Source organism: Anolis carolinensis, chromosome 2, assembly GCF_035594765.1.
Source record: "Anolis carolinensis isolate JA03-04 chromosome 2, rAnoCar3.1.pri, whole genome shotgun sequence".
Lineage (NCBI taxonomy): Eukaryota > Metazoa > Chordata > Lepidosauria > Squamata > Dactyloidae > Anolis > Anolis carolinensis.
Window position 1 is genome coordinate 155,845,597 of NC_085842.1, and position 72,089 is coordinate 155,917,685.

At 39.3% G+C, this 72,089-nt stretch overlaps 3 protein-coding genes across 3 annotated transcripts; all 3 read right to left on the reverse strand.

Moving 5' to 3' along the window:
• Nucleotides 1-7,496: 7,496 nt before the first annotated feature.
• LOC100560433 (keratin, type II cytoskeletal 5) lies at nucleotides 7,497-26,242 on the reverse strand. Its single transcript, XM_003217024.4, has 9 exons — nucleotides 25,534-26,242; nucleotides 23,410-23,624; nucleotides 20,902-20,962; nucleotides 19,729-19,824; nucleotides 16,340-16,504; nucleotides 14,390-14,515; nucleotides 12,563-12,783; nucleotides 10,191-10,225; nucleotides 7,497-9,375 (listed from the first exon to the last, which is right to left on the reverse strand). The coding sequence occupies exons 1-9, from the start codon at nucleotides 26,137-26,139 to the stop codon at nucleotides 9,014-9,016; spliced, it is 1,887 nt and encodes a 628-aa protein (XP_003217072.1). The 5' UTR covers nucleotides 26,140-26,242; the 3' UTR covers nucleotides 7,497-9,013.
• Nucleotides 26,243-29,865: 3,623 nt separating this feature from the next.
• Nucleotides 29,866-45,197, reverse strand: LOC100560234 (keratin, type II cytoskeletal 5). The gene is made up of 9 exons (XM_008104064.3): nucleotides 44,544-45,197; nucleotides 42,166-42,380; nucleotides 41,464-41,524; nucleotides 38,877-38,972; nucleotides 38,094-38,258; nucleotides 37,667-37,792; nucleotides 36,139-36,359; nucleotides 33,532-33,566; nucleotides 29,866-30,242 (listed from the first exon to the last, which is right to left on the reverse strand). The coding sequence occupies exons 1-9, from the start codon at nucleotides 45,009-45,011 to the stop codon at nucleotides 30,043-30,045; spliced, it is 1,587 nt and encodes a 528-aa protein (XP_008102271.3). The 5' UTR covers nucleotides 45,012-45,197; the 3' UTR covers nucleotides 29,866-30,042.
• Nucleotides 45,198-52,480: 7,283 nt separating this feature from the next.
• Nucleotides 52,481-64,593, reverse strand: LOC100560037 (keratin, type II cytoskeletal 5). The gene is made up of 9 exons (XM_003217022.4): nucleotides 63,937-64,593; nucleotides 62,558-62,775; nucleotides 61,430-61,490; nucleotides 61,003-61,098; nucleotides 59,948-60,112; nucleotides 57,785-57,910; nucleotides 54,824-55,044; nucleotides 53,907-53,938; nucleotides 52,481-53,680 (listed from the first exon to the last, which is right to left on the reverse strand). Exons 1-9 carry the CDS (start codon nucleotides 64,576-64,578, stop codon nucleotides 53,283-53,285), a joined length of 1,959 nt encoding a protein of 652 aa, XP_003217070.2. The 5' UTR covers nucleotides 64,579-64,593; the 3' UTR covers nucleotides 52,481-53,282.
• Between the last annotated feature and the right edge of the window lie 7,496 nt (nucleotides 64,594-72,089).

A 72,089-nucleotide genomic window follows, 5' to 3' on the forward strand; every position in this document is an offset into this window, starting at 1 on the left:
GACCTAGCAAAATAGGTTAAGTGATGCCTAAATTCTTTTCACTTTATGGCTGGTAGATTACTAAGAATTTACACTCCATGCTGATTTACACATAGTAAATCAACATGGAGGGGAAAGCTTTACATTGTCTCTCCCTGCTTTGTGCTCACAGTTTTAATAGATGTGGAGTATGTGGAGCTGAGGAGGGGGGGAGACATTGGAAAAACACATCGTAGACATTGGAAAAACACATCGTAGAGGTGCAACTGCACTGTATAGTTACATCAGTATCATCCTGCCAGATTTACCTTGTTTAATCACCATTTCCTGGGGTATCTAGTTAGGTGAGATCCCAAGAATTCTCTTTCGGAGAAAACTTTACTGCACTCTATCAAAACAATTAATTCTAGAATTCCTTAGGAAGGAGCCATGAGGATTTGCATGCTTCAAATTGGATATCAATGTATAGCATCCAGACACACCTTGCACAGTTGGCTTTAAGCTGATCTAATTAACGTTTTGGGCGCTTAGCCCAGAAATTCTAACTCTTCCTTAATCCTTCAAAGGGGTGGGAAGTAGACAGCTATTGGTTCTCTTACCTACTAGCCTATTTTACCCACTGTGAGTTGTTTCAATAGATTTGGGAAAAGATTAGGCAAAATCAAAGTTGGAGGAATGGGGTGGCGAATCATAGGACTGGAAAATCTGTATGGTTTTTCTCTTCTGGTAAATCCAGATTTGTAAAAAAAAAATGAAAATAAACTCTTCAGTCTTTCCTAGAAGTGAAGCAATTGAACTCAATCCAGTTAGAGAAGAACATACAGCTATGCTTTAATCTAATGAGCCATGGAATCACTAGCAATTCTCTAAGGTCTGAAATGGTTTGCTCTTAAACCTGGGAGAGAGGGTTACTTATGCATATATCACTGATTACTAATTAGTAAAATCTTAAGAAATTAAGGAAAAAGTAGGAAAGGAGACAGAATCTTCATTTCAGATGTAGCCCAACTATATTCTGCTCCAGAATAAACCAATGGTTTTATTTCACTCATCCTATAAGAATTTCACTCATCCTTATGTATGTGCAGAGTGCTCTCTCACTAAATAGTCTGCAATACGGCCTTATAGTTGGAATTAGGAGCGATAATTTAATGGGTACATAACTTTGTTTCACCGAAGTGGGTGATGCAATTTCTATTATGCATAATGCCTAAGCAATATTATGTGATAAATGTAACCATTGCAACTTCATATTAGGCAACTAATAAAAGCAGACATTTTTGCATTAGTGCAAAATATAGTGCATATATTATTTATTTACATTTGTTTGCAAACACACCCTGTGCTGCAAGCTTCTTCAGCTAGTATGAATGCAAATTTCAAAATATGTGGAAATATCTGCCTATATATATGTATGCATGAAAATTACTTATGGTGTGTAACACAAGCAATATTTCCTAAATATGCACATAGATAATGGCTATTCTAAATCTAATGACCTCCTTTGAATACTGAAACATTTCTAAATCAGCAGGTTATACATCATGCAAATGTACATAGCATCACCTGTATGGCTAAATGCAGGCGTGATTAAATACAGTCAAAGCAGACAAAATGGGCATCAGCACCTAGATCAATCATCCTTTCTCTTTCCTAAACTAATTTTGGTGACTTATGGCATATTTTATGTGCTTATTAACTGCCTTTTGCCTAACTTTTGATTAAACTTCCATGACCCCGTTCATGGGTATATTCCACATAAATAGCATAAATATCAGTTTACATAATGCTGACAGCTAGTACCCGTTGGCTGAGATCCTTGGACTCTAGAAAAATTCTGCTCAGTAGAGAAGCTCAGAGCAGTTGAATCTCTTAAATCAGTGGTTCTCAACCTGGGGTCCCTAGATATTTTTGGCCTTCAACTCCCAGAAATCTTAACAGCTGGTAAACTGATTGGGATTTCTGGGAGTTGTAGGCCCAAAACATTTGGGGACCCCAGGCTGAGAACCACTGTCCTAAATCATCTGCTTCCTCCACCCACTCCTCCCTGGAAAGAAGTAGCAACAACCCCTCCCAGGATTTGACACCTATCAAGTGTGGGATGTTTTTTGGGTGGTGTTCAAAAGTAAAGAATAATAGGTCACATCTGAAAGGGATATATCTGAATGTAAGCAGAATGCCCATGCATGTAAGTCACTAATGTTACAGTTGGGAAATAAAATGTTAGTTTGGCTACAAAATATCTTGATGTGGGAATTTAGAGAGATGAATAAATTGACCAGACACAAAAGCAGGCAGGGCTCTTGCATCACCATTCATTTCCAGAGAAGCAATTATCCTTTCTGCTAGTAAAAGGGTCAGGGTTTCTGTCCTTGATCTGTATCTGGTCACCCTGAATAGAAGGAGTTATTAGCTGGGAATATTCAAAGAGATGGAAGGCCAGGGGGAGAGGACAACTCAGGGGATGAGCAACATGGAGGTAGAGGCAAGATAGATGAAGAAAGATGAGTATCAATAAAGACAGACCTGAGGGAATACTGAGTGGAGGATATAGAAGCCTGTGAGGAGAAATGAGAAATAGGAGCCATAAAATTGATGAGAGGTGAGCCAGAGGCACATTTCAACCATCTGTGTTTTTGGTTGGAGACTTGAGAAGGCTATGACTAGGGAACTCAATCAACGTCCAAAGAAGAAAGAAGCCATTAAAAAGCATTTAACATGGTGATGTGAACCAAATAACATCAAAGAAAGAGATTATGTATTTCATTCTCTGGAAGAGAAACTCATTTGGGGTCCTCCACATAAATTGCAATGGCTATATTACTGTGGTGCCTCAACCTGTCCTATCTCAAAGGGCTCCTGTGTCGATAAAAAAAGGGGGGGGGCAAAGAGACAAGCTATCTACAGTCTAGAACAGAGATTTCCAAACCTTTCTTGTTGGTGACACACTTTTTAGACATGCATCATTTTGTGACACAGTGATTCAGTTTTATCAGCAAACTGGATATTAAACCAACTCCTTATAGGAGGTACAAATGCACACATCAATTGTAATAAAGAATTGATGGAGACAAAACATATTCCATGATAATCTTTCATTTATATTTTTCAATAATATGTGCTTTATTGTTTATTTCATAAATGCAGAGGTTTCTTGTTACATTCGCACAACACACCTAGACACTGTAGCCACCATAGTGACATGTTGTGACACTCAGTTTGGAAAGCTCTGGCCTAGAATTTATTGGAAGAAAAATAGAATATGTGAATAACATGCCAGGGTCTACATAAGTGAAACAATTAACAAAAAATTAAATGCTAAAGGCATTTAATATCTATAGGAAAAGTGTCATAGATATGACATAAAAGAAATGGACACAAGATGGCACCCACTTACACTCTTCCCTTTTCAGCAGACACCTGCACGTGGCATTCTCAACATAAAGGGCCAATTTGACTTTCATGAGCTCCTGATAATCTTTCAGCAGATGTGCCAGCTCATCCTTGACATGTTGCAGATTTTTCAGTTTTACTCTGGTATCTTTCAGAGCCAACGTCCCTCATTTAGCATCAGTAATAGCTGCCTAGAGATCGCAACCTGTGGCTTGTTTGAAGAAGGCTATATTCTCAGTTTTTTCCTAATAACACTCTTTATATTTCCTTTGTCACATATGTAATTGTAGTTTAAGTGGTATAAGATTTTCATTATTCAAATATTCATGGACCAAGACGTAGTAGTGGATCTTTCTTCCATGTTTGCAGTACCATACATTGTACCTAATTTTGACAACAGATTGGGAAGAGGCAGCAGGAGTTTTCTTAGTTGTGCTGTTGCATTAGTTCAACAACTATTTTCATGGTTGACTTGACCTGAAAGGGGAGAGTATGGTACTCATGAAACTGATGGATAACAAAAACTTTATAAAACTGCAAATGCTTCACAGGGCAAGTTAAAGTCCTGATACGATTGTTGCTGCTTGTCCTGTCTAGAAATCCAAACGAACTGAAATGCCATACATCAGAATTATTATCTTATAAAGTGTTCACCTGTAAATGTTTACACTTTCCATTCCCTTTGTAAAGAACCTGTCATTTTCTTGTAGATTAACTCATAATATTTAATTCAGTTTCTTTTTGTCATTTCAGTTGTAATTTTTCAGTTGTCACTGAACTTTTATTTTTAACACAAAGTTTAAAATATGCTGAAATTGGTCATTTGAATGTGTAAGAATTATTTAGGAGAGGTACCTAATAGGGCCATTGTTCAGCAAATCTAAGATACTTCACATACAAATTTAAACAACAAGACCAGTATTTCTATCCTGCTGACTTAGGAGAACTGGAAGTGAAGGAGCATAGCTTATCTAAGCATTTGGATTAACATTAACATTAGGTTAACATTAACTTTAGGGTGTTGTGTCGTTTCCAAGCTCAATGGCCATGTGTTAGCAGTATTTTCTCCTGATGTTTCACCTGCACCTGTGGTTGGCATCTTATTTGTCAAGCTATCTGTTGAAGGGGAGCAGCAAATTTTCCACCTGTGTGCTAGAGATCAGTACTATATCCATGTCATAACAGTACCATGTGTTGATTTCCTTTCTGGAAATTCCCAGATTGGCAGCTAATAACTCAAAGACCACCACTTAGAATAACAGTAATAGCACAATATGTAGACCTATTTTTGTGTCTTTTGCAACAGGTTCATGTAGAGAAAAATTGACTGCTCATTATTCCAAAATGCAAGTATAGGATCTTACCTTTTCTACACAGAATTGTAACTGTCCTTTCAGAATGTCTTCCAGTCACAGTGTGAAATTGCCAGAATCCTCAGCTTTATTAACAATGTTTGGAAACACATAAACTGCTGTCGAACACACAAACTGCTCTTCTAGGGACAAGAACATCTACGGTATGGAATTAATGGAATTAAACCAATTTATTAGGACCTCCAAATCCCCGAATACAAGACAGAAGGGCAGGGCAGCCGGAGACTGGAAATAATGGGACAAGTGGCAGCCGATCTTCAGCTGTATTCAGCTTTATTCAACTGCTGCAAGAGAAGAGCAGCCATGTGTGAGTTTTTTCCTCTCCCCCCACCCCCACATCTTTAGCCTTGTCAGAGCCAATCAAAAGAAGAAAGTGGTTCATGTGTTTGTTTGCAAAACCGGCGTTTGAGAGTGAGAGTTGTGCTAGCTCTATGTGTTTCAGTGCCTCTGTTTAGTGCTTAAGGCAGTGGTTCTCAACCTGTAGGTCCCCAGATGTTTTGGCCTTCAACTCCCAGAAATCCTAACAGCTAGTAAACTGGCTCGGATTTCTGGCAGTTGTAGGCCAAAACACCTGGGGACACACAGGTTGAAAACCACTAGCTTAAGGCATTGGTCACTTTTTGAGAATTATTTTTTCTTCTGCATTATATTTTCTTAGTTAAATATCCTTCAATCCTTCTTTTATTTACTAGTAATTTTGCTAGGGAGGAGTGGGTAGACCACTCCTCCCTAGCAAAATTATTGGTAAAATAAAAGGACTGAAAGATATTTGACTACCGTGTTTCCCCGAAAATAAGACAGTGTCTTATATTAATTTTTGCTCCCAAAGATGTGTTAGGTCTTATTTTCAGGGATGTCTTATTTTTCCATGAAGAATTCACATTTATTGTTGAATAAAAAAATGAACATTTATTATATACTGTACAGTAGTTGTCATCACAAGCCAGCATAACCAAACAAACTGAATCCTATCAAGAATTTCTTGTTACTACCATCATTTCCATGTACAACAATTTATGGTACATGCATTTACCGATTCTGCATGCTCTGGTGTTCTGTTTGGCGGGCATGCTTCCAAACAAAACTTTGCTAGGTCTTATTTTCGGGGGAGGCCTTATATTTAGCAATTCAGCAAAACCTCTACTAGGTCTAATTTCTGGGGATGTCTTCTTTTCAGGGAAACAGGATATGTCCTCGCCCCCTTTCACCTCTTTGATTCTCAGTCTCTACTATACCCTCCCCAGGCCTACCTTCTGACCAGTTCAGCACCTCCCAAGCCCTTTTTGTTAGTTCACGTCTTTGAATCTCCCTCTCCTTCAAAACATTCCTAAAAATCAGTGGATGACCCTGTGGTGAAGTGTGAACTTTAATTTACAGTTATGCTTAATTATAGACAGATGTTTTAAAAGGGTAAGTATTTGAGATAGCATTACTTGGGGGATGGTAGCCAGCTCAGCTCTGAGGTGGGTTGCCATAGAAACAAGGGAGGAGCCAACTGCCACTTGGCAAGAGGAGGCATATTTTTTTAAAAAGCAGTCAGTCTGTGGTCAGTGAACCACAGGGAAGGCTGGTTCTACAGTATTGAGAATCAGGAAAGTTTAGGCCTGTGTAGTTCAAGTTGACTTATTTAAATTGGTAGCAAGGGTTGAGCAACAAAGGGAAGAAAACCCTAGTAGGAGTCTGTACTGTAACAAAGTTAACAGAAAGATAGAGCAAGCTAATGCATAGAGTGATCAGTTAAAGCAAGAAACATCAGTTTAAAGGGAAAAAGTTTAAAACCTGTTTAGTAGAAGGAATAGTCCCCTTGAGAGTTGTTTCATGGAATATTATCAATGTAACCATTAAAGAAATGTACCTCTAAAAGTGAAGGAACATTGAAGCCGTTAAGCTTCTGTACATCAATAAACTTATTACAGTTTTCTTACATCCAAGCCTCTGTTACATATATTTTTTAATCAAGCTACGCTACACATCAAAGGAAAAGTAAACTTCTCACTGCAACCTGGTGGCGTCATTACAGACCCAAGCATTCTGAAATTTAGGGGCTTGTAGGGGTAATTATGACCTCCAAGTGTGGTCATTTTTGTCCTGATAGCCATAAATGAGGGAAAGAGGAGCCTCACCTTCTCCCCCATTGAAACCAATGGCCAGATCTTTCCAAAGCAATAACAGAGAAACAACATCCCCCCCCCCCCCATTACAAGAACTTCTTGAAAAATAGAACGGGAGCCCAGCCAAAATTGGGACCAAAACAGGACAGATTTTTCCTGAATTGCACACCCCTAATGCCTATCAAAAAGCAGCTCCAAGTCCTCTGCAAAGGAAGCAGTAGTGTTAAAAGCTAAATATTTGCTTCAGAAAAACACCAAACTTCTTAAGCAGAAAGCACCTGAATGGCTCTTTCACTCATTCCTTTGTTCCTATAAACCACACCATAGACCTCTAGAGCTCTTTGATATTCTATTCAAATAACGGATTTAATTTATACATCTTGTCAATCAATGAAGCAAACTTGTGGCTTCTCTGCTCTTTTTCCTGTGCACATAATTTATGGGTCTCTGGGTCAGCCTTAAAGTTAGATAGGGACAGGAAGCTGGCGTTGACAAAGACTGACTAGATGCCTCCAGGAGGATCAACAGGGATCATTCTTCCATCATCCCCACAAAATTTTCCTCCTTTGAATGCAAGGCCGTAACCCCCATCTTCATATCTTCATATTGCCCAGTTCTAAAAACACACACAGGTAGGAAATAGATATCACAATGCAGTTTATTTGCCATAAAAAGTGTGAAGAAATTCAGAACAACAAACAGCAAGCAAAGGAATAATCACTGTAACTGTATGTACAACAGATAGTAGTGGACAATTAAAAAACATTAAAAGTTGAATTGGTTGGATTTTTGGATTCCTTTATTAAAAAAAAGTGATGGGTGATGGTTTCCATATCAAGAGAACAATCAATCTACTTTGAATAAAGAGTTCTGGACTACATCACTATATCACAAATTAGAATGGCTAGACATCACAATGGAAATACTATGGCATCAGTGTTAAAATGTTCTTCATCTCTCTACTTTTCCATCCTAAACAAGTAAAAATTACCACTGGGCAGAGGTCAGCCAAGTTCAGCATACACTCCACCAAGGAGTTATGAAAGGAATAAATTTGATAACGTTAATTGAGGACTAAACACTGTGGCTATTATGGAATATATAGCCGAGCCTCACCTTTTTTATTCAGAAATGCCATTAGTGCAGCCCAAAGTCATATTCTGTTACTTTTCTGACCATGAAGAGATATCATGAGAACAAAATTATAAAATTAACTTATAGGCATTTTAAGCATTTTCTCTTTCTCCAGCTCCTTTGTTAAACAAGTCAGTGCATAAGCCACAAGGTGTCAGAAGTAGTTTGTAATTATTCAGAGAAATCAAAACAGACTCTCAGCCATATCAAATGTCTTTGGAACAAAAGTACTTCCAGTCATTAAATGTAAAATGGCATTTTCTATTGCCTGAATTGTATCTCCAAATATTAACAACATAGCAATGACATTTAGATGGTTATATTATTTGCTTTTCATACCAAAAATAGTTCTCAGAATTTGTGGATATTTATAGAGAGACTGAATGAAATTTCCTTCTAGGTTTGTATGATTTATTTTTAAGATTTCAAAATATGCACAATTATGGGGCACAAAGTATTTTTCTTTTTTCTTTCCTTTAATCAGAAGCAATGAGCAAAACTGTTCAGCAGATGACCTTTGATTCAGCTTCACTGAATAAAGATGTACAAACTGAAGGGATGGAAGGGAACAGGACTAGAATTATAGAGATGCAGTTATGCCAGTTAGATGATGAAGGCAAGAGGAAAACAGGGCCATGAGGGAGATACATTTATGCAATAGATCTCAATCAGCCTAACGTGGGAGTTCAGCATGGTTTCCCCCCCCCCCCCCCAAACAGACCAAGACTGAGATGACCTTTCTCTAATTCATGTCCTTTAAATGTGGTGAAAATTTTCATCACCACAGCAGCTATGCAAAGTGGAGATGACGGAAGTTGTAGCTCAACAGGTGGGTCAAGACAGATGCACAGGGATTTCTCATGAGCAGCCAACATATGCCTCTCATGCGATCATGGGCATGTATGGGGGTGTTTCCATCACAGGTGTAAAGGATGGACTACTAGATTGGAGTCTAGGCAATTAGAAAGAGGAACTTTTCCAGAATTGTCTGGTTGTGGATAGATGTGTGTGGACATTTGCTTTTTATCTAACTATTTTCTTGCTTGAAGATGAAGTTGTTGAGACATATTTTGTGCTTGAGGAGCTCCCACCTCCTCCTGCTCCTCCTCCTCCAGCAGTCAACCCCCCACCAAAGCCCCGGGCACTTCCAGAACTGTAGCTTCTCCCTCCAGTAGCAATCCCACTACTCACACCATAACCTCCACCACCTCCACCACCTATCCCAAGGCCAAGACCTCCACCACCACCACCACTTCCTCCTCCTCCACCACCACCAGTGCCCAGGCCAAATCCTCCACTGCTCACTCGACCTCCTCCACCACCACCTCCAAGACCTCCGATGCCGTAACTGCTTCCACCAATGCTAGAAGAGCTGCTGATCACCGCTAGAAGAAAAACAGGTTTGTTACTAAAATGTGATCCAGACCAATCTCCAGCGTACTTCATACAAATCAATAAAGTAAAAGAAGTTTCTATAGAGGAGCAAACATTACTGGGCTAGACTAGACAGAGATTTAACACCACTGCATACAAAAGAAGGATATGCAGGGAAATGTGTGTTACAGAACAAGGCTGGACAACACCAAACAGCCAGCTAACTGCATAGTGGCAGATAAGGAGGGTAACCAAAGGGTTACCAATACTACACAGAAAATCATTGGGTGCCATCTCCCTCTTTGGGAGAACTTTATGAGTTCTGCTATTTTAAAAAGCTCAGAGCATTCTTAAGCATCCATCTCACCCAGAATATTATGACCATCTGTCAGACAAAGACAAGGACAAACAGATGGAGATATAGCTTTTATCTTAGAGCTGTAACTATACTGAACTCCATGGTTTCACATTGATGTGGCATTGGGGGCTATGCAGTGGAGGTTGACCTGTGGAGAGATGGGTGTGTGTGTGTGTGTGTTTTTTTATGTGTGCTGGAGAAAGCACTTAATTTTGTTGTACAATGTACAATGACAATAAAGATGTTCTATTCTATCTTCTGACATGGTCCTGGCTACAGTTTCCCTACTGATGTGTTTAAATAGATTGGTTATCTTCATTTTACTGTGTATGTGTGTAAAGCCAATTCATCGCCCATAAAACCACTAGTGCAAACAACATGTGGCCTTAGACATATTACTCCTGTGGCATGGGAAGGAAGACAATATCACAGGGATCCAGAGTTAGGTAATACCACCAAGATACTTACACATACTGACAGGGGTGGTGAGTTCTCCAGACATCCTATAAAAGAGAAAGGGTGGGATGGAAATGTCCCAGATAAGTTAAGAGAATCAAAGATTAAAATGTTTTTGAAGAAAGATATCTCAGCACTGTCCTCTGATCACAGCACTGCCTTCCTGATTAAGTACTCAGGGTGGTGACAAAACCTGAAGCATGCTTTTAAAAGATAAATAGAAAAAGGTAGATTTGGGTGTTAAAACTAACTTCTGTGCCTCCTTGATCTTGACTGCCTGTTGGCAGAAACACAAGCATGTAGTTATTGAGTGGAAAGGGGTGGGGGGAGCAAATTTTAAATGTTGACTATCCAAATGTTATGCTTTTGTGGACTGAAGGAAATGGAAGAAGCAGAATTCTTCTTTGGGACCTCCATTTTGCCCTTCAACACACTCCAGAATATACCCAGTATGTAATTTTCTACTAATCTTTCAACCCTGGATGTCCTCCAGTTTTCCCCCATTACACATTTCTTTCTTTTTTTGTGGTGGATAACAGTTTCTTCTTAAACCAAAGTCAAGGTGCAGTAGCAGATGTCTACTGCACCTTGACTTTGGTTTAAGATGAAATTGTTATCCGCCGCAGCGATTTCTGGCAAAACTGGGAGGAAACTATTTATCTGATGCAGCTCTCTGTGTTCCTCCCAAAAAAATAAGTCTAAGACTGCCACCCGCCAAAAAACCTGGTTTTGGGTAAATACAAGTCATTGTAGCAAACAGGCAAAAGGAAGATACTACTGAAAGTTCTAACATCCAGAGATACAAACATTTCAAAAACAGGGAAACGTTTTGTTTGGTGAGCTGCCTTGGATCCCTCACTAGGGAAAAGACAGATTTAAAAATGCAATAAACAGGTAAATGAGTAAGGTTTTTTTTCAATTCAGAATATGTTCTATGTTTTCAAACAGAAATATACCATAGTATGGTATATCCCATGGAGGATATGCTTCAACGTGCACTTAGCTGTGGATAATAGTTGAATCCTGTGTTTTGATTCTACTTAAGCCAGAAACATGCTATAGGGCAGTGTTTCTCAACCTGTGGGTCTCCAGATGTTTTGGCAGCTGGTAAACTGGCCTGGATTTCTGGGAGTTGTAGGAAAAAAACACCTGGGAACCCACAGGTTGAGAACCACTGCCATAGAACCTCATCACACTTGGGCATTGATCCACTTTAATCCACTTTAAATGCTATGACTGCCTCCTGCAGAATGGAATATGTAGTTTAGGGAGGCCCTCGGCTTCTCTGGATGAGCAGTTTAAAGGCCCCTCAAACCACCTTAGAGGTAGTTATTATATTTCCCCCTATTTTCTGCTTTGCTAACTGGGGTGCCCACCAGATTTGTAGACTTCCACTCCTTCCATCTGAAACCAATTAGGGAAATGTAGAATAATTAAAAATAAAGATGTGTGGCAGTCTCATGTGATGTACATATGCATGTGATGTTATTCATGATGTCTAACAATCTACAATGCTTATTAAATATGAACATAGATAATGGTTATTCCAAACCTAAAGATAAACATTACAATTGGGACATTCCTATAACATCAGATAATATTCCATGCAAATGTAAAACAAAAGCACCTGCATAACTAAAAATGCATGGGAAATGTTATAAAATCTGTGCAATGAAAACAGGAACAATAGACATTATCACCTGAATAATTGTCTTCAATAATCCCAAAATGATTGACTTGAACTACAGTCATTTTGTGCTGGAATTAATTTCAAGATCCCTTTGCAGACTGATATTCTGGAGTAACAAACTATAGCCACATCTGCATTGGAACGATTACTCTGGGTTTTTTCTGCCCCAGAACTGCCCAGATACAGTATGTACATGCTGGCTGAGCAACACTCTTCTTTTTGCTGGTCACACAGACACCCCATTTTGACATCAGATGTGAATTACTGGGAGTTCTGTGGCCAGCAAGGAGCAGAGGCGGCAACATGAGGATGAACCATTCCCTTCCCTTGCACAGACCAGTTAATGGAAAGGGTGATGGCAGTGATTTGGTCTGCAATAGACTTTATACAGCTGTCTAGACTATTGCAAAGCCCTAAAATTGGAGGTAAAGGCAGACAACCCAGAATACTCACTGGAAGTCACAATTCATCAAGAAGACGACAAGTGCTGAATTTGAGTGAATCCACATGTTTTAGTTCATGTAGACAAATCCAAAGTCTTTGAATTCTGTCCTCAGAAGTGCCTACATTTTCTTGACCCTCTATCTATTCAAGCTTAAGTTATCATGAAGATTCTGGCTTAAAGATGCCTGTTTATCCCAGCTCTGAGTAACATTGTGTGAAATCTAAGAAACCATCACAAGATGGCACTCACCTGCACTCCTCTCCTTCCAGAAGAGTCCTATATGTGGCAATCTCAACATCCAGGGCCAATTTGACATTCATCAGTTCCTGATAATCCCGCAACAGACGTGCCAGCTCATCCTTGGCGCTTTGTAGGGCATGTTGCAGATCTGTCAGTTTTACTCTGGCATCTTTCAGAGCCAACTCCCCACGTTGTTCTGCATCAGCAATAGCTGTCTGGAGACCAGCAATCTGAAGCATGTTTGAGAGAAGTCATACATCAATAGGTTTCTAGTTTTGCAAGTGCTTATATTACATATGTCATAATATGTAGCATTACATTAAGCAGTATCATCTATCAATAATTCAAGTATCCATTGAGCAAGAGAAAGCAGTTGCATACATCTCCTGGAAAAACTACGGACATATGAGCACATAATTTACAAGGAGAGCGCATTTCTTCCAGATTCACATAGTTATATATAATCTTTGATTTTGCTATCAAGTTGCTAAGATTTGGGATTTTATAGATTTTGGTGTTATACCACTGATTGTTCAAATATTCTTAATATAATAGTGTTGACTTGGACAGAAGGGGTCTTGTAGGAACTGTAAGTTTTTCAGACAGCAAGCTACAAATTCTAGTGATTGCTGTTCTGTGTGTGAAATTTCATAACGCTGAAATTAATTGGTCTGGTTTACTTCATTCTCTGTGAATGCTGCTATGCCACTTCCTTTTAGCATGGTTTACTTTACATGTACCTACATTAGTGATGTGCATTTGTATGGAATTGCTGTTCATTTTGTTTAGTTTCATTTGTTTTGTATCAGTTTTGTATTTGTCCCCGTTTCTGAAAACAGGGTACCTATACGAATAGAATTTTGTTCTCGCTTACCAAAAAAATGAATTTTTTTGGACTATTGGTGGCAATAGGAGGGTTTCCGAGGCTCACCCCCCCCCCCCCACTCAGTTTTTGGGCTAGAGGGGTGAAAATCACCACAAACAGAGGGCATTTCGACTCCTTTTAGCCCACCAACTTTTAAAATGTTTGGGTCTTCCCCAGAGTACTATTGTTATTAATAATAAGATTATTATTATTAACACTCATTGACACACATCAGCTGTCATGGGAAACAGACCTCTCACAGACTCAGCTTACAGTGCCAGAATAACTATTGTTATAAATATTAATATTATTATTAACACCCATTGATACACATCAGCTGTCAAAGGGAAGCAGACCTCTCTCAGACTCAGCTTAGGGTCCCAGAATAACTATTGTTATTAATATTAATATTAATATTAACACCCATTGGTACATATCAGATGTCACGGGGAAGCAGACCTCTCTCAGACTCAGCTTAGGGTGCCAGAATAACTATTGTTATTAATATTAATATTATTATTAACACCCATTGGTACATATCAGATGTCACGGGGAAGCAGACCTCTCTCAGACTCAGCTTAGGGTCCCAGAATAACTATTGTTATTCATATTAATATTATTATTAATGCCCATTAGAACACATCAGCTGTCATGTGGGAAGAAGACCTCTCTCAGACCCAGCTTAGGGTCCCAGAGTTACTATTATTATTAATAATAATAATATTAGCTGTAATGGGAAAGCAGCCCTCTGTCAGTACCTACTTATTGTTATGCAGCCTGACAAGAAAGGAAAATGAAAGCTAGCATGGTGACCGTGCAGGTTTGTGTTTCATGTCACTTTTGTTTCATCTGAAAATGACATCTTTCATTTAGTGCATTTGAATGGACGATACTAAACAAATACACGAATGAAACAGATGAAAAATATAATATGTACATCACTAACACAGAAAATCATCCAGTCAACTCACCTGCTTTTTCACATTGTCAATTTCTGCTTTCATTCTCTGGATGATCCGACTGAGCTCTGCAATCTCATTCTTAGTGTTTTTTAAATCATCTCCATGATTGACAGCTGTACTCTGAAGTTCCTGAAACTGCAAGACAAATATAAATCCTTCCTTTAGTGATTGGGCTATTTGAAGCAGTGTCAGTTCCAGGATTTCAAGACAATGGGCAAGTAACCTTACAGAGCCTGAAGGGAGCAACATAAACATGGTCAAACTGTCTCTTCAATTTTTTGAAAGCTGGCCACACCATTGGACACAGGGAAGTGGGCATTCCAAGCACTACATGCTAAAAGGTGGTAGCAAGTGTGGGAAGAGTGGAATGTTATCCCATTCTTGTATGACAGATTGAGCCATTTTAATTTTTTATATTTTTGACACTCTGGAACTATTTTTGCAAAAGTATTCCCAGTTTGCCATATTGAATTTGTGTGCCAAGTTTGGTCCAGATCTGTCATCAGATAGGTTCAGTGTTCTCTGAATATGGATGAACTATAACTCCTGGATGTCAAGGCCAAACACCCTCAAACTCTGCCAGTATGCAAAGTTGTCTATGCTGGGTCTGTGTGGCAAGTTAGTTCCAAGTCCATTGTTGGTGGACTTCAGAGTGGTCTTAGATTGCAGGTGAACTATACATCCCAGTCCCTACAACTCCTATAAATCATGGTGAATTCTCCCTAAACCTTTCTCTCTAGTATGTTCAATTGCTGTATACCATAAAAAAGAATAGGAAAGGGTTAAGGGAGAGACAGTGGGCGGGGTCATGCAAATGAAGAGAGAAAGTTGGATGTGGCTAACTATAACTGCAACATCCTTGGAAGGAGTGCTTTGGTGGCTCCCCAGCACTCTGAATTAAAGCTGTTTGTGGAGGTTGGAGGCTGCCTGTGTAAGTGGGCACCCATGCCACATACACACATACAGATTTTTCAATTTTACTATGTGTATAGATATTATACATACATATTCCAATCTCTCACTCTCAATAATACTGTAATTATTACTATAGATTGCATTCTGACTGTTATGTATTGTAGTACTAAATATTTAATACATAATAATTGTATTACCCTGGATTGTGCCCTGACTTACAAGAAGTGACAGGCTAAAATCTGGAGCCTCAATCAGTGGCTGACGCCGGATGAGAGACTCCCTCCTGGGCACAGAGAAGACTGGGTGACTTAGATGGCGCTGAACAGACTGCGCTCTGAACACCATGAGATGCAGAGCCAACCTTAAGAAATGAGACCACAAAGTGGAGTCCATGACATGCAAGTGTGGAGAAGAGCAAACACAGACCACCTATTACAATGCAGCCTGAGCCCTGTCACATGCACAATGGAGGACCTTCCTACAGCAACACCAGAGGCACTCCAAGTGGCCAGCTACGGGTTAAAGGACATTTCGTACAATGTCAAGTTTTTTTTTAACTTTGTGTTTTCAAATACATTATAACTTGTACCCTCGGTTCACTTCTGAGCTAAATAAGCTATATAAATTATATATATTACAGAAGAATAATACATATTAGAAACACAAATATAAGTACAGTATGAATACTGCATTATAAGCACAAATACTGTACAGTACTGTATCAGAGGTGCACTTTCTATCATATCTAAGCTGCACCATGAACAACTGAACATAGACTGAATTAGAAAGATGGTACCAAGTCTACTGAGGAAAAAAGGAGTGTACACATAGACTGGGAGAGACAAAATAAAGAGAGCCAAATTAGTTGGTGGGGGGGGGGGGGGGAGAGAGACAATAATAGTTCCAAAAACATCAAAAGAGCAAGACTATGCAAAATACTCTAAATATGGTTCAGGGTATAAATGGAATGATTGAAAGAGCTTATCATCATAAAACAGGGGATTCCTGTATAAAGGAATCTGTGCTGTGTACATTGTATCCTACCTTGCTTTGGTACAAAGCCTCTGCTTCAGCTCGGCTTCTGTTAGCAATGTCTTCATATTGTGCTTTCACTTCAGAAATGATGCTGTTGAGATCTATATCTCTATTGTTGTCCATTTGTAGAACAATGTTGGTGTCACTGATCCGTCCTTGAATCTGAGACAGTTCCTTCAAATCAAAACAAAATCATATGATCAGTCCATCACCTAAACCCTACTATCAAAGAAAAGAATTTGTATATAAGGGTACAAATATAAGTAACTTAAGTAAATGAAATGATATAGGTACTACACATTGGTGGTCTTGAAATTAATCTGTATGGTAATTTCTCCCAAGGAAATATTGGTTTGTATCTGCCAACTTAAAATGCAGATCAGATCCCTCACTAGATATTTTGTCACCAGTTTTGGGTTCTAGTGAAGACCAATTCATATATATATATATATATATATATATATATATATACCCGGGCTGTGGTGCAGGCAGGAGAGCAAACCAGCTGCAATTAACTGCAATGAATCAGGAGGTCATGAGTTCGAGCCCCGCTCTGAGCCTATGTTTGTTTGTCTTTGTTCTATGTTAAAGGCATTGAATGGTTGCCTATATGTGTAATGTGATCCGCCCTGAGTCCCCTTCGGGGTGAGAAGGGCGGAATATAAATGCTGTAAATAAATAAATATATACTGACCAATATGTTGATATGTTGCAGATTTGTTTGGTTAATAAGGACAGTATAATCTTGGAGCCAGATGAAAGATTCCCCAAAGCAGAGATTGACACTCTAGAAAGTCCCTCAACATTTAAGACACACTGTTTCTGTACATATCTAACCTTGAATTCTCTTTGACATGTTATCAAACAGATGTTTATAGGAAGTGTACAACTAAAATCATGTATGCACTAGTATCTTTCTACCCGTAGTCCCCAGAATAATGCTGAATGTCTGAGAGGATGGATGGGTGGATGGAGAGATGAAAAGATAAGCATAAAGACATATAGATTGTGAATAGTCTTATTTTGTATGAATCACCTGTGGAATCTGAATTCCAAAATAAGGAGATATCAATAATTAAAACAATAAAAACAAAGGTTACCAAATTCAGTTGTGGGGCCACTTTTTACTAATTTGGTACATAAAGCAACTACTCATTTTTGGTAGATTCCATGTGCCATCCGTTTTATGAAAGACTCAAAGTTTTGAGAGGACAAAACTGCTCATGATATTTTTGAGAGTTTCTATTTTTTCTAGTTTTTACTGCTTTCATCCAATTTCTGCATCAGGTTCCAACTTTGACAGAAGAAAGTCTATATTAAAATGTTCGTGCTTTTTCATGTATGTTTTTGTGCATATGTTCTAATGCAGACATGTTGATACCCAAAATTTGTTTTTGAGGGGGGTTTCTTGCATTGCAAAATTGAGAAGTGAGAGTCCAGAAGGAAAGCAACCTTCTAGTTCACATATTATTAATTCAAAAAGTGTGAATTCATTAAGGTCTTTGGTGTATATATAAGCATTTTTAAAAAAAATTCTCCAGGAAATCTGATTACATCCTGATGTGAAAAAGCCCCTACTTCTCTCTAACAATAGAATGAGAGGAGAGAGCCTGAAAAGATGTCCAGTAGCAATGCTCGCCCCCCCAGTTGGGGGCTGCAGTTGGTCATTTCCTCCCTATTTCTAATAGAAATGTCCAGTGGATGACAATGAGTACATCTATAATGTAGAATTAAAAGAGTTTGACATTAACTAACATGACTCGATACTATGGAATCTTGGTAGTTGTAGTCTAGTGAGACACTAGCTCTATTGTAACCCGCGTTGAACCATGAAGAGAGGCAGAGAAGAAGAAGAAGAAGAAGACGAGGAGGAGGAGGAGGAGGAGGAGGAGGAGGAGGAGGAGGAGGAAGAAGAGGGCAGAGAATGCTCAAGACCTTGTAAAACTGCAACTGGGGATTTCATAGCATTGAGCTATGGTAGTTAAAGTGGTACCGAACTGAATTAATTCTACAGTGTAAATGCACCCAATGAGTCCTATCGCAAGTTGAATGGACACCACAAAAAACTTGGCCTCTGGTCACTCCTGAAATAGACCCAACATATATCATTTCAATTACTAAAATAATGGTCTATATTAGTTTGGGCATATCAGTCTTCCTTTCCTTGGAGGAAATGGTGTAAAGCAGGGGTCCCCAAACTAAGGCCCGGGGGCCGGATGCGGCCCTCCAAGGTCATTTACCTGGCCCCCGCCCTCAGTTTTATAATATAATATTTTTATATCAGTTTTAATAATATATTGTATATACATATAATATTGATAATAATCTTATGTTATACAATATAATACTAATAGTAATACCATATAATAATATTAATTGTATGTTATATATTACCTATTATATAATAGTATAGTGGTATAGTTCAATACAGTAATATATAATGCTAATATTGTGCTATGCTAATAATATAATACATTGTATGTACATACAGCTGCTCCGAGTCCCCTTCAGGGTGAGAAGGGTGGGATATAAATGTAGTAAATAAATGCAGTAAATAAATAATTAATTTTAGACTTAGGCTCGGCCAAAGTCTGACATGACTTGAAGGCACACAACAACAACAACAACAACAACAACAACAACAACAACAATCCTAATTAACTTGACTATCTCATTGGCCAGAAGCAGGCCCACACTTTCCATTGAAATCCTAATAGGTTTATGTTGGTTAAAATTGTTTTCATTTTTAAATATTGTATTGTTCTTTCGTTGTTGTTGTTGTTGTTGTTGCTATACAAATAAGACACGTGCAGTATGCATAGGAATTTGTTTGTATTTTTTTTTTCAAATGATAATTCGGCCCCTCAAGAGTCTGAAGGATTGTGGACCGGCCCTCTGCTTAAAAAGTTTGGGGACCCCTGGTGTAAAGGAATCCAGTAATATCTTCACTCACAAATTCCTATGCTAGAAATGTCCTTTTCCAGTTTGACTGAAAGATGCTACTTGATTCCTTTATATCTTCTAACTATAGTGCAGATCAATGCAGATACTGAATATTAGTCTGACTGATTAGAGTAATTGGCTCTGTTTGCATCAATATTCAACATTATTCAGCTTCTGAGTGCTAGTGGTAGTTTGAACCAATTTTGAAATGAGTAAACCAGAACTTTAAAAAGATACCTGTTATCATCTCAAAGCATCTGCAAGTTATTCCCAGCTGTCTATATAAATAATATTGATGGTGGTGGTGGTGATAAAACATCAGTGGTCATCATCATCATTTGAGGGCTTTGAAAGAGAAATCAATGTAAATTCCTGCCTTGGTGCCCATTGATAGATTCCAGCCTGCAATGGATTTCTCACCACTCACAACATAATCAACAGATATAAGCACTTACTGCTTCATGGAGAGCTCTCAGGAAGTTTATCTCATCTGTCAGACCATCAGCCTTTGCCCCCAGCTCTATCTTGTGCATGAAGCCACCATCAACATTCTGAAAGAAGGGGAAAAGTTGTTCACACATTAAATGCAAGTAGAATGGGCAAATAATCCAGAGAGCTGTTTTATACTAGACTAAACTATTGGTCTGGCAGAGTACACCTTCTGACATTTTGGATTACAACATCCCCACATCAAGCCAATGACACCTTAATACTGGAAGGGCACCAGATTGCCCTGCTTCAGACCTCACTTCATAAGTTCTTTATGGAACTTGGGAGAAACTCATTAGAAATAATGCTTGTAACTGAGTACTCTTATAAATACTTGAGAACAACTACAATTCTGAATGTCATATTGAGGAGGGAACAAGCCTGTCTCCTATTGTTCTAGAGACTAGGACACAGAGCAATGGAGATTCCATTTAAACCAGTGGCTCTCAACCTGTGGGTCCTCAGATGTTTTCATCTACAACTCCCAGACATCCCAGCCAGTTTACCAGCTGTTAGGATTTCTGGGAGTTGAAGGCCAAAAGCCCTGGGGACCCATATGTTGAGAACCACTGATCTAAACATTAGCAAACATTTCTTGATGGTAATTGCTGTTCAACAATGGAGTATGCTGCCTCAGAGTGTGGTGGAGCCTTCTACTCTGGAGGTTTTTAAACAGAGGCAGTATGACCATTTTACAATAGTGCTTTGATTGTGAATTCCTGAATGATGGTGTTTGACTAAATAACCATTGAGACTTTTCCAACTCGTATGATCCTATGATTCTAATCATATAAGGATTGTAATGCTTGTGCAAATCTTGTGGAATTTAATGGTCTTTTTTCTACCAAGTAATTGGATATAGAATGGCAATGAATGTGTCAAACAATAACCAATAAGATCTTTCTTTCAGTAATTTACCACATCTTTTCAATTACTGTTTGTTGGTAGTTGCAAGCTGAGATTAGCTGCATTGTTTTCCTTTCCACCCCATGATCAAGTATTTTGAGAATCAGCAAATGATCTGGAACTGGATCTGACATTTTGTTCTAATTCATCACTTAAGAGATAACACTTATTCTGTTGATTAAACATATCCACACTTAGAAATTCAAGCACTTTTTTTAAAAAAAAATCATCACCTTCTTGATGTCAACAAATTCATTTTCAGCAGTAGTGCGCTTGTTGATTTCATCTTCATACCTGTCAAAGGAAGAATCATATTTGGGTTTCAGCTCTTCTTCAAAGAAGAAGCAAGAGAAAGAATGACAAGGTATGGTTTCTTCCTGAAAAGTTTCATTTAAATCACCCTCAGGGAGTACCAAGATTTAATAGATTACAACCACCCTGCAAATAAAATCACAAAGAGGGTAAATAATTATGGAGCCCGGAAAGGCATCATAACAGAGTATCCGCATACTGTGCCAGGATCAGTGTAGAAATATTCTGGTCCAAATGAACAAGTAGCTGTTTACCATTCTAAAATGGCACGTTCTGCCACTCAGTGTGAAATCACTTGGACTGACATCTGAGATACACTGGGAGAATCATGACTAAAGATAAAGCTCTGGAATATAGACTTCTCAAAATACATCGGGCTGTTGGGTGGGCAACTGATGGTCTTACAAATGTTACTAGATTACAGCACTATAATTCCTTGCCATCTTCATTTACCATTGGCTAGCACTGCTACAAGGCCTGAAACTCTTAGTGTTCCCTGTACCTGGCTACAGCCTTTCACAAGAATTGTTATATAAAACTCCATTGTTCTTAAACAACTTTTGTTGTTGCTGTTTTTTTGTTCATCCACCACACTGTTAGTTAACTAGTGATGAGGATTGGAAGTCCCTGAAGGCCAGAATTCTAGGGATGGAAAGCATGTTCAAAATGTTTTTTCAAGTGTTGGGAAACTTTGATGAGAGGAATACTGTACCGATTATAATCTCCATAGTGTGAGGCTTATTCTGATCAAAATTCACATGTGATTGTTTTACAAAGAAAACAGCAAAAATTGTTTGCATAAGAAATAGGCTTTTTGGCATGGAGTAATATATTTCACTTCTGTACATAAAATGCTGTGTTCTATGCAAAACACTGAAAACACTTGGGTGATTTGCATAGAAAACAGCATTTTCTGCACAGGAATTAATATTTCTGCCTTGGAATATTATTTCCACTTAGAAAAGGTATTTTTTTGTGCAGACAGAAATTGTATTTTTTTTATCTGCAAAATAACCACATGAAAATTTTATGCAGAATAAGTCCAGAATTGCTTTGAAAATAGCTTTTAAAAAATATTGTGGTTTTTGCAAACTTTTTTACAGTAAAGAAAATTGATGAAATCAGTCATTACTACCTTTTAGAAGAAACAAAAGGCCCATCTGTACTGCAAAATTTAATACAGTTTGATACTACTTTAACTGCCATGGCCCAATGCTATAGAAAATGCCAAATAGTGTTGGTGCCTTGTCAAACTACAACTCCCATGATTCCGTAGCAGTTAAAGTGCTGTTACACTAAATGCATTCTACAGTATACACCATTCTTCATTATTGGCTGTAAGATAGGACTGGTGGGAATTGCAGTGCAACAGGATCTGAAGAAGAGCACAATGAGTAGCCTTGATCTAGATGACAACAGTGCCATCACATTGCACTCCTGCAATAAACACATGCCAATTGCTTCAGTGAGATTTTATGGCTCTCATTTTGTGAAGCAAAATGTAATTTTATAACCTTGTAAATTCTCGCTTTTAAAGTCTTAATTTCTTTCATATGAGATGGAAACTCCTCCAGCCAAAGCCACAAGCTGGAATCCATGCCAAAACATCACAGAAGCATTGCTCTGAAGCAGGCAAGCACCTAAACTGCATACCGTTGATTAATTCATTCATAATGATGGATCTACACAAAGCTCTGAGGTGGTAGAATGGCTGAAACAGCCCTAGCACTAGGCAGAATGCAGCAACTACATTGGTGAACGAATCTGGCGTAGCATGGAGGAAAAGGAAATGATTACTTATTTAAATGGTAGTTATTGGGGTCTTTTTGTCAAGGATTAGGCTGAGATATGCTTGTGGGATTGTCTATCTCATATAGCAAAACAGATTAGCAGACTTTACAGCTGGGTGGATATGAGATGCCATTTCTTATATCTTCTCAGGCAACATCTTGAGCTAGCCCTGTTGCATGAACACACTTCACACAACAGTGGAAAATTTTCATTTGGGAAAAAATCCTGACACACATGTGTATGCAGCTAAAGTCTCCTTCAAAGTGGAAAATAAGTCCAATGTCTGGCCCCCATCCCTGTTTTCAAAATGTGCTCATTTGATGCCTGCTGAGATGATAATTTGTTTTATAGTCAGGACTTTAAAATACTAATCTCACATTTACATTTTCAAATGGTGTACTAGACCTTCAGGATTCTACTCCATTGATCTGTTTCATGTCTTCTGACTGATGTATTCCATGTCTTTTTGCTTTTATCCAAACCTTGTAAGAGCTATCTAAGGTACTAAAATCTTGGGTAGTTTCTGTTTGATTCATGGTAATATCTGGAAGGGGTGAAATGGAATGCTACTGCTTCTATTGATCAGGAAACTGTGTTCTTCAAGCAAGACAAAACACTCAATCTCAAGTTTAATTTACCTCTTTCTATAATCTTCAACAAGATCTTGGGTGTTTCTTAGTTCTCCATCAAGTCTCCCTCGATCTCCTACCAGACCATCCAGCTGATTCCTGAGGTTATTAATGTAAGCCTCAAACATCGGGTCAATATGGATTGTTGTGGCTGTGCTGCCTTGTTGCTGTAGAAGGTTCAATTTGGTCTCCAAAACCTTATTCTGCTGTTCCAGAAACCGCACCTGAAAGCCAGCAGGAACATCCAATATTTAGAGTTGAAGCCACAAAAGCATGCAGCTCCCAGAATCTACTTCCAGGTTCACAATAGTCAATAAGAACTAACTTCATTCAGGATAGTGGTGCAACATATTGACAGTAGTATTACTATGTTGAGACAAGTCTCTTTTTTTAAAAAAAAAAGTCATTCTCAATAAACTGGATCAAACAATGAGATGTGTTAACACTACATATGGTGAACACTTAGGATGGAGGCTTCTACTGTGAAACTGTGAATCATGTTATGTGATTCGGTAGTTCTCTTGAAGTTAAATCTTGGAGTGTGTCCCCTGCCCTGCTGATTAGGAGGGATAGGTAATATTCCAGAAGATGGGATCAGAATTCAAAATAGCTTTAACTAATTAGCAAGTTGAGCCAACACTAATAAAATAATTTCAACAAGGACAAATGTAAGATAGTATACTTAGGCAGAAAAATGAAATGTAGATACAGAATGGGTAACACCTGGCTCAACAACAGTCCATGTGAAAAAGATCTTGGAGTCTTCATAGACAACAAATTAAACACGAGCCAACAGTGTAATACAGCAGCTAAAAAAGCCATGGGAATTTGAGCTACATGAAAAAGAGTATAGTGTCTATATTGAGGGAAGTCATGGTGCCTCTCATGTCATTTGGAATTCTGTGTCTAATTCTGGGTACCACAATTCAAGAGGGTTGTTGACAACTGGAATGTGTCCAGAGAAGGGCAACTAAAATGATCAAAGGTCTGGAGTCCATGCCCTATGAGGATCGTCTTAAAAAGCTGGGAATGTTTAGCCTGCAGGAGAGAAGGTTGAGAGAAGACATGATAGCCATGTGTCAATATTTGAAAGGATGTCATATGGAAGAGGAACAGGGTTTGTTTCTGCTGCCCTGGAGTTTAGGACTTGGAGCAACTTCCTTGGAGTGTGGTGGAAGCTTATTCTTTTGGGGGTTTTAAACAGAGGCTGGATGGCCATCTGTCAGGGGTACTTTGACGGTGCTTTTCCTGCATGGCAGGGGGTTGAACTATATGGCCCATGTAGTCTCTTTCAATTCTATGATTTTATGAATGAAATTTACTTCAAATGGACTAAACCACAGTTTATGCTCTTAGGTATTTCCAGTTTCCAGAAGACTGGCAATTTCCTAAGTAATTTTGATGCTGCTTTGTTGCTCTAGTAATATTGCCAATGATGAGAGAACAACTTGGTCAAATATTTCTTAGTTCATTGATCAGCTACTATCCCTCACTAGAATGTGCCACAATAGCTCACTGAAATGTAACTGTGCCTTCATAATATCTTCACATTGTAATCTTCTCAAGATTTGCTTTTTTAAAAAGTGTTTGGAATTAGGCACAACTATTTCATAAGGAAAAAAAATATGAGTAACAGTGGTGACAAGGAAATTTGCATTAGGAATATAAACATGATTCATAGGCCTTCCCTCTTTCCATGGGACTCCTGAGTTATTTATCACACTAGAGCATGGATCCACTTTAAATCAAGTTGCTGCCTCCTGCAAATTCTGGGGTTTGTAGTTTAGTGAGGCCCAAGACCTCTATTCCTGAACAGTTTAAAGGCCTCTCCCCTAAACTACAAGCCCCGGAATTCTGCAGAAGGCGGCAACTGGTTTTTAAGTGGATCCATGCTCTAGCGTGCTCTTTAGTCTTATGCATATAGGTGGGAATACCTATCAGAGAGTAGCTGTGCGCATTATGTGAGGGAAGCCATGGCATTAGAAGATATACAACTCAAGAAAAATTCCAAGTTTATTTAGTCCAGGAAGCACTGGAATGGCTTCTTTCTTTTCTCTGTTCCTGCAAAGTCCATCACAAACCTCCACAGACTTTTGAGAACCCATGTGAAGAATATTGATTTAATTGTCTCACCTTGTCAATGAATGAAGCAAACTTGTTGTTGAGGGTCTTGATCTGCTCTCTCTCCTTCACACGTACTTTTTGGATCTCTGGGTCAAACTCTAAGTTGAGTGGGGCCAGAAGGCTGGGATTTACAGAAACTGGCTGGATGCCTCCAGGAGGAACAATGGGAGCCATTCTTCCACCACCACCTCCAAGTCCTCCTCCTCCTAATGCAAGACCATAACCTCCAGGCCCATATCCTCCAGCTCCATATCCCCCAACTCCAAATCCTCCACTGCCAAAACCACCTCCACCATAGCCACCACCTCCACCATAGCCACCGCCTCCACCATAGCCACCACCACCACCACCACCAGTACCAAACCCACCAACCAGAAAGCCCCCACCTGAACCACCAACATAGAGGGAGGTTCTCTTATTACCCCCTAGGCTGTAGAGGCTTCTGCTACCAAATCCATCCCCAAGACCTACACCTAGATTCCCTCTCCCACTTTGGGATAAAGAGATTGAACTGAAGCTTCCTTTTGACCTCCCAGGGAGGGCAACAGCAGAAGAAGTGTAGCCATGGGAAATCCTGAGCCCACCACCAGACCGTGAACTAAACTGCCTACTCATTGTTTCTCGTGTGAAAAAGTAAAAAGAAAAACTACTGTAGAAAGTTTAGGCCAAGATATGAAGGAAAAGGGGAAGAGCAGAAGAGCAATAGAGAGAGGTCACCAGAGCCCTCTCTGAGCTAGAGATTTATCTCTGCTCTATATATACATGTGTATGTGGAGGTGGACTTGGCAGGAATTATGCTATTAATTAAGAATAAAAAACGTTATTGGGCTGGGTTAGGTCTGGCAGCAACAAAATCCTTTTAAGCATCCTGAAGTGTTTCTTTCAAGTGAAACAAAACATACAGAAAAATGCTTGGCTTGCAGGCCTTAATGGCACAAAAACTATTTATGCTAGCAAATCATTGTTCTCACCACTTCTATACTTCATCTGAAAATAATTAACCCATTCCAACACAATTTTTAAAAAAAATTTAAAAAGCTACTTTAATTGTGGAAGATTAATATTCAATCTCTTACTTCAAAGCTTCATATGAAAGCTTTATCAAACCCCTTGTCATGGTTTGATAAAGTGCCTCTGAGGTGCTATAAATTATGTGCTGCCCCAAGGCAATTTTGATGCAGTTGGCTTTCATGCTTTCCCTTCAAGGTGGGCCTGGAACAGGACTCATGTTCTTATTTGGAACATGAAAAGTACAAGTCTTCACCACAGGCCTTGTCTCAGCAGTTTCTCTTGCCACTATAGAGGAAAGGACATTTGGTAATATTGGCAACTATGGGAGGGACTGATAGAGAAAATGGCATACAACTACTTTGATAGATATTGTTTTCTTGCCAATGGTGCATTTCGTTGCTGACTTTTTCGAGTCCTTTTATCACTGACATCTTTTGGAACATCTTTTGTGATCATCAACCATGCACATTCTAGATGTGTACAATCTCATTGTTGGCTGGATATGGTGGGATTTATACTCCAACCAAAGAGAACCAGCATAGTGTAGTAGTTTTAGTGATGGACTAAGATCCTAGAACACAAGAATTCATATCCTCTCTTGGCCACGAAAGCCCACTAGGTGACCTTGGGAAAGTCGTACTTTCTGAGCCTCAGAGAAGGGCAAATACAAACTCACTCTGAACAAATCTTGCCTTAAAAACCAAATGACAACATTAAGATCTCCATAAGCTGAAAACAACTTGAAGGTCTGCAACAGCATATCTAGAAATATCAGGTTGGGAAGGTTGTTCTAATACCTGTAAAAAACAAACGTTGCCACAGAACAACTACATGTCTTCTTCCCCTTTATAGCCACACCAGGTAACATGTATTTATTAAACAGGACCTTTGAATTGCAACCCACCACCCCTAGCCAATGGTGAAGGAATGGGTGACAATTTGACCAGTTCTAACTTAACAAAAAATCACAGCTCCTTTGGACTGTCATATGCCATTTTGTCTTATGTATTAACATATTTATATGCCTGCCAGCCTTGAGAAGTAGAATGGTATAGTGGTTTAAACGCTGGACTATGACTCTGGAGAACAGGATTCAAATCCCCACTTAGCTATGGAAGCTCATTGAGTGGCCTTGGAAAAGTTATTTTCTTAGCTTCAGAGGAAAGCATTTTTAAGGCTTATAAACAGAGGCTGGATGGCTGTCAGGAACAGTTTTATTGTGCTTGGAAGGGGATTGGACTGTATAGGCCATGTGGTCTCTGTGACTTTATGATGCTATGATTCATTGACAAACCCTCGCTAAACTAAATCTTGACAAGATAACTCTACAATAAATTCAAAAAGTTTCAAATAACTTGAAAGCACGTAGCAACAAGACAACCACCAATGCCACCCAGACCCCAGTGTGGGGTACAGGCAATCTGACCCCATACTTCTCAAGATGCTGGTTTTGATACATACAAGATACCCAAAGTCTGGTTGCAGCATCTTTAGTGATACATTCTGACAGCTATTCCATCTTAATTAACTAACAAATGCAATGTTGCCAACTTTAAAAAAACTTGGCAAGAAATCTCCACTTTGACAGAAGATTTCAGGTAATTAAGCATATTGATAAAATCCACCCTGGCCTGAAGAAATATTGTATTTGAGTAGGCAAGAATGTTGCAGCCCAGCACATTTCCAGTCAGAAAAAGCCAAATGCATAAGTGACGCTATCCAAGCCAGGTGGGTACTATCAGATTTCATCCCGGAGGCCATGTTATTCAGGCATTCCAAACTGGAATGTCTCCAAACTGCCAATTCCCTGAGATAGCAAAGGGAAAACAACTTATTTAAAATGTTATGGCAGAAGAGTAGCAAAGTGCCTTTGTAGCCTCATGTTCTGGTTTTTATTTTGCTGGCAAGCTCTCCCTCCAACATTCATTTCAATCTTTCGCAGTAGGCATAGAATCCCAGGACTTACATGCTAAGTTTTTCAACAATTCCGATCCATGTCGGAAATTTATACTTTTGTATTAATCACCTAATGAATTAAATATAGGGAATGTATTATATGTATTATAGTTTCTTAACATTTAATATTAATTCACTTTCTTTAATAATTTAATATAATCTTCTTAGCCTTAACTAACATTTTTAGATTCTTCTATAGAGCTTAGTGTTTTGGCCTGCAACTCTCAGAAATCCCAGATAGTTTACCAGCTGTTAGGATTTCTGGGAGTTGAAGGCCAAAACATCTGGGACCCACAGGTTGAGAATCACTGGTGTAGAAGCATGTTGATGTTGATCCTCATGCTTTTGCATGTTCACTGACTCCATCCACGCCACCTGTCTCTCATATAAAGAGTAGATGGAACCTAATAATGAGGACTTCATTTATATAGAAATATAGGATGTCATCTTCTATGAGATCAGACTCTTTGTCCATCTATCTGAGTGCATGCATCAAGAACTACTCAGAGATCATTTACATCACCTGCTTCCTGGGCTTTCTCCTTTTTCAAATTGGTGGTTCAATTTTTTTCAAAATTTTTCAGATTTCAAATTCTAAAAGGTCAGATATAGTGTGGATATAGTAGAGCAGGTCACCATCTCAGTTAAAAGTGGAATCATAATGCTATAACAGTGTAGTGAAAGGAATGGGTTCAAACATGCACACCTTTGGGAAAAACAATAACAAAGAAAACAATTGATCCTTTTCCGTTTTTAAAATAATGGAATCAGAAACAAACCACAGGTGAATTTTGGGGAGGAAGATATATGCAGATAAAGGCAAATGCTTAGTGGCAAAGAGAATTGTGATAGGATGCCATGTTTTGCTACTGCCTTACAAGCCTATGTTCATGTCTCAAAAGTTACAGTATGACATAGAAAACTAAAAACATACCTGCAAGCCCAACTCATACTACGCATGTACTGGTGAAACTGTTATTGCCTTTTCCATGGTGGCTATGAACACTCGCAGAGATTTTTCCAGGGCACCTTCTTATGGTACATTTCAAAGGGTTTATGACATATAGGTCCATGGAATTTAAATTGCATAAATGTTAAATTAAAATGCCCCTCAGATGGATTGTTCTTTCTTAGTAATTTGATCGCTGGTAATGTTATTTGATTGCTGGTAATTTGATTGCTGGCAATTTGATTGCTGGTAATGTTAGCTTGTTTTTGTAAGCCACTCTGAGCCCTGGGGGAGTGTTTTTAAGATTTTTTTAAAAGATATTTTAAAGATGTTTTTAAATTGTTAGATTTTAGCCTTTCTTGTAAGCTGCCCCGAGCCCTAGGGGAGTGGCGGCATATAAGTTTAAATAATAAATAAATAAATAAATTTGGTTGTTGTGTTGTCCAATTCACTAGCTAAAAGAATGTGATCTCTATGAAGCCATTGAAAACAGAATTCATGCACACAAAGGGCACATTTTTCCACAACAGACAGTTAGTGTTGACAAGCCTCAAAGATTTGTAAGCGGTCAATTTAATCTTTCAATAAATTTTGTTTATGGTTTATCTTATTGTTGTCCTTTTGCTTGTAGAAGTTGTTGATATAATTTTCAGGCCATGACTGCTTCCTCCACCTCCAGAACTATATCCCACAATACCCCGGCTACTTTCAGAACTTGAACCTCCACCTCCTCTTCCTCCACTCAGTCTCGCCACACGGCCCAGGCCATTTCCTCCAAGCATGCTGCTGTTGCTAACTACAGCTGTAAAAAAGAAAGAAAGAAAGAAATGCACATATATAATTATTGGAACTATAATAATGAATTGATTTTGAAAGAATCCAGATGAGATGCTGGTCTTGATAAACTCGAATATAGACATGGAATGCAGAGGAAAGATATGCAACAAAAGGCTCCTATTCAGGATGGGCTGGCAAGTTGTTCTGAGTTATTATATTCTGTTACCCATAAAATAGGCTTCCAGTTTTCTATCCCTCCTCAAGCGTCATAGAATTGCAGAATCATAGAGTTGGGAGAGCCATCTAGTTCAAAATCCTACCATGTAGGAAAAGCACCATCAAAGTATCCCTGACCGATGGCCATCAGCTATGCTTAAAAGTTTCCAAGGAAGGAGCTTCTACCACACTCCAAGGCAGAGAGTTCCACTGTTGAACATTTTATATGGTCAGGAAGTTCTTCCTAATGCTCAGGTGGAATCTCCTTTCCTGTAATTTGAACTCATTGCTCCTAGTCCTAGTTTCAAGGGCAGCAGAAAACAACCCTGCTCCATCTTCCTTTTGAGATCCTTTCACACATTTATACATGGCTATCATGTCTCCTCTCAATTTTCTCTTTAGCAGGATAAACATACCCAGTTCTTTAAGATGCTCCTCATAGAGCATGGTCTCCAGACCTTTGATCATTTTAGTTGCCCTCCTCTAAACACCTTCCAGCTTGTCAAAATCTCCTTTAAACTGTGGTACCCAGAATTGGACACAGTATTCCAGGTGAGGTCTAACCAAAGCAGAATACAAAGGCACCATTACTTCCTTCAATCTAGACACTATACTCTTTTTGATGCAGCCCAAAATCCCATTGGCTTTTTTAGCTGCTGCATCACACTGTTGACTCGTGTTCAACTTGTTATCCATGAAGACTCCAAGATCTTTTTCACATGGAGTGTTGTCAAGCCAGGCATCACCCATCCTGTATCTGTACATTTCATTTTTTCTGCCTAAGTGGAGTATCTTATATTTGTCCTTGTTGAAATTCATTCTGTAAGTTTTGGCCCAGCTCTCTAATCTGTTATGGTCATTTTTAATTCTGATCCTTTCCTCTGGAGTATTAGCTATCCCTCCTAATGTGGTGTCATCTGCAAACTTGATAAGCATGCCCTCTAAACCTTCATCCGAGTCATTAATAAAAATGTTAATAAACAGTAGTGCTCAACAGTACTGGGTCCAGGACCAAACCCTGTGGCACTTCACTAGCCACTAGGCATGGGAGAAAATACCATAAATCTCGGTAATCTTTATAAAATGGTATTTATTCCTACTTGCAAACGTGATTCCGACGAGGTTATTATAGCGGATCTAACCCGCGATTTTGAACCATTATAGACAATTTTTGTAATTTTTTCGTAATTTTATTGGTAATAAATAAAGCCATTTTTAATGCAACCAAACGTGTTTTGGAAGGAAGCGCAGCCTAGCTTGGGCTTGCCTCCCTGACCAATTGCAGTGCATGTTCGTGTAAGGGGAGGGGGTTGTACGTCCTCCACGTCCCTCCATACGTGCCTCCTTGAAAAGCTCCTGTGGAGCGCCTCGAGGCTGCATTTGTGTCAGAGCATCGGAGAGGGAGGTTGGGCCTGGCTGGTTGGCTGTGCTATGTGGGTGCGGCGGGTGGCTATTTCTGCTGCGACATAGCCCTGCAGTGCCTTGCAGCATGGCGCCATTGCTGCCTGATTGCCTGTCTGGCCTTGGGGTCCAGGCAGCCATTGAAGAAAAGGGGGTGTTGGAATGGGAAAGGGTGAGGAGGTCCTTTCTTTTCTTTTAAAGTTTTAAAAGTAAATAATTCGGAGAAGTTAACTAAAGAAAAGTTTTATTTTTGATAAGAAAGGTGTGGATTGGGACCAGGAGGGAGAAGAGTGTGACACATTTTTAAAAATTCAATAGTATAGGCTATAGCCATAGGCACTCAAATGCCAAGCGTGCCCTCCTCGTTTTGCATGTGTTTGGGTGGGTCTGGGTAAAGCAAAGAGTCTGCCAAGTTACATTCTCTGCCTGCCTGGGTTGAAAAAACAAGTCCCTTTTCGGGTATGTGTGTGTTTGCTTGCATAGGGTTGTGCACTACAACATCCATCGCTCCAGAATCCCAGTCATCGGTGGCCAACTCTAACGTCAGGAGTGGGCTCCAAGTTACATTGATTATTTTCCTGGGTTCCAAAAACAAGTCCCTTTCCCACTTTGTGTGTGTTTGCTTGTGTGGGGTTGTGCATTACAACACCCATTGCTCCATCGTTCTATCACAAAAACATGTATGACACTGCCAAGAACTTTGTCTTTGCACAAGGGACATGGTGCTATGAGAGCACGTTATAGTTTGCTGGGTGTCCATTGTCCACCAATTTCACAGAGTTTCAGCCCCAAAAACAGTTTCTGCAGTAGAACAAGGATTTTCAAAGTAAATACAACCCAATGAAACAGGAAATAAGACTTTCAAAGCAGGAACAGATTTCTGCAATTATTAAAAAATGGTTTTATATAAGCTATGAAAATTCACCAAAAATCAGAGGATAAGGGAAACATTCTAAAATTTGTGTTCTACCACTGTACCAAATTTGATCAGGATAACTCAAAAAATGATGGTGGGAGAGTCCTGTAAAGTTTCGCCCAGAGCTGTTTTTCGCCATTGCACATGCACATCCACCATTAACAAATTAATTACAATTATTCTGAATTTTTGTAAAGTTTCGAATTTTTGGGTTCAAAATCGGAAATGACTTTAGAAACAAAGCGTCAGCGCCCCCTACTTTTGGAGTGAGTACTGAATAATTTTTTTCATGCATCGCACATGCCTACTAGTCACTTCTTTCCAGGATTAAGTAGAACCATTGGTGAGCACCCTTTGGGTTCAGTCTCTTAATCAATTACAGATCCACCTAATAGTAGCATTGTCTAACTTACATTTGACTAGTTTGCTTGCAAGAAGATTATGTGGGACTTTGTCATTCAGTATCTAAAATTTAAAAACACAGCAATAAGAACAACCTAAAAATCCCATGTCTACCCTTCTAGTTTAAAAAGCTAAAGATAAAAAATATGCTGGAAGTAACTCAATGTAGCAGTTGAGGAAAAGAGTTCCATAACAGCTACCACTGGGAAAGCACTATCTCTAGTGATAAAAACCTAGACATTCCTTGTGGTGAACACTCATTGTGGAGCCATGTACATCTTTGTCAGAATTGGAGTGCCACAGTTTTCCAACAAGGAAGATTCAGAAAGATGCAGTTTTGCGAAACCAAAAGACCAACTCAAAACCTTCAGTTACTTACATATGTTTACAGCACCTCCACATTCTCCTGACATCCTGTTAGAGAAAACAAAAGTGAATGGTTGGAAACTTGACAGGGGCCAAGCATCCATGGCTTGAAAATATATATTTAAAGTCCAAAAAGCAAACCATAATTTTGCCATTTTATGCAAGGGACACAATTTTCCTATGCTATTGTATATAGAGCATGCACAGATTTTGATAGCACCAAACTCCTGCCAAGAGCCCAATGTAGTTAGAACTCAAAATTCTGATTTCAGCTCTTATTTCAGCCACACTTGTGGTACCACTTCCCCTTTGGAAGTGGCCCTGCTTGTTCACATGGCCATCCCTCTTTTCCAGGTAATAGGCAACCCAGGAACAGGAGATGGCACTTTCCTTCCACCTTTTTTGCTGGGGTTAGAAGTGGCCATCAGGCATAAAACTGGACATGGTGATCCCTTGTTGCATCCAAAGAGAGGGGTGATTGGAGAAGAGGGGGAAAGGACAGATGGATTCCTCTTTCCTCCCTACCTTCTCCCTCATCCAAGGAAGGCAAGACAGACATATAACTGGGCATGGCTGCTTTTTTTTGTAATAGGATGAGAATGGGAAGATAATAGTGTTGGCCTAGCAGTGTGCAGATGCCACGCGGAGTCCCTCTGGGAGATGGTGGCAGGATACAAATAAAATTGTTTATTGTTGTTGTTGTTGTTGTTGTTGTTGTTGTTGTTGTTATTTTATTATGCCACACAGTTACTGGGCCAGTTCAGTGCCAACAAATGTGGACACCTGTCAGGCACTGAGCAAACTTGGTGTTTGGCCTTGTGACCTCTGGAAGTGTCTTACTCCAGATCAGCATTACCATATGTGGTCCATGTAGATGGAGTAATAACAATGTATTAAATATCATTAAACATTGTATTATATACAATAAATGAATATAAATTTCATATAAAACAATAAAGTTTACTCCATTGTGAATGTAACTGTCATTCATCATACTGTGAAAGCAAGTTTGATTGTCATTTGTAACAATTTATCTGAATTTTATATGAAATGTATATTCATTTATTGTATACTAGCTTTGCCCGGCCACGCGTTAATGTGGCTTATGGGAATTATTTGTTGGCCAGGTGGAATAGGAGTGAATAGCTTTGCAGCGTGAAAGTCTGGCCATTTTGTGGAGTGGTTGGAGTCGTAGCATTAATCAAAGAGGCGCTTTGAAGTGTGGGTACTTCCTTAGTAGGGGAATTCTTGTATGGCCAGATTGAATGGTATTGGATATGTTTGTAGGTTAAAAGCCTGGTCGGTTTGTACATTGTTGCTAAGTGAGGTTGAATGGGACAGATTAGTGTTGTGGTTTCAAAGTTTGGGGGTTTTGTATTTAGGGGAAATGTTGGTTGGCCTGGTTGAAAAGTATTGAATAGCCTTGATGGTTGTAAGCCTGGTCGGTTTTTATCTTGCGGAATCCTTAGTTGGTCAGTTTGAATAGGGAGGTTTTAATGGTGGAATTAGCCACCTTGATTAGTTTTTAATGGCCTTGCAGGTTGAAAGGGTGTTTTTTTACTGTCTGGAGGAATGTTTTGTTGGGAAGTGTTAGCTGGCCCTGATTGTTTCGTTTGTAGAATTCCCAATTTCCCTGCTTTCCGAGTGTTGGTCTTTATTTCGTCTCCTGGTTTTAGAGATCATACTGTTTTCTATTATTATACCATAGTAAGTCTTATATATTATATTTATAATGTTCTATTAGGTGGTTAGAAATGGATTATATGAGATCAGTTGTACATAGTTGTATAAAATGTAGACTGAACTGGTCTAGATGGCAGTGTAGAGTGAAGGTGATGTCATAGAGGAATATTATTTAGAATGCCAAGGTAGATAATCCAGTTTAAAGGAGATATTGGCAGATGTGCTTTGGTATTCTGGGTAATATTGTTGTGTGGCAGGGATTTGAGTGTAGACTGCCACATAATGGAGTTGAAATCAGATAATCTGTATTTTCTAGGGACAGTAGTATGGATGAGGTCTAAATGCAGTTTGTCTGTGCCCTGGGATACAGGTGTGGGCCAACTTGAGCCTTTGCTGCAGGTGGTTTGGACTTCAACTCCCAGCGTTCGTAACAGCCTGAGTCCCTTTTGTTTTTTCTCTCAGAAGTTTAAGGTGTTAGGAATGATGAGAGTTGAAGTCGAAAACAGCTGGAGGGAAGGCTCAAGGGTGGGTGAAGAGTACCTGGTCGCCTGTTGTGGTTGTTGCTGTTGTGATTGTGTTTTTTGTGTAATTGTGTTGTATCTTACTTGAGGCGGGGATGATTGATTGTGTTGACAAATTTTGAGTTTGGGGTGTTTGGGGTTTTGTTGTTTTGTGAGTCGCCGTGATGCCAAAAGCCTTTTTTATATATAGATAATACAATGTTTAATGATATTTAATACATTGTTATTACTCCATTCAGTGGACACTTGTTAGTTCAAGCTCCTGGGAACCCATTTTTTCTTATAGTCCATGTAGATGGACCCATAGTCCAAAACTGAAATCACTACCTCCTGCTGGCTGTGAACTGGATGAACAGCAAAGCAAAACTGCCAGTGACCCAATTGCAATCAATCACCTTGGGTTCCATGGTGCCTACCTGCATTCCTCGCCTTCCAGGAGTGTCTTGTAAGTAGCAATTTCAATGTCAAGTGATATCTTAACATTCAAAAGTTCCTGGTAATCCCTCAAAAGACGGACCAACTCTTCATTAGATTTCTGTGTTGCATTTTCCAATTTAGTCAATTTTTCTCTGGCGTCTTTAAGGGCTGTCTCTCCACGTTCTTCAGCCTCAGCAATAGATGACTGAAGAAAAGCACACTACCAAAGAACAGAAATCAACTCAGATTTTTATATCAGGGTTTTTTGACCATGATATGCAACAAGCTAAGAAAATGCCATAAGTATTTTAAAGACTTAATACTGCTTTCAAATGATTTGCATGAAGGATTGGGGTTCCGTGTTTATACATTTAACTACAGTATCAGGTGTCTTTACTACACAATAAGGAAAACAAATCCATCGTAATTTAGGAATCCATTTGGTTTATTAAATGAAAGTTTGATTAACAAAAAATGCCTTAACTCTATTTGTATATTTCATAGGCTAAGGAGTAAGGTCAATATAAATCAATTGATCTGTTTCTGAGTAAAATGTGCATAGGACCACGATCTAAAACAGGACTGGACAGCCTCTGACTCTCCATTGGTTTAGCCCAGAGTCCCTTGTCATTAACCATCATAAACGGGAGTTATAGGTCAAAATATCTGAAAGCTGAAATGTTTGCAACCATATCGAAAGTGTTCAAATAATTGTGAAGCAACCACATGTTACAACAATGTGTAAAACAATAACTATTCTTAAAAGATAGGTGCCAAAGATGGGGAAAAAATGTGATTAGGAGGAAAGTGGTAAATAATTTGGAATAATGACAGGTTAATTATTTAGTGAGAAGGTGAAATTATGGAAGACACCGAATTTGGAATGGTCAATTATATCTGGATGGATGGAGTATGAGATAAATAATGAAAATGAATAGATTCACTGTTTAGTTTGCACCGGAGCCCCCGGTGGCGCAGTGGGTTAAACCCTTGTGCTGGCAGGACTGATGACTTGAAGGCTGGGTTGCTGACCTGAAGGTCACTGGTTCAAACCAACTCAGAGAAAGCGTGGGCGAGCTGCCGTCTGTCAGCTCTAGCTCCCCATGTGGAGACATAAGAGAAGCCTCCCGCAGGATGGTAAAAGATCAAACATCAGGCATCCCCTAGGCAACGTCCTTGCAGACGGCCAATTCTCTCACAGCAGAAGCGATTTGCAATTTCTCAAGTCACTCCTGACATGGAAAAAAAAGTTTGCAAGTGAGAATGAATGGAATTTGTTCATTCTCATTTTCAAACTAAGGAGCACTTAGTTTCACTGAGGGCATTTTTGTCATTAAAATTGTACTAGAAAAAAAAAGTTTCCAAGTTTCTAATTTATTAATTAGGACCATGATTGCTCTGTTAAAAATCCACTTCCAGACTATTCCAAACATTTTCTAAATATATTCTTGTAGTTATGCAGGAGTGATAACCAAATATAAAGATAGAGCATTTTATGTATATCTCCACTAAAAGAGTACACCTTACCTGCTTCTTCACAGTGCCTGTCTCTGCTCTCAGCCTATGAATCAATCGATTCAGTTCCAAAATTTCCGTCTTGGAGTTTTTCAAGGCATCATCATGCTTCCCAGCTGTAAGCTGAAGTTCCTGAAACTGATTACAGCCCAAATCAACAACTGCCAGGCCTTATGGACAAATCCAAATCTACCTACCTACCACTTTACTATTTTATACTTATATGTCCTAAGTGGTAGGCCTGTATACTCTTCCATGGCAATGTTTTTGATAAGGAAGTATATAACTTGAAAACAATGTTTTCATGTTTTAATTGCTGAAATGATTTTTGGGAAGAAAAAACTCCTCCTTCATTCCCTGTTTTGAATTTGTGATTTTAAAAAACTTGAAATAACATTTTGTCGTTTGAAGCACAGGTCAAAATTAGGAATATGCACACCTTGCTTTGGTACATGGCATCTACTTCAGCTCGACTCCTATTTGCCATATCTTCATACTGAGCTTTGACTTCAGCGATGATAACATCCATGTCGAGATCTCGACTGTTGTCCATGGAGAGGATAATGCTTGTGTCAGTTACCTGACTTTGCATCTGTGCCTGCTCCTGCAAGTCACAAGAAGCTCATCAGTAAATCCAGTATGTCACGCCTACCCATGGAATCTTTATTCACCATTTTGCTTATCCACAGTTTCACTTGCTTGGTAATTCATTTAGGACCCTCTATATAAGCTACACCCTCATCTCAGTGACTCCATCATTTGTCTCACTGAAAATAATATGGTTCATTATTATCCATGGTTTCACGTATCTGTGGGAAGTTCAGGAATGGATCAGTAGTGAGATTTCTTGAGTGAAAAGTCCCAAACATGTTGTATGCACTAGTGTGAGAAAGGTTGAGACCCACAGACGAAAACTACCACATTTGGCAGAGGTATCAGGGAGATATAAACTGAGATCCTCACATTTGGTTACAACCATAGGATTCCAATCTCCTATGCCTAGTTATTCTTTGCAGACCAAAAAAGCATGTGTAAACACCCTGTAGCCCTGTTGATGTTGGATTGCTCCCATCCCATATCATTTTAGATGGAGACCAAGAAAGAGGAAATCCGACATCAGGAAACACCAGATTCTCAAGCTCTGCTATAATATGGAGATAGTTTCTGAGAATCTATCGGGGATTTTCAGTTGGTTTCTAGGGGACTAGGAACACATTCTTACCTCCTCATAGAGGGATCTCAAGAAATCGACCTCCTTATCCAGAGAAGCTGTCCTGGTCTTCAGCTCCATCTTGTTCATATAGGCTAAATCTACATCCTGTGGAAAAACCAAACAAAACTGCAACTCAGTATATTTTTATATGTATTGTACATGTGCACAAATAACATATATTCCCCATTCTATCACTCTCTTCTTCTTTCCAGTGCTACCAACTCTCCCAATATTTTCACATTTCACACTCTTTATTTTCATGCACATGCATACACTCTCAATTTTAAAACAAAACAAATCTGCACATATCAGAGTAAAGAACCTGGAGTCCACCAAATGATTCTGAACAAGAAATCTGATGATAATATATCTTGTTTGTCATTAAATATGTTATCTTAATACATGATTAAGAGTGTATCTGCATCATACAGTTGTAGCCCTTTGATACCATATTAGTTATCAAACACTCCCAATGTGGAAATTTAAGATTTTTAGTTGGTTTCGGCACTTGGAATTTCTTGCTAGAGAGAGCCCACACATTTTCCAGAACTACAGCATTAGAAGTTTTTATCATGAAAATCATGTTACCAGTGAGATGCAGAAGTTCAAATACAACTTTTTTTAAAGTAACTAATTAGCATGATTAGTTTGCATTCTTTAGGAAGACTATTTACTTCATTTGTTCTAGGGGAAAGAATGGTAATCCATTCTATTTTTTATCATGTTCATTATTACTGGGTTGCTGAGGAGAGATTTGTGCCTTAGGTATATCTACACTATAGAATCAATGCATTTTGTCACCACATTAACTGCCATGGCTCAATTCTATAGAATTAAGGGAGTCGTAGTTTGGTGAGACACAATTACTCTTTGGTAGAGAATGTAAAACTATGACTCCTAGGATTTCAAACCATTGAGCCATGACAATCAATGTGATTATGAACTTCATTAACTCTATAGTGCACCCTTTTTACTAATGGAGTATAGAGTCTTTCGTGCTCAGATCAGCAAAGGATTCTTGTTTAACAGTAAGTAATAGGTACACATTGAACACACACCACAAGGTCACTGTGGATCACAATAATCCTGCAGAGGAACAAGATAATACATGACATAACAGAGCAACACGACGTTACACAACAAAGGTACATATCAGGAAGTGCCGCAGCCTTATTTCAACTGCTTAAAAGGCCCAGAAAGGAAGCACATCCATAATATTTCCTGCTCAGTTCTGTTGCATCATGTTGCTCAGCAAGATATTATGAACCAAAAGACTGAGTTTATTCCTGATTCAAAACATCAACTGTGCCACTCATTGTATTGTTTTAGAAAAGGAATGATCCTATGACCCTGTCAATGGGAGATGCAGTTCATTGTAACAAAGCATTATTTCACGGTTCTGGTTTATGCATGTGGATTTTGTCAGTGAGAATGAGTAGCAAGACACCCTCCCACCTTGAATCATGTTTACCCACAGCAGATTTTGGCCCCAAAATTTGGACCCTGGAACTGTCCAAATTAACAATTTCAAATAAGGCACCATTGGGCATCCTTGTGATAGGTGCATATTACATATGCCCAGAGAGCTGCACAAAAGTGAAAAGAATAAGAAGAAGCTTTAAAACTGAGCCTGGAAGAAGGGTTTTTTTAAATGAAAGCTCCTATAATTTCTTAAGGGAGAGCAAGATTAAATCTGGACGCAACATCCATGTATTCCCTATAACAATTTCAGAGCATTGGTCAACGCAATTCCCATGGTAATTTAGGTTCAAGAGTCTGCTGAAATAAAAATAAAAATAGGTCCCAACTCTACAGCCATATAATGCAGTTTGAAACTGCATTATATGGTCAGTGTAGACTCATATAATGCAGTTAAACTAAATTACACGAGTCTGCACTGATCATAGAATCAGAGGAATAGAAGAGACCATACAGGCCATCCAGTCCAACCCCCTGCCATGCAGGAAAAGCACAAGCAAAGCACCCCCCAATAGATGGCTGGCTAGCCTCTGTTTAAAAGCCTCCAAAAAAGAAACCTCCACCATAGTTTCAAACTGCATTATATGGCCATGTTCTACAAGGTGCTGATACTTTCTTAGGCAAAGCAAGAGGAAAAATCAATCCATTCTGACTATGAGTTTCACAGTGCTTCCAATAAAGCCGCCGTCTACAGCACTGTTTCAACAATTCAATGTAAGGTGAACCACTCACCTCCTTCTACCAGAAGCATGGATCAGCAAGCCCACTGGATGCATAGCTATGGCCCCTTCTACACTACCATATAGCCCAGGATCCGATACCAGATTATCTGCTTTAAAGTGGATTATATAAATCTCCACTGCCAGATAATCTGGATAAGAAAATAATCTGCAATCAGATCCTAGGATATAGGGCCAATGTGGCAGGGGCCTTAATCAACGGAGGTGTTGCAAAACTACATTTGGTTTAGGTGTCCACAAACCTAGTACTGGCTCTTGACATCTAATATTTCTAGCCTCTCCAAATTTACCTATTGTGTCTCTCACACACATTTGCATCCACTTAGATCTACAGTACCTTTATTATATGGAGTAAGTTTTTTTTAAAAAAAACTTGCCTTTTTCAACAGGACAAATTCATTCTCAGCAGTTGTGCGCTTGTTGATTTCTTCCTCATACCTTTTGAGATTTGAAAAAAAAAGGACAGGGATTATGATGAGCTCATGGATATGGCCTTGGTCCCAAGTACCTTAGGCATGTCATCCTTCCTATATACCTTCCTTTCCACAAATATACTAAGATTACCAGTCAATATTTACATTGCTTCAGGTACTGTGATTGTTGGCAACTTGATTATGCTCAACAAAGGGCCCATCAATACATTATATTTAAAGCAAGCAACAGTGTGGGACTTAAGAACAAGATCAAAGACAGGGGTGTGATGTTTAACTCTTTCTGTCACAGTCTTTACAAAAATACTGTTTCTGAAGATAGCATTTACTTTAAAGCAGGAATTTACTTTGAAGCAATTCATGGGATACATGGGATACAGAATCACTTCAGGTTTGCCATATTGAGATGCCCCTTAGATAAAAACAGGCAATATGGCATGGCAGGGGTGAGCAGTCCATGGGAAGGTCTAGGGAGGATTTGGTCCCTGGTCCTCATTAAGGTGTCAATTCCAGTTTAAAGAGGTTAACTTCCACTGGCCCCATACACATATTTCATGTTATCCTTGAAACTCAAACCTCATTTCCTGCAATGAAATCAGAATTTTACTCCAGGTAGGAGGAACTTTGCTATGCTGTTTCCTCAGGTACCTTCTCTTAAAATCTTCAACAAGATCCTGCATATTCTTCCATTCTGAGCCCAGCCTTCCTCTTTCAGTGCTCAGAGACTCCAGCTGCTTTCTCAGGCCATGTATGTAGGCTTCAAATGTATGATCAGCCTTTCTCTTTAGGTGGGGCATGGGCTGCTGTTGCAAAAGGTTCAGTTTGGTCTCTAAGATTTTATTTTGTTGCTCCAAGAAGCGAACCTGGGAATCCAAACAATGACAAATAGGGAGGTGAAAATCTCCCAGTCCCATTCCTGTGGAGTTTTCTCCATTTTCCACTGGCATTTAAAGCCTGCTCTCTGTTTTTCATATCAGGTTACGAGACTTGTCCTCTTTCCCATTCCAACCTGTATGCACATTTTTGTGTGTATTTCCCCCACTTCCTGTGTTTGTAAGCATTTTTCTAATGCATATACATTTGTTGCACTTTATGTCACATTTTTAGCAATATTTTTTAAAATGTGGGCTCTTGTCCCATTGGTGATCTATGCAGGTATAAATCTACCATATGCTTCTATATGTTTGTTTGTGATCACAATGGAGGGAGGAATTTATGGTCCAATTAAGCACCTTTCTCCAGTCTACTAAACATGATACATCTCATTCTGCCCCTTCCTCTGCCATTTAATGGATGATGAGAAGCAGGGAGTTTCATAGTAGTATCTGATTCTGTCCCTTTAGCTAGATGGAGAACAATTAAGGTGTCCTGCAGGACTGCCAGAGGTCCTGAAAGATGATGCTGAGTATGCCGGTCCTGTTTGGCACAAGTCTGTCCACGCAAAGCAGGTGAACATAGCACTGAACGAAACATGCAGAATAATCACAGGATGTTTTAAACCTACACCTGTTGATAAACTCTACAAGCTAGTTGGCATTGCCCCCCCCCCCAATGTGTGATGGGAAGTTGCTTCTAACTCTGAGAGAAATAAGGTCGAACACTATGAAAGCCACCTACTGTATGGCTATCAGCCTCTTCCCAGTAGAGGCAAATCAAGGAAAAGCTTCATGAGTACCACCACTCCTCTTAATGCCCCCCCCCCCAATAATAGCAAGAATATTTCTGTGGGCAGCTAAACCAGGAAACCCCAACTGGATGGTCCCCCACGAGGGTCTTCCTCCAGGGGCAAACTAAGAATGGGCAATTTGGAAGTCTCTGAACAAACTCAGAAAGCGAAGTGGGCAGATCAAAAGACAACCTGGCAAAATGGCACTAACTAAAAGAATCCTCTACCTTGTGCGACTGTGGAGCAGAACAAACAACTCAGCATCTGTATGTTTGCCCTCAATGCCCTGTCTCATACACAGAAGAAGAACTGTTGAAAGCTACAGACAATGCAGTCACTGTTGCCTGTTATTGGTCAAAAATTATTTAGCCACTTGTGTTCCCTCTATTTTTATCAATGTTATACTTATTTATGCAATGCTTTTGACTCAAAATAAATAAATATCATTGTTCTGGATATGGCTTTAGAAACATAACCAGAATCTTCTCCAATGCCCCCTCCTCTCCACATCTACAAATGCAGGAAAGGCAATTCTGTTCCTCTTCCTACAAATTGAATAATAGTACCCAGGTCATGATGTGTCGCAGTTTCCCCAGATTGATCAGGCAACTACCCCTTCTGGATCTCTAGCATAAGGATTCTGGAGTAATTTCATAAACTACATTTTTGTGCACTTTTTTTGGAAAGATGCAATAATAAAATGCAATACATAAATAAATAAAATTAGAAAATGCATTCAAATCTGATAATCTCTGCACTTTCAAAATTCTTTCTTTTTGCATACAAAAATGAAATAATGCAAGATTTATATCTGTTCTCCCCATCTACAGTATGGCTCCTCATATCTGCAGGGAAACATTCCTGAACTTACTGTGGAAACAGAAAACAGTTGATAATATTAAAAAGCACTATTAAAATGACTTCTGCCAGAAGTTACCACTGACTTTTGCTAGAAGACAAAATAAAATTTCCAGAGAGGATATACTTATGCAGATGCAGGCAGGTAACCACATGCATTTTTTAAAAAGACTTTGCAAATTCAATATTTTGAATTCTAAAGGCTCAAGCTTCAAATGTGAATTTGATGGATTGTCTTATGGCTTCTAGCTTTTATTTGAAGTTATTCTACTGATATAGCTCTTTTATTTAGCCACACCAATCCTTAATGGAATAAAATGGAGAGCAAGGAAAGCCGAAAATATAATATATAACACCAAATATACAAGTGAACATATCAAAAATAAGGATACACGGTTGTGGGCATATAAATAGATAAATGTTTCTTCTTGGACAATTGAAAAACTGTAAGTTTCATAATTTAATAAGCAGATAGGAATAGTTATAAATGTTGATAGCCCACCTTGTCAATAAAAGATGCAAATTTGTCATTGAGGCATTTGATCTGCTCCCTCTCTTCCTTGCGCACTTCCTGGATTTCTGGATCAATTTTCAGGTTAAGCGGTGCCAGGAGATTCTGGTTAACTGTCACTTCCTGGATATGACCCGGTGGATAGGAAAAAGAGCCTGAGCCATTTCTTCCATTGACAAAGCTGCCATTGGTTCTCCCACCATCAGCAAACCCACCTAAACTAAACATACCACCACCACCACCACCAAATCCACCTCCACGTCGAAGGTCTCCTGGAACCACACTCCTGGAAATGCTTTTCGTTCCCCCGAGATTATAAAGGCTCTGACTGTAAAGACCATAGCTTCCACTTCCTCCTCCCATACTCCTTTGACTCCTTCCTGCTCCAAAAACAATAGCAGAACCAGCGCTAAACTTCTTCCCACTACCAAAAGTTTTTGCATTCAGTTGTCGACTCATTGTGTAAAGAGACAGCAACCTAGAGATTGAGAGAGAGAGATAAGCAGTTCATCATCCACTCTGAGACCCCTTCATTTATATGGCTTTCAGAACCTGGGCTTGGTTGAACAAATGAAATGAAAGATATTTAAACTATTCATGGGTTTGGTTAGTCTTGCACTGGCCCATCCTTCACTGAAACCCACTGAATAATATAATCCACACCTAGTGAATGGATGAAACGGAGGGGGTAGGCTTTCATTGGGATTGACAATGGTCCATGCTTAGCACCTTGCAACCATTTCTATTTCAGGAATCAACCCCTGCATAATTAACATCAGCCTCCTGAAACTCAAGCTTCTTCATACTTGCCAATCATGGCTGAGATAGGTATTAAACTGTCAACTGTGAATGTTTTTGAAAGGACTGGGTTAACTTTTTTTAAAAAAAAAAAAAACAATGATGCCTTTATCATTTTCTGCAGTCAAATAAATCAGCCTTAGTCCAAGTGAAATTTTATGGGAGTGGTTGAGAGTTTATGATAGACCTCGCCCACTCTTCCCCACCCCAGCCATTAAAAATAAAAAGGAATTTACCTTTTAAACATTTTTTCAAGTGGTAGGTGACAGACCTCTAGTAAGAAATATAGAAATATGTTTCTCCAAGCAAACCATTTTTATTTACTTTATTGGTCTTGGCAGGTAGTCAACACTGTATTTCTGAAATAATTTATCCTGTAAAACATGGCTCATATTCCATGTCTACCAATATTTCATCAACGAAAACTGGAACCTGTGTGGACAAGAAACCTCAGAGTGTAGCCAAGATGGCTCATGTTATTAATGAGGAAGAACACTCCTAGAAAAGTATACACATAATTTGCTTTTTGCTTGAACTACCAAGCAAGAGAAATAGTCTGCCCTGTTCTCCCCTGTTGAGTTAATAGTGTTCAAACTGGTTTTGCCATCTAAACTGAATGTGTGGCACTTGAGGTAAACTGAGAAAAAAAGAGAGGGACCTTTCCAAATACATAGATGGGCATTGGCTTGGGCAAAGGTGCTGCAGGCTTTGCACAAACCCAGATATTTCACACTTACTCACATGGCTATCTGGACACAACAGGGTTTGTATTTGTGTGTGTGGATGAAAATGTTGAAGTTTCATGCAAAAAGAAAAAAACCCTAAATTTTCCTTGCCATAAAACCAGTTTCTAAAAAAAAATCTACATAGGTTTGTAGCAAATTATCACACCATGTAATAAAATAATGTATGCCTTTGTTCTCAATTTTTTCGTCCTCCCTTGCTAATTTTGGGTCCAAGTTTTTATCCTCGCTTCTTTCAGCTACTACACTTATAGATGAAAGTGATCAGGATATGCCATGTTGGAACTCATCCCTTGTCCTGTCCCTTATAAACCCCTTTTTGGCTTTTCAGCTGACAGACCTTGGCCGGCAAGACAGTTCTGCTGGTAGATTATTATCAGCATAGCTCTCGAATCAGTAAGCAGCAGTTAGTTGTTCCTAATCCTAACCTTCTTCAGCATCTCCATCTTTGAGTTGTGATCATTCATGTCATTCTTCTGAGGTCCCCATCAACATATGGCTAAAAATTTGGAAGTAACTGGGTTAAAAGGATTGGTAGCTAAGGGATGTTTAATCAAAGTACAGGTGAAACTGGGTTAACAGATGAAAAGCATGTGTTAGAAATATGTGCTTAAAGTCCAATTCTGCCCAAAAAATACACACTCTCTCATGACTATATATCCCTGCAGTCATGCAAAACACATGTTTTCCTTCCCTCCCCCCTGTGTGGAATACGCATGTGCACTTTTTAAAATCTCAGAACAGCTGATCAGCAGATCAGGCTATCAAAACATGGAGCCACAGACACACAGGTAGCTCAAAGGGAAGCACAAGTGGAAAGCAATTAGAACTCTCCGAGTCTCTCTTTTAAACTTTACAATATTAAACAGAGTTTGAATTAACAATTGGGTGAAGAGAGAGATAAGATATCTGATTGTGTTTATATTAAGATATTTTCATGTGCACATATGAGGTCCAGCAGAGTGTACTTTTTTTAAAAAAATAATCTTCCAGCAGATGTCCCTCGTCTACTCTCCATCTTTATCCACTTCAAAGGAAGATGTAAGGATGGCAAGGGACTATTTCCTGGGGCTGACAAGTCTATGTGTAAACCTGCTGTCAGGTCCCAGGATCTTTTGCCTCGCTTTTTAAACACACATTTTGGCACTGTCTGGAAGTGCCATGAGTCAGCGGATTCCTTCCTGAAATCTTGCTGCAAAACTACCCAAAAGCCTAAACTTTTACAGCAAGTCTGTCATCTACTACTTGTAAGAAACTGTTTCTAAAAATAAAGTCCCAACTTCTGGAAAGCAGCTGATTCTGGCCATCATGGCATAGTTAGGGAAGAGAGTGATATTGCAGTAGCTATTGTAAGCATTGAAACTTGCTAACTGCTTGTAGTTCACATGTTCGAGGAAAAATGAAAAGCAAACCACAATACTTTTGTAGTCCCCTGGACTTTTTCATATATGTTGGGAACTAGGGTAGCTGATTCAATGCAAAAGTAAATTCCTTTTCATTCTTAGTGGCTGGGAAACAGGATTCTTTCTTTCTTCTGATGAAGCGAAATGAAATCTACACTGTAGATTGAATACAGGTTCACACCATTTAACTACTATGGCTCAAAGATATGGAATCCTGGCATTTATAGCTTGGTGGGACACTAGTACTCTTTGGAAGAGAAGGCTAAAGACTTAGTAAAATTACTGTTCCCAGGATCCCATAACATTGAATCTTGGCAGTTAAAGTAGTGTTAAATTGAATGAACTGGACAGTGCCAATGCACCCTAGGTTTCCATAGGCCATTCTACGATGGGGAATGAATTTGTGCCTGATTTCGCCTTCCCAGTCCCAGAGATTCAAAGTGCCCCTCCAAATTTTAATGAGCTAAAGAACAGTGATCATCCCAGATTACTCTGAATTGTTGAGACCTAAATACACAGCATCATACAAAAAAGAAAGGGCAAAAACCTTAGGGACCAAAACCAATGTAGTTGCTGGTAATGATGTATATCTGGATGCAGAAGAACAGGATTGATAGGGCTGGGTACAGAATTTGTTGCGTAGAATATAATATATTTAAAGAGATGGACTTCCTGAGGGCAAATGTGCAAGTTTTTGTTGTGATGGAAATAAATTGTTCAATTATAATTAATTATTGTTATAACTTATAATTATGTATAAGTATTTGTTACCAGATCAAAAAAAATGAATTTTCCACAATTTTAATGGTATTTAAATGTCTGCTAATATTGTGGAAAAAATATTCTGCAGAGAAAAATGCATTGGGATTTTGTGCAAGAAATCTGTATTGTGTGCAGAAAATAGGTTTCTTGCACAAAAAGCACTGTTTTCTGTACACCTTTTAAGTGCAGCACTCCAAGACAAAATGCAGAGAGAGTACAATGGAGAAATACTCATTTTCTTCCACAGGAGGGAGAAAACTACTTATTCATCCTCACATGCAATGGGGAAATAGTCAAGGCCATACTTCCCTATCTGTACAGTTGCTATTTTTAGTTTGACTAATGAAGTCTTGTCATCTTCTGTGAAGAACAACCCTCCCATACCATAATTCATTTACTTAGGTGCACTGACTACAAACCAAAAAACCCCTTTCCAGCTAATAATTTGTCTTTCAAACCATAACTGAAGGAGGGAGAAAAGAATATGTTTGGAATTGAGTAATTGCTTTCCTCCAGGAGTTTTTCTACATACTGGGAGAAATTAAGACTTTGATTTTTCACTATTACCTAGCATTGCCAGAATAAAGCATCTGATATTTTACTAAATGAAAACTTTGTCTTCTTAAGAAAATACTTAAACATTTAACACTATACTTCTCTAACCGAATTGCCAGAAAATTGTAAGCCAAAATCTACATAACAGTAGTAAGTTTTTATTTTTGTTCTTGTCATTATAATTCATTTATATCCTGCCTTTTTGCCAATTATGGGACTCAAAGTGTCTAACAACATTTTTAAAAATACAATATACCTTTAGGATTATAATGTATTAATTTTAATAGAAATAAGTACATAAAGAGAGCCAGCATTGTGTAGTGGTTTAAACATTGGACTCCGACTCTGGAGACCAGAATTCGAATACACTGTCATCCACAGAAATGCACTGCACAATCTTGAGCAAGTCCCACTCTCTCAACCTCAGAAAAAGGCATAATTTGCCAAGAAAACTCCATAATAAGTCTTAATGCCACCCTCTGTCAAAAATAACTTAAATGCATATAACAACTAACAATAATGTACTAATAGCAACTTGTCATTACATTTTGATAGGTTTCTGTATGCATGCATTTGTTTGAATTTTAGTTTTAAATCCGTGTAAGGTGAAGCAGGTAAAGGTTTCCCCTGACGTTAAGTCCAATCGTGACTGACTCTGGGGGTTGGTGCTCATCTCCATTTCTAAGCCAAAGAGCCGGCGTTATCTATAGACATCTCCAGGGTCATGTGGCCGGCATGACTGCATGGAGCGCCGTTACCTTCCCGCTGGAGCGGTACCTATTGATCTACTCACATTTGCATGTTTTCGAACTGCTAGGTTGGCAGGAGCTGGGGCTAACAGCGGGCGCTCATTCCATGCCCGGGATGTGAACCTGGGACCTTTTGGTCTGCAAGTTCAGCAGCTCAGCACTTTAACACACGTGTAGCTTCGTTTAAATATAATGCTCATCTTGGAACTTGCAAAGTGGATCAGAACCCCACTCATTTTCCAGGCAAAGTTGTGATACAGTAAGAAAACAGAAGCTGACTGCTTCTTCAAATCTTATATCGTGCATTCATAACCTATGGCTCATGAGCCCCTATTCAAGATTTTTGGAGTTCCATGGAATATTTTTCATTACCATTTTTCCTTGCATCCTTTCCTACTGTTTTAAATGGAAAGTAGGCAAATAAGCTAGCAATTGGTCCTGCTGACAATGCCACCACCAAGAGGCAAGTACAGGGTGAGAAACATGTGGCAAGGCAAGGAGCACAGGTGGAATGGCAAGAAGGAGGGTGAGCATAGAAAGACCACTTCTGCTATTCATCTCATGCAGCAGGGCTTCCCTACATGTTATTATTAAAGATAGATGCATGGGAGCATAGATTTGGGAGGGGTCCCGAGACTATTGCCCAAGTCTCCAGTTAGAGCATTCCCCATAACGTAGCTGTCCAACCTCTTTTTGAAGGTACCCAGAGAATGAGAACGCCTAAGTAAATGGCCCCATTACAAAATAGCTCTCACTAACTATTCCTTCAAATGTTCAACCCAAACGTATGCTCCTTTAACTTAAAATCATAGCACCTAGTTCTAATCTCTGAGGCAGTTGAATCATCTGGGAAAGGATCCAAAACTGGACCTGAGAAGTCATTGGTTATGAATGTGTGCAGATGATTTCTCATCTTTGACACAGGGTTTGTCTAAAGGGGAAAAGACTACACTCACCTTGAGCCTGATAGGATCTGACGAGATAATATGTCACCAATTATACTTCTTTTAGCCTTTAATACAACTTAAGAAAGCTTGAAGTTTACTATGGAACTTCCTGAAGACCAACATAATCTTGGGTTTTGTTTGAGGTGTTTTTGTTTTGTTTTTTTATTGTGGACAGCTGGCTTGGTTGGATTCAGAGTGTTCTAGTTGTCCATATGTCAAAACATCAATGGGACAAATTGATGCTAGGAGGCATCTCCATTTTCTGTCCCTTTCACTGATGAGCCAAGCAGCTGCAGAAAGGATTGGCCCTAAGGAGGATCCTTCCAGCACTGTTCAGTGAGAAGAATAGAAAAAGGTGATGCCTGCTGGCACCAATTGGTTGGGGTGACCAGCCATGTGATCATCCCTTCTCACTGGTCAAGCAGCCCCTTCCTACCAGGTGTGCCTCAGCTTTGAGTGCAGCTACTGTGGAGGGAGTGCCATTTCCTTGCTAACACCTATCTCCCTCTCTTTCCCTTTCTACAGGCAAGTGGCTACTTTTACATGCTGGCCAGCTCAGGAAGATCCATTGACTTCTGTGGGATTGACTCACAAGTAGACACACCTTGAGCACCACAATTAAGGACAGCCGGGTAGATGAGGACAGAGCATTTACTGGTCTGGACAACAATAAATTTTGCTTTATTGCAGGTTTCTGCAGTGCTCTCCTAGCGAAGCAGATTACTCCTGAGTTCTGACTGCACCCAGGTGATTTTTGCTGGTGTAGACACACCAATAGTGTTATTTTTTGAAAGTCAATTAATAGCACAATCCTATATATGTCTACTGAAAAGTAGGTATCCCTGGTCTGGACATGGCTCATTCCTGGATGTGTAGGTATGCAATAGATTGCAGCCTGAAAGAGAAAGTGTTTGTAAAATGGGCTGTTTGGTTTCCAGGAACAATATTTTGTAAATAAAGGGACAAATTCCATGCATGTATGAGATCTAGATCAGTGCAGAGTGTATATATCAAGGGACCCCTCTATGAAAACAGTTGTTATGGGGAGGCTCTTGGTTATTGTATTATGTTAAATTGAGCTTTTTAATAGCTTTTTACCTTTTATTTGCAATTGTATCCTTTTCCATATAGGGTTGAATTGTTTCAATGCTGTGGCTAGTTTCATTGCATTTTAATATTCATTTTTGGGATGTTTTAACTATGTTGTTCTTTTCAAATTGTGAGACCAATATGTAGGAGAAAGGTGGGATGCACCTTTCAACAGCAATTCTGTATTGTTCTTTGCTTTGTTTTTAAATTGTTGTTAACAGGAAACCACAAAATTTAGAAAATGTTTAAAATGAAATTGGTCCTTGGTGTTCTGTTACATCTTGAAACATTGTGCCATTAAATCAGAGCGCAAAAATGAAAATTTGCAGCTCTGAAACACATCTTAAAAAACAACCAGGAATAAATGAACAATCTAGCAAAAAAAAGCTATTAAGTATTAATGTTTTCAATGAGACTGATGTAAACACATAACCTTAAATCTAGCTTTTAATGCCAGCTAGAATCACTGAACTGACAGATCTTTAACAAGTTCTGTGTAAATCCCATTATTCAGTGGGTATATCCTAGTTGGAATTAGCCCATGCCCAGTTCTCCCTTTCAAATCAGTTGGATTTTATTAAGGTTATGGACTTAAATGTTGAGTGTACTGATTAATTTCAAAGCCAAAGTCTTAAGTATTAATTGTACGTTTTTCATACTTTTTTCCTTAACGTATGCTGCAAAAGGAATGTGGAGATTGTGATCCCATTTTGGATTAGTCATAATTAATTGTATAGGGTTGAATTCCCAAGTAAATATACATAGGCTTTCAGTGCAATTTTTTCTCAAGCTAATTCAGTTTAGAAGATTATGTACAAGCCCTCACTTTCACCCTACATTAATTGAATTGTATAAGAGAAAGAAAGAAATCAAAACCACATCTGACTTTGACTGCAGTTTATTGAAAATGGTTGCCTCCCAAGAAATTGGGAAACAAACCATGAGAGATAAAGATAGGTGCATGTAATTCACAAAACTGGCGAGGTTGGACATTTTCATGGTACTGTGATGAGACAACATCCCAAATCATCAAATCTAATTAGTGGATTGTTACACAATGCTCTATAGTTAACTCTGTCATTGAGTCTGGACTAAAACAGGGCTGTAATTAAGAAAAACAAATAGTCTCATTGTATAACTTTAAGTCAATAAGGGCATTTGTCAGTGTCAGCCATTCTGCAACATAAAAACAGACAGTGGGAATGAATGATTTATTCTGAAGGTGGGAATTACAACACCTGAAGAGAACAATCCATTGGAAGAAGAAGCCTCAAGAGAAAAAAAGAAAAGGTCATGTTCATATGCATTACCATTGGAGAGCCACCAAAACAAAGCCAAAATATACAGCATAATGAAAGAAGCACTGCCTGATCTGCACATCTCCCTTTCCTCTTTTCAAGCAACTTTTCATTCTATTGATATTCTATTGCATCACCAGTACATGCCAATTGCCATTTTTCTGTAGGTCTGTTCCACTATTGGTCACCTAATAGGTGGTACAGGCATGTTGGAAGATGGTTACTTTCAGTGGTGCGTTCTTGTGGGTTTTATCTGGGGAGCAAAATAGATAAAGATCTTGTGCTTAAAGGCCACAGTTTGTTTCTTTTCTGGATTACCAGGGTAGAGCTGAAGGTGATGTGCTGTTGTCACTTGGAGCTTTCCTTTTGAAGACCTGTAGGGGTGCTTAATAACCTCCGCCTTTGACAGATGAACTGGATGTAGTGGTTCTCCTGATAATTGTGCTAGATCCACTTCCAGAACCACGTGAGTATCCGCCGCCTCCATAGGAAGAGCCGCCTGAGCCTCCGCTGCTTATAATTCCTCCATAGCCTCCACTTCCACCTCCGTAGCCAATACTTCCACCTCCGTAGCCTCCGCTTACACTTCCGTAGCCACCACTCATGCCTCCGCCCATTCCTCCACCTCCAATGGAACCACCCATGCCGCTGCCACCGAAACTGCCACCACCAAGACCGCCGCCCATTCCAAGGCCGCCACCTCCCATTCCTCCACCTAGTCCGCCTCCAAGTCCACCAAGTCCTCCGCCGCCAATTCCTCCTCCATAACTGCTGCCTCTCACAGCTGTAAGAAAAACACATATTCAGTACATATGCCACCATATAAATACCATATATATACAGGGTATTTGAAAAAATCTCCCTAGTTTTAATGTGTTTATACTTAAAACTAGGGAATTCTTTTTAAAACACCCTGTATATATGTGTGTGTGTGTGTGTACACACACACACACACACCTTTAAAATGGTAAATCTCAAATCAGTTACAATGAAAATGACAAGTTACTTACAGACATGGACTTGGGATCCTAGGCCAGATATCCTGTTTAGGAGCAAGTGACAAAAGACATTTATTGAAACAAATGAAAAAGCCATAATAGGCCTAGCAGTATTTTCAGATGAGAGTAGACCTGCTGCTAATATTTATAAATTATAGAATCATGAGTTGCAACTTGCAACAGAGTCCAAAATTTGGAAAAGGTTTTTTTTTTTACTTTGTTGTTTCTAATTTATGGCGACCCGAAGGTAAACTTTTCACCAGGTTTACATGACAAGAGTTTGTTCAGAATTGGCTTGTCATTGCATTTGTCTTTGGCTAAAGGAGTATGCCTTGCTCGAAGCCATCAAGAGGGTTTCCATGGTCAATCAGGGATTCAAAGCCAAGTCTCTTAGAGCCTTAATCCAATGATGAAGCACTACATAATGGTGGTTCTATCCTACACTCCCTTCCTTTTTAGAAACTACAACCTCAAAGTCTCCCCAGCCTGCTGGCTAGATTTTCTGGAACATCTAGTCCAAAAACTAACTTTTCAACAGTTTTGAAGATTTAACAGTGTCCTTTGTTAAATCTGGACCCTCCATACATCAGCCTCAGTTCCCTGCCTTCAGTTCAACTTATACAGATCCAAGAAGATGGAACACTTCACCAAATGATCCCAGTAAGTCTAGGACAAGAACACAACTCAGAGAGAGCCACTGCATTTCTCAAGGGAACCTGGAGACAAATTGGGCTTCCTCTCCCCAAATTAAGATGTTAAAATAGTTATAGGACACTAGCCATACAGGAAAACATTGGCTGGATCCCCACCGAAAACTTGACACCCCATAATATTTGAAATCAAGATAAATGGTACCTATCAACACTGGGTGCCCAGCAAACCAATTTACAAAAAAAAGTCCCTGATACGAAAGGTGGCAGCAGACACACCTGCTCTCTTCTCCTTCCAGCAGTTTCCTGTACATAGCAATTTCCATGTCCAGAGCCAGCTTGACATTCAGCAGGTCCTGGTACTCTTTCAAGAGGCGGGCCAACACTTCTTTGTCCTTGGTCAGGGAACCTTCCAATTCATCCAGCTTCTGCTTAGCATCACGGAGCGCCATCTCACCACGTTCCTCAGCTTCAGCAATAGCTGACTGCATTTGAGCAGCCTATAAAAGAACAGGGAATATTTGAAAAATTACCCCCTTATCTCCATTGAGTGCTTTCTTCTGACAATCTGACCCTGTTCTAGCCATATAGCTATGGGGCAGGGGAGAGATGTACCCTTGATGTAAAAAAGAAGTCTCCCATTTACCCACCCAACTTTCATTCTCCAAATTTCTAGCATTGTAATAGCTTAAAACTTCCTCTGAGCATATAAATATATAGCTTAGGCATCCAAAATAAAGGGAATTGATTTTATTTAATATATTTGTATTATATATTCAATATTATTATATATTATATTGTATTATTAGTAGTATTATATTGTATTACATTATTCTCATTCATGAGGGCAATACTCTCATTCTGCACCCTCATCCAGTATTTCTTCCATTGATCCAACTGAAGCATTCAAAATATTTGAACAATGTAGGATTTGATGGTCAAGAACCCCTGGTAATAATCTCAACTGATGAGAATCATTGCAGTTTGGGACTCATTCTACACAAAATTCACACTTGGTTGTTTTCTGCTGTTGTTGTTGTTGTTATTGTTATTCCATACAGTCATTCCCAACCACGTACGAATGTTATGTACCTCAAGTTCCCAAATTTTAAACAGACTTCAAAACTTGGACAGCCTCCCAAGAATTTCTCACAAGTAGAAACATAAGTTTTTATGCATTGCTTCCTTTGGAAAGAAAATTAACAAGGGATTGCACCCCTACAGAAGAGTTCAAATTAATGGCAGACTATAAAGATGAGAAACATGTAAACATATATATATATATATATATATATATATATATATATATATATATATATATATATCTCGGTGTGAGATAGTTTCCGGGGGATTCCAAATGTATGTCCAAAACATCTGGAGGGTCCCAGGGGAAATTGAGTTTGCATCAATGCAAGATATGAAACCTTAGCTTCCATTAAACCAGGTTTATTTCCTTAAAGCTTAAACTAGGACTCACAACAGATTCACTGCCCTCCTAGTATAGTAGCACTACCACTTGCTTATGAATTTCAGCCTTGGCTGTTCTGACTGGCAAGGACTTTCCCAGGATCCAGGTAGAGAACTTTTCCAGCCCCATCTAAAGATACCAAGATTGAGCCCATGACCTTTCACATGCAGAGCTCACGCTCCTCCACTAAGCTATAAGCACTAGCCCTTTTTTCAGAGCTCCTGGTTTTAATGCCTAAAAGATTCCACCCTGAAACCTCCCAGGCTCAAATTGCAACATGTTGTCCCTTCAGCCACCCAGGCTTCTGCAGAAATGTGATTTTAAGCAGTATCACACACCTGCATTTCCATACAGGCAGTGCAATGTATCTTGTGTGCATGTTTCCCTGTTGCCTATGATGCAACAATCAAACCAACCCCTTTGGACCTTCCTATATTGTAGAGCACAGAGAGACTGGGAAAGGTGATTGAGAAGGAGATAGGCAACCTTTAGCAGCTGCCTGCAATGAAAGTGTGACAGTGCTGAGTTAAGAGTGTTGTCTGTTCTGTAAGCCAATGACTCAATGCTCTTTCCCAATTGTCATCCCTATATCTGTTTTCTCCATCTTAACAACTCCCAAATATATTTTATTGCACTTTCTACCATCTCCAAACATCAGGTTTGAAAGGAAGCCAGACTCAGTTAAATATAGTCGACCTTCCACATTTGCTATGGATAGGGGTGCAGGACTCCCTTGTAAGCGAAAAACCATGAATAAAAATTTTCTTTTCTTTTTTTTACCTGAGAGAACACTGCTCTAGGAACTTTCACAACCCAATGGCCAACTTCTATTGGAAACTGAACATAGACTTTCACTGGAGGATTTAGAGAATCTAGAGAGGTGCTCTATCTAGAAATCTCTAGTCTACATCTTCCTGCATGACTGGAGGAAGCTGAACATAGAATCACACTGGAAGACCTAGAGATACCTAGAGAGTACTTTTTCATCAAATCTGTGAATAATCAAATCTGCAAAAGTGGAGGAACAACTACACTTTTGATTGGAATTATCAGAGATTGAAGCAGGGTTTTCTACAAAGTATCATAATTCGGGAAAATTGCTTTTTTTGAGATTATAATTCTCAGACATTTTTGTTGAGGAATTGAATCACAGTTTCCCACAAGATATCAGAGTTTGAAAAATGTACGTTTTTAAACTATAATTCTCAGAGTTTCCCAGCAGGCTTATGCAGAAGGATTGGGGAGGAGGCTGTGGTAATAAAAAGGTAACTTTTCCTAGGTCTCCAACATTTTTATACTGACTTAAGGCCCTACTTTCTAAACTGGCATGGATATCTAAAAAGGGAATTCAGTTTCCATTCTTATGGTCAAATAGTATTGTATATACTCAGGTATAAGCTTACCCGAATATAAGCAAAGGCACCTAATTTTACCACAAAAAACTGGGAAAACATATTGACTCGAGTACAAGACAAGGGTTGGAAATGCAGCAGCTACTAGTAAATTTCAAAAATAAAAATAGATACCAATAAAATTGAGGCATCAGTAGGTTAAATGTTTTCGAATATTTACATTAAAATGTAATTTAAGATAATAGTAAGACTTCAATGAGATAAGACTTTCCAACTCTGATTAGCTAAATACTCCAACCTGAATATAAGGTGGCCAGGACCTTCATTCGAGTATAAGCCGAGGGGGGCTTTTTCAACCTTAAATAAGTCTGAAAAACTCTGCTTATACTCGAATATATACAGTATGTTTGTCCTCCATACCTGTTTCTTGGCATGCTCAATTTCAGCTCGCAGCCTCTGGATGTTCCTGGTCAGCTCCTGAATCTCTTGTCTGGTGTTCTGCAGATTTTCCCCATGTCTTCCTGCTGCGTTCTGCAGAGCTTCATACTGATGGATAACAACCATGTGTTTAAAAGTGCAACAGGTGAAGAAGAGAAAACAGCCAAACTTTCCTTTACTGCACCATATTAATAAAAATTCTATGGCTTATAACAGAAATGGCCAACAAGATCTCCTCATTGTACAGTCCTGTCTTTTATACCACCATAATGAATCTGGTCTTTCCCCTAAAAGAATTCTAGGAATTATAGTTGGTAAATGAAGGATTTCCCATTCCTCTCCTAGCAGCCAGGTACTTTGGGACAAGCTGTGGTGACCATCCCTGCTGCTGTCTGTCACAAAGCTTTCAGGAGGGAGCTGGATACATCCTTGCTCACCACCCAGCTCCTCAGCACCTCCAAGAATCCCTATGCTGGTGGGTCTGCCTCAGCTGTAAGGATTATTCACACTGCAAAATCAGAGTAATTTGACATCACATTTACTGTCATGGCTCAATGCTATGGAATTATGTGATATGTAGTTTTGTGGGCCAACAAACTCCAAATTTAACAAATGTATAGGATGAATCCATGGCAGTTATAGTGGTGTCAAACTGCTACCATTCGGTCATGTGGGTGGTCTTTCAATCACTAGCAATAGCACAACCATGATAACTCTTAATTCAAACATGTATGATATCATAATTCTTAGTCTATGAAATTATAAAGACCTCACAGGCTATTAGCCCCTGTCCCAGTGGTTTCATCTTATTGAACCAAATGTTGAGGAAATAATCAGCTTGTGAACTGAGATCCACACTATCATCAGGAATGAATGGCTTCAGCATGCTGTCATGTTTATTCCTTTTTCCTCTAAAAGTAAATTTCTGAGCTCTGCTTCTATCACTGCCATGGCTCTCCCAAAGCATGTTGGGAATGTATTTATTTATTTATATAATGCTTTTCTCACCCCTGAGGGGACTCGAAGTGGTTCACAAGATAGTAATGGCAAAATTCAATGCCTCACATAAATGTAAAATACATCACCTATGTAAAATAACATAACTGTAGATTAAAACCATTAAAACTATAAAACAATCAACAGAGACATAAACATAAAATATTAGACATTGCTTCGATCCCGAGGTTTTCATTTCACTATTTGATTTCACTCCCCAAACGCTTGCTTGAAAACCCAAGTTCTAAGTTGTTTTCTACGCGCCAGGAAGGCTGGGGGCTGATCTAATCTCGCTGGTAAGGGAGTTTCACAGCCAAGGGGCCACCACTGAGAAGGCCCTGTCTCTCGTTCCCACCAATCGCACCTGCGAAGGCAGTGGGATGGAGAGCAGGGTCTCCCCAGCCAATCTTAGTGCTTAACCAGTTCATAAAGGGAGATGCATTCAGATAGGTAAGCTGGACTGGAACCATTTAGGGATTAATAGCCTATAACTCAGCACTGTGAATTGTGCTCAATAGCAAACCAGCAGCCAGTGGAACTGACGCAACAGAGGAGTTGTATGCTCCTTGTACACCGCTTCAGTTAGAAAGCTGGCTGCTGCCCAATTGAAACATCTGCATTGCAGTAGTCTCTTCAAAATGTAACAGGAGGGTGGACCACTATGGCCAAGTCTGACTCCTCAAAGTACAAGCGCAGCTGGCAAACAAGTTTTAGTTGTGCGAATGCTCCCCTGGCCACCGCCAAAACTTGGGGTTCCAGGCTTAGCAATGAGTCCAGGAGAACTCCCAAGCTGAGAACCTGTGTTTTCAGGGGAAGTGTAACACTGCCCAGCATGTAATTGGGTGAAAATCTTGAGGATTCATTCCTAGAGACTCATAGTGACCTTTCTCCTAACACGGAACTACAGTTCCCAAGGTTTTCTAGAAAAAAGAGAATCACAATTGAATTCCTTTTAACCCAGTATAAGTGTGTTTTCAGTTCCTCTTGTAGGGAGAACAAATAGAAAATGGACAGATATTGGCAAATGCCAGCTCCATTCTTCTTCGGACATTCTTCCATTAGTCTCTTTAAAAGGAAAATATCCACTTCACAGAAAAGCAGAAAACATTGTTAGGTATAATGATTTTGAGTCTCAGGTGGGTTACTTACTTGAGAGCGATACCAGGTCTCAGCCTCGGCTCGGCTGCTGCGAGCAACCTCCTCATATTGAGCTCTTACTTCATCAATCATGCCTTCCAAGTTCAAATCACGGCTGTCATCCATGTTCACAACCACTGAGGTGTCTTTACCTCCAATAGGGATCTGAGATAGTTCCTGCAAGGGGGCAACAGCAGCAAAAATTCAGCCAATGAATTGTACTTGAAGTCAGCTTCACCTCATCTATAAATGTAGTACGTGTAGTGTAAAAGATTAGACTAATACAATACGTTTAAATCCTTTGTTTCGTAGCTGAAAATTCAGCTCTTCTAATAAAATTGGGTCAAAATAGATGGTATTTCTCATAGTAGAAGTTATGGCAAACCTAAAATAAAAATATTTGGAATACCAAATTGATTTGGTCTTTATTTTATACTGAATACACACATGCACATTTCTAGACCTCAGCTCAGTTTCTAGATCCCAACGAAGAAGAGAGACAAAATAAAAACTGGCATGCCATCAACTTAATCTAACAGTTTGTTGCAGGTACATAACATGGAAATGCCTAGAGCAGTGGTTCTCAACCTGTAGGTCCCCAGATGTTTTGGCCTTCAACTCCCAGAAATCCTAACAGCTGGTAAACTGGCTGGGATTTCTGGGAGTTGTAGGCCAAAACACCTGAGGACCTACAGGTTGAGATCCACTGCTCTAGAGCAATATGAACACAGAGATCTCAGAATCATGCAGATTACACTGCTTGAGATGAAGCACCACACAATAAAGGAAGGGGCAAAGCCAAATGCAACTAAAAATATCTGTAGGATATTAAGTAGACTCATGGATACCACATCTTCTTCCAAAGACTCCAGGCCATCCTCCCCCCCCCCCCCCCCCAAAGCATGTGGAATGAAGATGGTGTGTTCATTTGATATAAAGAGAGAATGTGGCTTCCTTTGAAACCAAAATTGAATTTGAGTTCTGGGGGAAGGTTGGGGACTGCGGCACATCATTTCTGATAATAACATAATGTTCAGGCTCAGAGATGGAACAGAAAGATCCCTTACTATGTCAAATATTCTTCTGAAGAAGTTGATCTGCTCAACTATACCACCAACTTTAGCTTCCAAGTCAACTTTGTTCATGTAGGCAGAATCCACATCCTGGGGGGAGGAAATAAAGAAGCCAAATGTAAAGTTACAGAAAGCTAAGTTTTTAGCATATCTACAAGTTTTTACCATGTCCATATTGTGCTCTCTGTTTTTTGTTTGCTTGTCTATTCTTACTGTGACAAAGTTAATCTAAGGAGCAGGGTTCAAATGTCTGCTCAGGAACAGAAACCATGCTCAGCATTATAAGAAAACAATAGCAAGCCCCCTCAGAAGAAATATTACCAGAAATGTCTGAAAAAAGGGCTGATAGGTGCTTGAATTCTGTTACTAGATAGGTAACACCTTCTCTTTTTCTAGTATGATATCAAAGTTAGTTGCTCACCTTTTTGAGCACGACAAATTCATTTTCAGAAGTTGTACGTTGGTTTATCTCTTGTTCATACCTGTTTAAAAGAGAAGGAAGAGAAAAAGAAGATACCAACACAGTGAATGTTACTGGCTTCATACACACAACAGAATATAAAAAGCAAGCATACAAAAAAAAAAAAGAATGCAAAAATGTTAAAATGGGCCACATAAGTTGAACATTATTATATTATATCCCCAAGAAAGAATTAAAATAGACCGGCATGCTACTCATGAGTCTGTCTGTCTTTCTTTCTTTCTTTCTTTCTTTCATCACTGCAGAGGTCAGAATTCTGTACCAATCATACAATGACTAAAATCCTCTCCAAAAACAACAATCCCTTTCCTCTGGTTCAGTTATCACCATGGCCATTCCTTTGGCTAGTGGAAAATGGGGATATCAGTAAATAAGCATTCAGCTACATTACTGTATTTCAGTGGTTCTCAACCTGTGCATCCCTAGATGTTTTGGCCTTCAACTCCCAGAAATTCCAACAGCTGGTATACTGGCTAGGGTTTCTGGGAGTTGTAGGCCAAAACACCTGGGGACCCATAGGTGGAGAATCACTGCTGTTTTTGGATACACTATGACAGAAATTACCAAGGACCTTGTCTGTTGGAATGACATCAGAGTAGTACATCCTGTTTTAGGAAAATAACCCGATATTTTTCTGCTGCTCTCCCTGAACTACCTACAGTTAATTGGTAGTTTAGAGCTGACTATCCCTCTGTTCAACTGGACCACCAATGGCAACAACAAATCCTCTAACTGTCCTATTTAATTATCTGTCATTCTACTTTGTCAGCTGTTCCTCAAATAATCCCATTTTTCCTTTCCCCCAATGTTCATGTTTGTATTCTCCTCATTTCAGCTGCTGCAAACCGAGTTCAAAGAGAAAAAGTAGCTTGCACCCAATTAACTCCATATGGAGGGAGGAGAGGAAAGGGTAAAAATCATTCCCAGTGAGCTCAGGCAAAGCATACTACAGCAGCCTTTCTAGCACGTGTGAGTCCTTGTTTGCCATCCTGGCCACCCATGCCCTAGTTTCGCCTATGAAATGTTGGTGGGTGGGTGACAAGAATCTGTCATTTCTTCTTTCCTTACTTGTTCTTGGAGTCTTCCACAACTTGCTGCATGTTTTGAAGCTCAGACATCAGCTGTTGCTTTTGGGAACGGATTTGATCAATTTGGTTCCTCAGGCCGTTCAGGAAAAGCTGATATTCACCATCCAGGTTCTGCATCGGACCTCGGCCCTGAGTCTGTTGCTGTAAGATCTGCCATTTCGTTTGCAGAACCTTGTTTTGCTGTTCAAGGAACCTTACCTAAAAGTAAAGAATGAGATATATCTGAGTGCATGGGATGGATGTTTCTGATTGACAGCAAAGACAGACCTTTCATAAATAATTGATTTTATGCCAAGGCCCACAACAAACTGATTGGAAACTCAGATATGCACAATTTTCTCCATTTAATGTATAATGTTTCACTAAGTTCAACAAATGTCCTTTGGTTTCTGACAAAATTCATCAGAAGTTACAAGAGGAACCAGTAGTTTCATAGTTTTCTTACTAGAGTTTCTTAAACTCTGCTCCTCCAAATGTTTTGGATTTCAGTTTCCAGAAATCCCAGCCACGTTACTAGCTGTTAGGATTTGTGGGAACTGAAGTCCAAAGCACCTGGAGGAGCAGAGTTTGAGATACACTGTTACAGAGGAACTCCTTCATTACCATAGAGATATTTAGTGTCCGCTTGTAAGTGATCCTGACTGAAGTGAATGAAGGTTCTTTTCTAATTGGTTCTCATTAACAGTACCTTGGGTAGGTTACCAAATGACTGTTCTTATTATTGTTCATATTATTTCTAGTTTTCATCTTGTACTACTAAATCTTTGTGGCCTTTAGAAAAAAGTCATTTTAAAATGATAAAATAATATACTGATACAAAATGAGACACAGAGAAGTGTGTGTGTATATATATATATATATATATATATATATATATATATATATATATATATATGAATAAATGGCTTTTTGCCTCCACAAATTCAATTTCTGTCTTCATCCATTACTATAATTTTTAAAGAAAGCCTTTCCACTCCCACATATTTCTGGAACCAATTTTAGGTTCTCCATGATAGCTGAAATTATTTTATTTTGAGGCATTCTCTTATTATTTCTAGCTATCAGTCTATAATCATGTGCAATTATTTTAATGTATTTGAAATGTCTGAATGGGATAGCTGTATACAATTGATAAGATATAAGGAGATGGCTTCTAATTTTAGAATCTTAAGAAGGTATTATGTGGAGAAGAAATCCTATCTAATCCCTAGTTGTATATGGGAAAATAAATATATAAATCAGTATTCTGATTTTCAAGAATAACCACATTTAGAATTTCAAAATTAACTGACTCCCTTCCATACTTGAGCATGCCTTCCATGAAATCAAGTTGCATCACATGTTCTTCTGATAACTCACCTTGTCAATGAAGTTGGCAAATTGGTTGTTGAGGAGCTTGATCTGCTCTTTCTCCTGATTTTTCACTTGCTGGATCTGGGGGTCTATCTCTACATTGACTGGTCGCAGAAGACTTGGATCTATTTGGACACTGCCAATGCCTCCAGGTCCACCAGCTAGTCCTCCTGGACCAAATCCACCACCTCCAAAGCCACCACCCATTCCTCCAGGTCCAAATCCACCACCAATTCCTCCAGGCCCAAAACCACCACCCATTCCACCACCTCCAAAGCCACCCATTCCACCACCACCATAGCCACCCATTCCGCTGCCACCATAGCCACCCATTCCGCCACCACCATAGCCGCCACTCATTCCACTACCAAAACCACCACCCATTCCACCAGCTCCACCTCCATAGCCGCCACCATAACCTCCATACATGCCACCGCCATAGCCTCGTCCATAGGAAATCCTTGTGCCTCCACCATAGTTATGAAGGCTTCTGCTGCCATACTGGCCTCTCATGCCACCGCCGCCACCACCAAATCCCCTGCATGAATAGGTATGTCTACCACCTCCTCCACCACCACCAATAGCAGAACATGAGCTGTAGCCCCTTCTGCTCCCTTTGGAGCTTTGAAAGCCTGTGTGGATAGACATTATAGTGGTGGAGTCAAACTAATAGAAGAGAAAACAATAAAGCCAAGTAGTTGCAATGCAATAAAGGAAGAGATGTATGCAGAGCCCAAGGGAAGCAAATCCCTCTGAATCCAGAGCTGGAAAGAGCTTCCCTTTTATTCAGTTTAAGGAGGTGTTTGATTTTGCATGGGCGGGGAGGAGAATATCATCTCATTGTGTTCATGAGTTTGGTGTGGCTGACAGATCTTCATCTTCAATTTACCAAACATTGACCCTACCCATTAACACACCCCTTCACTGCCAGAAGAAAAAAAAGAAGAGGAGGAAGAAGATAGGAATGGTGATGAAGAACACCAATGATCATGCAATAGCATTTCAATGACTGAGGAGGCTTAAGCTTGATTATTATGTCTGGGGAAGATCCTCTCTAATTGACACAATGCATCACTCTTTATTCACAATGGAGGTCCCATCTATCTGCATCTTCATCTACATTCTTAATGGTAAAGCTCTATGGCAAGCAGTCGCTTTGCAAAAGGCTAAGCAATAACACGGCTTTCCCAATTCCACAAAGCACACCCGCAATCACACCTTAAATCAGCCTTGATGTTGAAAATTGCCCTTAGCTGACTAAGAAAAGTTTCTCAATTGGTAGCTTGTAGAAGATGTGTATCAACTTTAGTATATTTTGAACAAGTGTGTGTCAGAGAGGATGTACTCCAGTTCTTCTCACAGGGGCATCAGTTCTTTAACTGAAGATGAACTGGAGCTTCAGTTTAATTTGGATCTTAGACCAGGAATGGTGGCTAACCAAAGATGAAAGTCAGCTGCAGGTGAGCTGGGTAACCAACTCTCCTTCTTCTTATATGTTGGATGATAAGTATAAGGAAACATATAGGCAAAAGGGGGTGTAAGCATATTTCAGATATGTTTAATACAGGGAGGCAAAGATCAGGATGAAATGGTGGGCAGCAAAAAAAGATCCAATGTACTGTCGGCATTGGAGATTAACTACTTAATTGTGACGTTTACCTTCATTCAAGCATCTAGCTTATAGATTGATCTATTGTTCTTTTAAATTGATAGAAAGAGATAGAAGAAGGTAGACAAAGATGTGGGGATAAGTCATGTAGAAAAGATAGATAGCCAGAGAGACCAGGTAGTAAACTTCACTTCTAAAAACTGCTGTTCAGTTACAGGAGACGGGACCTAGCAGCCACCTACATTATTCTGATGGAGAAGACAGTGTGAAAAAAGCCATTATGAAATGTGTTATTTGTCATTATGAAAGATATTCATCATGAGCATGCTGTCTTAGCTGTTGCAAGCTGAATTATCATTTATCAGAAATATGATCTTGAGGCTTTTAAAAACAGTCCATTAAATTCTGTGCCATATATTATTTGCTATTTTGCTAAACACTAATCATCTGTGACATTTCTTAAATTCTTCTATACAATTCAGTGAATATTCTTAGTTCGTGATAAGGCTTCTGCCCCACATTTCCATGCAACTTTGAGCAAACAGGAGGATGAGGATGAGTTGAGGAGGGTCATTTCTGTTTTAAATACAGTCTGGTTTCTGGACAAGCAAATAGATTCTGTGATTTCACTTTTGCCAAGTCATCCCCCAGTCAGTGACCACATCTGTTGCCAAGGCACTTTTGTATGCTATAGGACATCCAGTGGGGTACAATAATTCAATTTCACTGTTGAGGCTAATTCTACAAAGGCATAGGGCTATGAAAGTATAGCAATTATGCTAACTGGCTCAAGAGTGGTGGTGAAAAGCAGTATAAATGTAGACCTATCAAACACAAGCTAGCAGCTAGACCACAAAGGGAGAGAAATTCCATAAACACAGATGAAACCTAACCTGAAGCTTTGGAAGTTATCTACAGCTCTAAAGCCCAACATGTACCGAAGCACATATTTACTCATGGTTCTAGATCAAATCTTTTGTTGCATATTATTTTCAAAAAATGTCCAAATGCTAGAAGCCTGTGGCCAGTGATACAATCACACCAGAGTCATGAGGGTTGCATGGATTACACATTTCCATAATCATACAAGTTGGTTAAATGCTATTATTCTACCATAAGAGAAGGGAATGTATTCCTGAGTTATGTCACACATGATGCAAAAATGAATTAATTGAAAAAAATGAATTTATACTAGTTATCTTCATGCTATGTCCCTCCTAACCATGCAACACTATCAGTCGAATCACGCAGTGAAATCTCCCTATATTATACCAAGTGTGAAGTGGGATTCTGCTTTACAAAAAATATATATATGGAACAAATACTAAAGATAATAATATTTCATCTATAACTGTGGTTCTCAGCCTGTGGGTCTCCAGGTGTTTTGGCCTACAACTCCCAGAAATCCCAACCAGTTTACCAGCTGTTGGGATTTCTGAGAATTGAAGGCCAAAACATCTGGGGACCCACAGGTTGAGAACCACTGATCTATAAGTACCAGAATTCCCTAACATGCCTAGAATAGTCACTAATCCATAAAGGGAACATATATAATTTCGATGCAACCTTTTTTTACTGACCAATATAACCAATTATAGAGAGCACACAATTTAATTCCTTTCACTGTTATGATGTTGGGTATCATTTTAGATTAATGATTGATTAGAAACCTGGAGGTTGTTCTGGAAAAGTAGTCAGTGGAGTTCTTGAACCCAGCACCTTTTCCTGGCCACGCATTGGCAGGAGGCAATTTTCTGCTCCCTTCTTGTTCTGTCCTTCCTTGATACACAAAGGTCACCAGAATGAATGCTGAAATGCCCCTACAGCCAGTAAATGTATATTAACACTAGCATAAGCACATTAGTAAAGGGTATGTTTCATTAGTGCACTTCATAAATCATGGCCAGTGTATTCATTAACTCAGTTTTGCTCTTTTTTAACTCAGCTAAAACTCAACCTTTCATCATACCACCATCAATACTACTACTATGGTAAAGTCTTGCATTTCCCTTTCCTTCCCTTTCTTTACTTTTTTTCTTTTTTTAGAATAGGTGCCTCCAAGCAAAGACTTCTGTTGTTTGTGACTTTTGTGGATATGTGCAAAAGCAAAAGAGATGGTGATGACAAAAGTGATGACACTACAACGGAGATCATCTTATTTTCATTGCTAGTAAAGATCAGTGGGATTGTCTCCTCTGTTTATGACAGCTTGTAAAGATTCTGTATTTCCATTTGGATGTCAACATTATGTATAATTGAACCATGTGTTTATTCCAGAACTTCACAAATAAAGTTTACGGCTAAAAAAATGAATTTTCAGTTCATTGCTGATCTTTAATCTCCTTCCCCAAAATAAGTGTCCACATTCCACGTTCTGATTAACATGTTTATATGTTGCATATTTAGAGTGTCTAATAAGTGGCATATGCCTATGTAAATATAATACATAAATGATGAACAATTGTATAAAGTACAGATAAATTGGGCATAAGAGTTTAAAAATAATGGCCAGAGTCTATATGGTTCTTACATGTGTGTAAGAGATGTAGTTATGGTGCTACACTGGGAATTCCAGCCCTATCATCCTAATCTCAGTTTGCCAGACAGCTGCTGCTGCAATTGATAGGAATCTGTTCCCATCTCCTGACAAGCTGCTGACATTTCCACCCCCTTCCATGAGTGATCTCCAGCGCAACAGTCAGAAACAAATGTCCTGTCATAATTCCCCCTTATGCCAGAGATTACTTGTATTAAGAGAATGGATGGGACTATAAGGCAGCAAATTAAAAGGAGGAAAGACCCTCCTGGCTTGCAACAACCGCTGCTAGTAAATTGAGACTCGGGAATTTTGACTGTCCTTACATAGCTCCTATACTATGAACCATGGATATGTAAACGTCACAATGTGTTACTCCAAATTACACATTTGTAATTTACAACAGGATTGTTGCTGAGAAATACAACACATAAAAACAACCCTGTAATGGGAAGCAAAAACAGCAACAATGCAATATAGACTGAAACCAAAATAAAACCAGTGGCAAAAAACCAAAATAAAACCAGTGGCAAAAAAAATGAAAATTAAAGCAGTTCTTATCCTAGTGCTTCAGCAGCTCATTGTCTCCCATGCTTGGATCTCAATCCCCTCCCCCTTATAATGCCAAGAAAAACCAGGGGTCTCCTCTTGCATGTCAAAAAAGGCCACAAAAGTATAATCTCTTTCCTCCCTTGTAGCCACATGGAGAGAACCTTGGCATCCACAGGGAGAACAACCCCAGTAATTATCATTATCTAATCAGTTGGGCAGATACATTTGCAAGTAATGCTTTTTCAATGGCTTCAAGGCATTTGAGTCTCTCAAAGTCATCCCTTTGAATTTGAATTGGGAATGAACAAAGCTGCAACAATCAGAAGTAGGGCCCCTGTGACAAATGACTGTCACCACCTGACTCCACGGCAGGAGGGAGATGAAAAATCCTTCTCCTTGTGCCTTGATTGGCAACTGGACAGACCCCTTTCAACCAACCTGGCTGCCAGCTATTAAGTAGGACTGCTGGATGATGAAAATATGTTATGCATATGTAACCAAATAGCTGATATAAAATACTGATGAAAGAAAATGAACTTAATGCACATTCGGGGCTTGCTCTTTTTTTTGTTCCCATTCACACGCTGGAACACCAGCCCCATGTTAGGGCCCTTCCACACAGTCATATAACCCAGAATATCAAAGCAGAAAATCCCACAATATCTGCTTTGGACCGAGTTATCTGAGTCCACATTGCCATATATTCCAGTTCAAAGCAAATAATGTCGGATTTTATTCAGCTGTGTAGAAGGGGCCTTAGTATATTATTATTATTATTATTTGAAACACAACAAGATGAGTCCACAGCAGACACTCTGCTGGCTGTTGTATTGGATCACACATCGGACACTTCCCAAGTGTCTAGGACTGTGTGATGTATCGGCGAATAATGCGTGCAGATCCCAGTAAGGTGGCCTTTTGCAGCTGGCAGGTGGTAATTTTGTCAGCGCCGATTGTGTTTAAGTGCAGGCCAAGGTCTTTAGGTACTGCATCCAGTGTGCCGATCACCACTGGGACCACTTTGACTGGCTTGTCAGAGTCTTTGCAATTTGATCTTTATGTCCTCATATCGTGTTAGCTTTTCCAGTTGTTTTTCTTCAGTCCTGCTGTCCCCTGGGATTCCAATATCGACAATCCATACTTTGTTTTTTAGCATGATCGTGAGTTCAGGAGTATTGTGCTCCAAAATCCTGTCTGTCTGAATTTGGAAGTCCCAGATTAGCTTGACATGTTCATTCTCTGTAACTTTTTCCGGTTTGTGATCCCACCAGTTCTTTGTCACAGGTAGCTGGTATTTGTGGCACAAGTTCCAATTAATCATCTGAGCAACGGTATTATGCCTCTGCTTGTAGTCTGTCTGTGCGATCTTCTTGCAGCAGCTGAGGACGTGATCTATTGTTTCATCTGCTTCCTTGCAGAATCGTCATTTAGGATCTCTCATTGACTTTTCAATTTTGGCTTTGATGGCATTGGTTCTAATGGCTTGTTCTTGGGCTGCCAGAATCAGGCCCTCTGTCTCCATTTTCAAAGTTCCATTTGTGAGCCACAGCCATGTTTTTTCTTTGTCAATTTGGCTCTTGATTTTCCCCAGGAACTGTCCGTGGAGAGCCTTCTTTTGCCAGTTTTCTCTTTTGCTCTGGATTGTGTTTTTATGGTATTCACTCTTTGTCTTTTGCACTTGAAGCAGTTTACTACTGTTGACTTCCCTCAATGTTGGTTCTTCACTGCCTTTCACATAATCTGCCAGGGCATGTTTCTCTTCCTCTACCGTTTGTTTCACTTGCAGAAGCCCTCTGCCTCCTGATTTTCTGGGCAGGTAAAGTCTGTCAACATCACTATGCGGGTGTAATGAGTAGTGGATTATTTTTCTGTCCAGATCATCTAGCTCTACTTGTGTCCAGTTCACAATTCCAGCAGTGTATCTAATGACGGGTATGGCCCAGGTGTTGAGAGCCTTGATCGTATTTCCGCTATTTAATTTGCTCTTCAAAGTATTTCTGACTCTTTGGATATATTCTTTGCTGACCACATTTTTCACATGCCCATGCTTGATATTGTCCAACTGCAGTATGCCCAGATATTTATAGGCTTCAGGCTCATTGCATTTTATGGTTTGTCCATTTGGCATCTCTATGCTCTCGCTGTGAGCAATTTTCCCTTTCCTTAAGGCCACTGTGGTGCATTTGTTTAGGCCGAACTCCATACTGATGTCAGTGCTGAAGATTCTGACTGTGTTGGTTAGTGACTGAATTTCTGTTTCTGATTTTCCGTAAAGCTTTAGATCATCCATGTACATATTATTATTATTATTATTATTATTATTATTATTATTATTATTATTATTTACATAGAATAAAATTATCCCTGCTGCTTCTTCATTTTTCTAGAGTTCTGTTATCATTTCTAACATATGTGAGATGAAGTGTCACAGAGTCAGTCTTGACACACCTAAATGTGGAAGCGAAAGCAAAGCAAAGACTATAGATGATTCACTGAATGCAAAGTAAAGCAGCAACATCATGGATTTCCCAGGCACTGTATGTTAAAAAATGAAGCTATTAAGTCTGCATTGGGAAACCTCTATAATCATAAACAGGGAGTCGATTAATACATTTAGAAATAATGTGTCTCTTGCATCACAGGTGACAACTTCAAATATATTTGAGAAAGCGATAGCAGGATTGTCTGTCAACCCCAAAGACAGATGTTTATAACAGTCAAAGGAGTGTTAGAAATCTACTTGTAAGCCCTATGCAAATACCTAACTACAAAGGAAGTCAAACGCTGCTGTTTCATCTTCTGCATGCATGATCCTATATGTATTTTACTCCATGGGCTCTCCCAGTGGCAGGTAGTAAGTTCCATATCAATGGGGATAACATATTTGGTCTCGGCTTTAATACAGATCTTAAATAAATTATCCAAGATGCTGGACGTATTTGAGGTTTATAGTTCAACAACTTAATTCCTTTAAAGTCTAATTTAAAGATGAGACTACCTATACCGCCCCACTGACATAGACAACCCACTAGTCACTGTTGGGGGCTCCTCCATCTTGTTCCTTTACTCTTCTATACTTCCTTGTTTCTTAATAAAATTGTTAAGCTTCCATCAATGAAGTTTATTGTTGATGTATTATACAATTCACTAGGCTTATGCATAGATTCATTTTTTAAAAGTGGTTTGATTTATTTGGATGCCCATAACGGCATGCACTACTGCCAATTTTTTTTTCTGCTGCAACAGAACACTGGCTTTCGAAATCCCAGCTGCTTTTGGTTTCCTTTGGTTACATGTGGAATGTGGAGAGGGAGGCAGCTGCTAGGATCCTCTTGCCTTAAACCCAGGTCTCCTCTAAATACAGAAGGGAAAGGAATGCATGAAGCAGGTTTCCTAAGTCCTTTACCTTTACCTGGGTCTCCTCGAAAGGAAAGGTCTGCAGGAAGCCCTTGCCTTCAACCT

Bases quoted from the DNA above. Each gene is read 5' to 3' on its own strand.
- LOC100560433 (XM_003217024.4), bottom strand. From the start codon at position 26,139: ATGAGTAGGCAGTTTAGTTCACGGTCTGGTGGTGGGCTCAGGATTTCC. The intron at 23,625-25,533 runs GTGAGACAATTA...GCTGGCTTTCAG, and splicing joins TTGCTTCATTCATTGACAAG to GTGCGGTTTCTGGAACAGCA. The intron at 20,963-23,409 runs GTAAATTAAACT...TTCCTTTGACAG, and splicing joins GTTGAAGATTATAGAAAGAG to GTATGAAGATGAAATCAACA.
- LOC100560037 (XM_003217022.4), bottom strand. From the start codon at position 64,578: ATGTCTATCCACACAGGCTTTCAAAGCTCCAAAGGGAGCAGAAGGGGC. The intron at 61,491-62,557 runs GTAAGGAAAGAA...TCTTTTAAACAG, and splicing joins GTGGAAGACTCCAAGAACAA to GTATGAACAAGAGATAAACC. The intron at 61,099-61,429 runs GTGAGCAACTAA...TCCTCCCCCCAG, and splicing joins AATTTGTCGTGCTCAAAAAG to GATGTGGATTCTGCCTACAT.
- LOC100560234 (XM_008104064.3), bottom strand. From the start codon at position 45,011: ATGAGTCGACAACTGAATGCAAAAACTTTTGGTAGTGGGAAGAAGTTT. The intron at 38,259-38,876 runs GTAAGAATGTGT...TGTGACTTGCAG, and splicing joins TGAGATCCCTCTATGAGGAG to GAGCAGGCACAGATGCAAAG. The intron at 37,793-38,093 runs GTGTGCATATTC...GGCTGTAATCAG, and splicing joins ATGCCATGTACCAAAGCAAG to TTTCAGGAACTTCAGCTTAC.